Here is a 53,540-nt window from a genome sequence, read left to right on the forward strand (position 1 = left end):
TTATATATATATATATATATATATATATATATATATATATCTGTATATAAATACATATACATAAAACAAAAAACAATAAAAATGACAAACACACAAAACAAAATTAATGAAACTTAAAATTAAAGAGCTAATTTAAAATATTAATAAATAGTATATAAGTAATAATAAAATAAAACAGATTTGCAACCCTGTTACAGATGCTGGTGTTTTATTTTGTTTTATTTTATACATTTGTGTCTTAATTTTTGATGTTTAAACTTTGTTGAAAAGAGAAAAAAAAAACATTTTGAAAGAAGAATTGAAAGCCTTATTTTGTTCTCTGCCTGAAACAATTTTGAGCAATGTCATGAAAAAACTCTCATATGTATCTCAGCAATTTCTCATCTCACAGCTGGTAAATGTATGGCATCCAAACTTTGAAAGATGTCACCCAAAATCTATAAAATGAGGTGCAGAGCTGGAGATGCACATTCGTGTTTGACGAGCAGTTCGTGCCATCAACGTTGAACCGCTTCTTTTATCTTGCTTTAGCTTTCTCATCCCTCTGTGTTTTTATATTCGCTGTTTTATGATTGTTTAATGCATTTTCAAAGAGTCTGAAGGCGCTGTGTATTTTATTTGCTGTTAGTCAGCAATGTTATGGAGCAGAATATAAATCCCTCCATCAGCGGTGAGATGGCAGCGCTTCATGTGCATCTGGGGGAGGACAAAGTGTCGACTGAATATGCAGCTGCCATATTAAGAGGAGAAATCACCCTGCTGCCCTCAGACGTGTGCAGGAAGTGAGGCTTTGACTGGCAGACAGCGGGCTCTTTGAGCCATGTGTGTGTGTGCGTGCATGTGTGTGTGTGTGTGTGTGTGTGTTTGAGGGGAATAAAGGGGAAAATGTAATCCCTGAGCGAAGTGCTGAATAAGCAGTTATCCTCTAACCTCTGAAGGTGAAACTTAATCTCTACTTACTGACAGAGGGGCTAAATCATCAGCACGGCATGTGTGTGGGCGCGTGTGTGTGTCAGTGGGACTCCATGGACTGTGTGAGTGACTGCAGTGTGTTGTGGGATGTGGGCATACGGCAAGAATACGCCTCCATCTGCCTCGTGAAATACTGCGCGTGTGTTGTGATTACAGACGGGAGACTCGCAGCTCCTTCATTCTCGCTCTCGGTCTGCTCAAGTGCTCTCAGTGATGGTTTTTTGAATTGGTGTTCTGCCATTGGGGAATGAATTAACATCTTTATGAAATTTCATACAAATGGATTTGTCACTAAAATCTTTTAGATTTATCTTCCCTCATCTCTCTGAAGATAAGAGCCCGCACCCTGAAGATGCTGTATTTATACTACACAACTCAAATGTATCACTGCTGTCTCTGTCGAACTCTTTCTCTCTCTCTCAATCTCTTGTCCACTGGGAGCTTTATTTTCCATTGAATAAAGTTGTTGATTTTACCTGAAGCTCTGCTGTTTAAGTAGAGGGAGCTTTAGATTAATAACTGGTTGGCTGTGATCCAAAAATGAGTTCCTGGTCTGTTTTGAAAGGGTCACAGAAATAATTCTGAATACAAATTATAAAATGCAAATAACCATAAAATTGTGTTTATGCAACAGTTGTACAGAATCCATACTGTCAATCTGTCTATTAGTTGAGGGGATTTGTCAGTTCTTTTTGCAGGATAGATAGATAGATAGATTTTAATGTGGGTTTAAATAACGGAGTGTCTATTTACACTAGCTCCACCCACAAACGTGTGATAGGGATGGTCAACATTATAAAAGACGGCAGACAATCTTCAGCTTCAGTGGCGTAGATGGTAATGTGCATACTGTCTTTTTGACACGATCGACCCGGGTTCGAATCCGCCTTTTGCCAAAACTTTTTTTCCCTCCCTTTTCAAATCTCATATCACATCTGAAAGGCATTTATTTTCAATAAAAAATAAGGAAATAATCAAAAAGTTGAAAATAAAGTATCTGGTAGGGTTAGGTGTAGGTGTAGGGACGGCATTATTGTCCCAATAAGGTGGCATCCGTTTAATAATTTGAATTAAAATTATAATTTACACTCAATACATTATTACTGCATAATGTTTTATAATGTACTATAATACTGAGGTGCAGATAATTGCCATTATTTGCTATAAGTAGTATAAATAGCAGAAAATCCTGCTATTTTAACATAGTGTAAATAGAATCTATCGCTATCCGCACTTAGTGTAAATAGCATATTGTTAAAAATCCTGCTATTTGCACTTAGCGTAAATAGCCTCTGTCGCTAAGAAAATATGCTATTTTCACTTAGTGCAAATAGCCGCTGCCTTTAAATAAATATGTTATGAAAACATTTTATTTATTTATTTTTTTTTTTGGCAGCCACCATTTAAATGTTTCAATTTCAACAACGAATTTGGGTAGAAACATACTTATATCAGAAAGTTGATATAAAAACTACATAAACAACCCAGTTTCTATTTTAGTTTTGGTTATCATATCTAAAAATATACTGCAATTTAATTTAGTTTCTGTTGTTTATGAATTTATTTCCTAAAGAAAAAAGGACTTGAACCTAAAATATATTTCCATAGAATCAATATTGAATCAAATCATAAAATACAATATTATATGTCATAATATGTCAATATGTCCACACCCAGCCCTAGCGTGTTAGTAGTTTTGCATTTTGTTTAGGATGGTTGTAAGTATTTTAATACAGAGTTCTGGCATGAAACTCTGTTGGCGCAGTCCGATAGGTCTAACTCAATCTGACGTAATGACATCATTATCACATGGCACAGCTGATTGGTTCTCTCCTGTATCGGTAGCCAGTGAGCTCGCTGCTCAACAATCAAATATATGACTAGTGCTTGCTTGCTTCAGAAACCCTCCACCTTCCCCAGCTCCACCTGTATAGATCTGCTATGTTTTATTTAGTTTTAGTAGTTTTTTTTTTTAGAAAGCCTCATCTAGCTAATATGCTAAATAAAAATACAACACAAAACAACACAATAATACAAAAATAGCATTTTACATATTTGAGGGTTTTACCATTACCATTTATTACCACAAAGCTTTATCAAACAAGTAATGTCCTGATTTGTGTCCTTTGATTAGTTTATTAAAGGCAATGTGGCAGGCTAAAATCCCTCTGTAGAATGATTTCTAAAAATCCTCATCCAGTAATCACAAATCGCTGTCGAAGTATTTAAAAGTCATTGTTGTGTCAGGTGTGTGACTGAGGTGTGCAGAGCATCATCTCGTCTTCTGATGCTGGCAGCCTGCATCTCTCTTCCTGTGCCTTACATATTCATAGAGGCTGATGTTCAGCTGTCATGTGCAGCTATGCCCTGTTAAAGCTCTCTGTCTGTATGTGGGTCTGTCTGTGTCTGAGCCCTCCCTCCATCTCTCTCTGTTGCCTTTTCTTCTTTATTAATGAGTCGTGACAGTGATATCACTCTAAACAGATAAAGAGGCGTCTCTCTCAATGCTGGTCGGCTCTGGTAAACTCTGTGTTGCCACAGGCAGCCTATCTATCTTGCCTTAATGTGAAATGTTGAAGTCTTCCCACTTTTCAGGACTCGATGACTCCCCCAAACACATGCCAGAGATAAGACGGACTACTCGAAACAGGAAATAAAGCAAAAAAGCAAATGCGCGTTTTGAGAGAGGGACCCCTGCCACACTGCAGCTTTTAACTAGCATTTAAATGCGTTAGATGATTGACATATTCACATTTCCTCTGATCTCCTGCAAGAGAGAGTCTGGAATAGGGCTGCACGATTAATCGCATGCGATATTTTACGCGCATCTTATCAGTAAAGCCGGTTCTGTAATCAGCGGTAAATCTCCATCACCTGCGTGCTGCGTTAAATATCGCATGCGATTAATCGTGCAGCCCTAGTCTGGAATTGTGCGGCTAGCTGTGAAGTGATAATTAAAGTCAGTGTGCAACTCAGTTTGCAACCTATTTTACTTCTGCACGGTGATGCATTTCCAGGAGAAACTGATATTCAATGAGAGAAAATGGATGGGATGTGATTTTATCCATTTGAAATGGATTAGATCATGAAAAGTGGGAATTACTTGCCATTTCCTTGTAATTATTTGTGAAATTTACTAGCTATGTCTGAGAGAAAATTGTTTTAAAGTAAATCCCATACCAATTTTTTCCGTTTATTAAAAATATATTATCAGTTTTGATTTCATATTGATTTAAGGATGCATTAGGTTTACAGTAAGAGCAAGAATGAGTGTTTCTTATGTTGGTGAGGATAATTTGCTGTTTGTTTGCTTGTTTCACCGTGTCTGTTTACAAGGAGTTATGGTTAATGAACATCATATGCAGAAAAAATTGGGAAATGTATTCAATCTTCAAGCATTTGACAATTTCAGAGACATCTGTATGTACAGAACTTGAGCATGAACAGGTGTTGGTTTGGAGGATGTTCTCTACTACAAACATCTGAGCATGTTTGGTATTTTTCATTCCTACAAATACATGTGGGAGTGTTTGTAACATTTTTCACTTCTTCCGGATTTTCAGTCTTTTTGTGATGCTAAAGTTCCCCTGAAAATGCAGACTGCAATATGTCACACATCTAAATTCAATAGGAAGAAACTTCAGAAGGGTTTTGGCAGATATGCGCGGCCTCCTGCCGTTCTTCCAGACACAAACAGCCTCCTCACCCACTGAAACAAAACCCTGCATCAGTTTTCTTCATTCTTGCACTATTTTGCTTGAGATGACAATTCTTAGATGCTTTGATGGATTTTTCTGTTTGTTTTATCAAATGTAGCAGCTGGAGTCTTGTCAGAGGAAACTAGATCTACAGGAGTAGTACTGGCAAACCTGCTTGGGAAATGAATAAAACTAGAATTATGACCTTCTGAAAATGATCAAGATCTCGGGGAATAAAAACACATTCACATTAGGCACCAACCACATCACACATTCAACATGCTGTAATAATTTAGGCTTTAAAGACGCTTCCACAGGCTCCTTCAGCCCTGCAGTGAATAAACTCAAAGAAAATATAGAAGAGCCTTTTATGCTTCAAAAATCCTGTATTGGTTCTAAATTAAATCAGGTGAAAGTACTTGAAACTTTGCATGCAGAACGAGTGTGGATTTGACTAGAATTTGACCTTTATCCTTGAATTATAAAGACACAAAACAAGCAGTTAAATTCTGAAAACATCTTACCGCTTATTGACCACAAGAAAACATGATTATATCATCATTTAAACCCCAGACAAAATAAAACTCAACATTGTCTGGCTCTAAAAAGATTTGATGTGACTGATAGGAAAGTGAGAAGCACCTTGACTTGACCAGGTACAGACTGGAAATTGAGAAAGAGCTTCATGTCCTGACTGAATGCTTAAAGTTTAATGAAAACCTTGAAATGAACTAACGATATTAAACAGACATGTCACAACTGTGACAGCGTGCTGAACGATGAAAAAGGAGCAACAGCACAGTATGTCTCTGACTGCCATCCGTTGACCTCTCTCTCTCTCTCTCTCTCTCTCTCTCTCTCTCTTTCTGTCTGTGTCTTTCTCAGGAGGCCATCATCACTGGCCTGCTGCCTGAAACCACATATTCAGTGACTGTGGCGGCATACACCACTAAGGGAGATGGAGCACGCAGCAAAGCTAAAGTGGTGACCACAACAGGGGCTGGTGAGATTGTGTGTTTAAGGGTTCAATGAAAGAGTTTAAGTGCATTTAGAGGTAAAAAAAAAAAAAAGTTAAACTGTAGTTTAAACCTTCAAACTCAAGCCCACAATGACCTCACAGTGACCTCCACTGTCACTGTAGCTGTATTTGTAGCTCTATACCCATTTCATCTTCTGAACAATCTGGCCGAAGTACTGCAAGTTAAATAGAAGTGGATATTAATTCACATCATTCTTCTTATTGGGTAGGAGAGGATTTATCCATGTAGTGCCTTACAAAATGAACTAGAGTGACCATGTTGTCTTCCAAAATAAAATAAAGCTGCACAATATTGGAAAACATTGACACTGCTCAACAGTATATGTATATATAAATATATAGATATATGTAGATATAGATATATATGATTATATATTGCAATAATACTATTATTATATACAAAAAAATTTTAGCTGTACAATTACAGGACTGTTTAATTCTTTATTTTCAAATGTTAAACCATCAAACATTTATTTTGATATTTTGCCTGCAAATAAATATATGTGCTGCTGTTTTCAGAGCTAAGCACCACTATGTTCATCATGTACACGTGTGCAGCTCATGATATGCCGTTTCAAAGTCTCAGAGCAGATTGATTCACAGTAAATTAACAAAACCACTGTGAAACTCTTAAAAAAGAGTATTATGAGCTACATGCATGTAAATGAACACACTGATGTGCTATTGTTGTATCGCAACAATATCGCAAAATGTTTTAACAAAGGATTTTATTTCATTGGTGTAACCCTATACCAAAATACCATAGTTACAGAAATCAAATTATATTAAAGGGACAGTTCACCCAAAAATGAAAATTCTGTCAGCATTTATTCGCCCTCAAGTTGGTCCAAACCTGTACGCATTTCTTTCTTCTGCTAAACACAAAAGAAGATATTTTGAAGAACATGGCTAACCAAATAGTTTCTGGTCCCTATTGACTTTCATACTATGGAAAAAAATATATATTGTGGAATCAATGGGGACCAAAACCTGTTTGGGTGTTTTTGTGTGGTCTATGCCTTTAACTCAGTATTATCTCTGTCACTGGTAGTTCCTGGCAAGCCCACCATGATCATTAGCACCACCATCGGGAACACAGCTCTGATCCAGTGGCAGCTGCCGAAAGAGATGGTGGGCGAACTGATGGGCTACAGACTGCACTATAAGCGTGAAGAGGAGGAGACTTACAACACCCGTGACTTCAGACGCACCGACGACCACTTCACCGTCACTGGCCTGCACAAGGGCGCCACCTACATCTTCAAGCTCTGCGCCAAGAACCGCGCGGGAAACGGAGAGGAGTACATTAAAGAGATCAGCACCCCAGAAGACGTCCCCAGCAGTTACCCACAAAACCTCAGAGTGGTGGGCCTGACAACCACCACCACCAAACTGGCCTGGGACCCTCCGCCTCTGCCTGAGAGGAACGGGAAGATCATACGTTACGTGGTGGTGTACCGTGACATCAACAGCCATCAAAACCACACCAACGATACCGCCGAGATGCAAATGACCATCCAGGGTCTGCAGCCGGACACCACCTATGACATCAGGGTGACGGCGTTCACGGGTAAAGGAGGGGGTCCGATCAGCCCCAGCATCCAGAGCAGAACCATGTCTACATCCATGCCTGGTGAGTTTTTAAAGAGCTCTGAATGACATCTATTTTCATGATCTGTTCTTGAACGTCTGCATTCATCCATCGATGTTGATGAAACGGCACTAAAATACTCTTGCATTGCAATTCAGAAGTGATGCTGCACCTTTATTGAATTCATAACATCATAACGAAATGATGTTTTATTTGAGCTGTGAGTTTGAGTTGAATTGTGCAATCTGAATTGAATGTGATGAGAGTAAAAAGAAGAAAGACATCTTTTATTGCGACATGCTCACTGGTTAAAATGATTGCACATAGTCTGATTCAGGAACAAATCATTCTAATGAGCAGGTTTTTAATGCATCAGTCAGAAAAGACTCACTAATCAGTTGTGAAGTAGCTGCTTCAAAAGTTCTAAAAGAATCGTTAATGGAATCATTAAGGAAGCAAAATTGGAATTCAAATCAAAACTGATCTCAAAGCTGTATTTACCAGAGAAAATCTTTATTGCTCTGACGTTGCTCTTGCAAATCTCAGGAGATTTAAAGATTTAAAGGAGGGTTTATTTATGTTTTAAGAATCAACTTTTATTCAGATATTTGTGCTTTAAATTCATTTGATATAATTAGGATAGTCACAGATTGCTGTCAAATAGGAAGAATTCAACATGAAGTATATGAGACATTAAGAGCTACGTAGTGTTATTTTAACATTATTGATATACTATTATAGTTTTTTTCATAATTTGAATTAGTTTTTTTTTATATTTTCTGTTTTCATTTCAGTTTTTTTTTTTTTTTTTTACAATTTTAGTGAAAATTGTAAGTAATTTCGTTCTGTTTTGACATTTTATTAGTTTTTAGTGTTTTAATTACGTTTTTGCTTAGTTTTTAGTTTTATTTTTTTTAGTACATCAATTTAAATTAAACAAAAATCATAAACATTGCTTTGGCAGCTATCTGCAATAAAAATTGTTATTTTATTATTTTATTTTATTTCAGTGTTCATGTTTAAGCAATGTTTTGGTTTTGTTTTTTTGTTTTTTAATGATTTTAGTTTTAGTTAACAATAATAGCCCTGGTTCTTGAGGGTTTTCTCTCAGAAGAAAAATCAGAGAACTGGGAGGTTTAAGAAATAAATATCTCTATTTGATTTCTATTTAATCTCACTGCTGCTTGGAAAACCACCTGAGACATTAAAGAGATCTCATTTGTGGTTTTTCTTTGCTAATGATTTGGTCCAATGAGATTTCACTGTGGGAGGAGCTTCCCAGTGCAGTGTGATAAAAATAGAGCCTAGCAACTGAAAACATGTCCGATGCGTGACTCTGTGGACAGTCACAGCTGTTAGGACAAAATCTTGAATTATCTTGGACAAGATTCAGTGTGTTCAATGGTCATGAATAACATTAAGTTCCGTCCAAAATTCTGTTTCAATCGAAAATGTTTTACAATATAGATGTAAAGTGTGCATTGAAAAGCACTCACACTGAGCAGATGGTTGGAGAGGAAGCAGACGTGCAGTTTGTGAACTGCAGTCACTGCAATCTCCACATACGGCCCATCTTCTGATAGAAAGATGAAGGTTTTGTTCACCCTCATGTCGTTCCCAAACTTGTCTGATTTTCTTTCTTTCTTCCATGGATCATATGGAGTACCTTTTTGTTAAGTTTGGAGCTCAACAGTATCCGTTCCCATTTATTTTCATTTCATATTCCTTTTGTGTTCCATGGAAGAATGTAATGCAGGATTAGAACTAGGCCGTTTTTTTTTGTTTTTTGTTTTTTTTTCAGGTTTGCTTGGCTCCAGTGTGAATGTAAAGTGGATTAATATTATGGCTGAACAAAAATAAAAATATTTTATCTTTTAAAATATTATTTTCAAAGCATTAAAGAGAAATGTACAGGGGGTACTTGGGTTTCCAAATAAAATATAAATAATGTATTAAGCTTAGCTCATACTGTAAGTAACATTAGCAAAACAGACAATTAAATCGTTAATTGCAATTATTTCTTTGACAATTAATCATAAGCCCCAAATGTATTATTTGAAATGACAACGGTGACAAAATGATGATGTAATATTTATTTTTGGGTGAACTATCCCTTTAAATATGTCTGCTGAGATGGTGTCATCATTTCTCTGCATTCTGACTTCTCATCTTCCTTAAAGCATAAGCCACATGCAGATAACAGAGAGTTGGCATTGATTTTTCATGTGTGGTTTGAGATGAAGTTCTTAAGATGTATGTACAGCATGTTAATCAGTGCAGTCTTTTTACACAGCGTTGCGGTTCCTCTGTGTAAATACATCTGTGACATATGCAGTAATTCTTTTACTCTCACCTCCTCTGCAGAGTTCACTAAAAACTTTGGTGTGAAAGCTGTGATGAAGACCTCTGTCCTGCTCACGTGGGAGGTGCCAGAAACCTACAAGTCCCAAGTGCCTTTCAAGGTGAGATGCTGCAGTCATGAAGCAGAAACGCAGTGTAAAATGAATCTCATTGTGTGACTGAGTTAACCTGTGCGCCCCCTGCTGCCAGATCCTGTATAACCAGCAGAGCGTCGAGGTACAGGGCGACCTGAAGAGGAAGTTGATCACGCGCCTGCAGCCGGACACGGATTACTCCTTTGTGCTGATGAGCCGTGGGAACAGCGCCGGCGGACTGCAGCAGCAGGTCTCCATCCGCACCGCCCCGGACCTGTTCACCACCAAACCGGCCCTTCACAAACAAGACCCAGAGGAGGGCGGCAAACTCACCATCACTCTGCCCAAAATACACAACAGCGCCCTCATCAGGTCAGTCAGAGAAACGCTGTAATCTTGTGCAGCCAGCAGTTCTTCACTGGTCATGTTAGTGTTGTCATCATTATGGATCTAGCAACCTATATGGATAGCATAGCTTCCAACAGCACTGCAAGAACTCTAGTTCAGAGTGAAGCTCGGCACTGTGTTAATTTACACGTGAGCAGCTCATGATCCTGTGTTTTCAGCTTGGTTCACAGTAAAAGCTGCTGCACGAGCTTCATCTCTGCTGTGCTGTTAAATTGGCTTGCTGATAACGTGCATTTGAAAACGCAACACACACCAACCATCTTCCTAAATTTGTAATGGGAATCATTTATAAATCAACAACAGAGAAAAAGGTGTCAACAAAAGAGAAGCTTAAAGGTCACAACCAAAAAAAAAAAAATTTTTTTTGTTTGTTTGTTTTTTTGCTTTTTTTAATTGAAACAAAATTTTACTAAAATAAAATACAATTACTCTAATCAGTATTAGTAGTATATATTAAATTCTCATTTTTTGTTTTACAGTACATACTATTTCAATAGAAATATGTTACTTTATTAATTTGTTTAATTTTTACATTTCTTATTTTTAATTGTTATTATTATTATTATTATTATTATTATTATTATTGTATAGTCATATAGAATGGGGGATATCTGAGTGAAGAGTAGCAGAGAGTTTCAGTACAGTATGTGACATTGCTTGGCTTTGAATAAATAAATAAGATAAAGAAAATGTCACAAAAAAACACTTTGTTCCACTAAAATACATTACAACTCCATTTCCAAACGGAAATTCCCATTTCCATCTCCAAACATTTCAAGTTTCACCACATATAGTTTATTGTTCTCTAGTGCTATTAACAACATGATACATTACATTGTAGCTGCTCTGATTATGACTGATATGTATTTTACCTGTTATTAAATCTGCAAAACAAATTCTGCTGCGGCTGTATTCCCCAGGTTTCCATTTCCTCTTGTTGCTGAGTTGTTTGTATCCTCTGCATTTTTCATTCAGCTTCTTTTATTCATATAGTTGACAGATTTGCTGTTGTTGTTTTCGCTTCATTTGGCATTAAAAAAAAAAAAAAACTTTCCAAACATTGTTGAAATGTCTCTTTATTTTCCCCCAGTGGGAATAAAAGAGTAACCATGGAAACCAGGGTTTGTTTTCCCCTATAAAAACAATGTTTTCTGTATCAGTGGTTTGCATTGCATGACTTGGATCAATAAAAACTGAGAGTGTATGTACATTACTGTACTGTACATTGCTTGTGGGCTACATTAAGTGCTTTGACACTAAACAGAGGAAAAAAACACAAAACTAATGTTTTCTTTTTCAATGATTGACATTTTATGTCAAAGTAAAAGCAACCATAATCATTACTGTTCATCTATTGCAGCACTGTTAGCACTGCTATTCCTCACCCTTTATCTTAAAACAGCTCATGTGTTTTCTCTCAGGCGATGTTTGCTGGACTCTCAGAGTTCTGCCAGCGCACGTAGACAAGAATCCTGTTCCTCTCTGGGCAAATATTGGACCGTTGTGTTTTAGCGAGACTGAGGCTGAAGGCTAATACTCAAACACTTCCCATCGCAGCTCACAGGAGCGCCTCACACGGGCTTAGTTCACTGCAGCGAGCTGGATTTGGTGTAATGCGGTGCAGTCTGACCTGAACGCTGTCCGCAGGATCGGTTCTGACCAAAGACAGCTCAGAAATCCTTTAATTAGAAACTACCAGGCATTTTTCTTCATCAAAGCCAAAGCGAGGTTGTTAGCGGCAGTTACATCAGACGTTACAGGCATCACACGTATCAAACAATGCTCTTGCTCAGGCTGGCATGAGAGCGTGGGAATACTCAGCCGTTAATTGGGTTTCAAGTGTTTGTTTCAGTCACCGAATGAGCCACAGGCTGCACGACTGTCACAGATTCATTTAGGAATGCAATCAGTGGTGTAATGCCCAACCAGATGGTTTCATCACAAACAAACCTGCTGAACCTGTGATAAAGCACAGCTAGAAAGGTTTGTGAACTCCATCAGAGTTGAAGAGGTTCATGCTTTTCATTATCATGATCTCAGTGTTGTGTGTGGTGTGAAACAGGTGTAACTCATGAACAGCGTCATTTGTGTCGTGCAGCGATGTACTGAGTGTGACAGTACTGAATAAATAGTATAAAGATATTCGTAATGCCTTATAATACACATTGTGTATATCCTACCATTTAAAAGTTTGGGGTCAGTACAATTTTTTAAAATAAATGAACACTTTTATTCAGTGCGAATGCATTTATTTGATCAAAAGTGACAGACATTTATAGTGTTACAAAACATTTCTATTTAAGATAAATTATCTTCTTTTAAACTTTCTATTCATCGAAGAATGCAGTAAAAATGTATCATGGTTTCCACAAAAATATGAAGCAGCACATCTGATTTCAGCAATGATAATAATTTAGAAATCAGCATATTAGAATGATTTCTGAAGGATCATGTGACACTGAAGAGTAATGATGCTGAAACTGCAGCTTTGATCACAGGAATAAATAAAATTGTACAATATATTCACATAGAAAACAGTTATTTTAAATGGTAATAATATTTCACAATATTACTGATTTTACTGTCATTTTCACCAAATAAATGCAGCCTTGGTGAGCAGAAGAGACCTCTTTCAAAAACAGTAAAAAAAATCTTACTGACCCCAAACTTGTGTGCATGGTAAGAAAGACCTCAGAGAAAAAATGTATCATATTGTTAATGACTTGTTTGTTTGTTTTCCTCTTAGTTGGTTTTATATAGTGGTGGTGCCAGTTACTACATCCACTCTACGCCGTTGGGAAAACCCGGAGGATATGGATCTGGATGAGGTGAGTTTGTGTTTGTGATGATCACATAAAAATAACAAACACACACCCTGTTACCTTATTTATGTTATGAACATATATCAGTATGATGCAACTACTTTGTTGTTCCGCTCGTTATTTTTCATCTGTTTTTAGCGTCTCAGTTCTTCTGCATCTGTGCATCAGCTGTTGAGACGCAGGCACTTTGAGGGCTCTTAAAAAGCTTCTCTTGGCGTTTTTGCATTTTTGTTATTACTACTGAGCTTTTGGGCTCCAACACATTTCTGCTTTCTCATGAGTTTGCTTGCTCTCAATAAACTAATGTCTGCAAAATAGGGGAAACCTTTCAGGTGCTGCCTACTGAATATCAAAATGCAGCGGCACTGTAAAAGTCACAATGGTGTCACCAGCATTTTGAAACAGCCCATTTTCACGCAGCCATTCTCCCCCGAGTTACCCCTTATTTATGAGCGTTGCCGAGTCAAATGAGAGCTGTGTTATTGGATCGCGTGTTGTGCTGGTGTTTATCACTGTGCTGAAGTTATACTCGCTGCAGTCCTCATTCTCTCTGCTGCTAGACTCCATTTGTTCAGCTGCAATCCTGCGACCTTGGATTTGAGTCAGTCTCCACCAAATGTGCTTTACTAAAGTGAAAGAAACTGAGGTCTGTCAGTTATTATGGTTGTGGAGAGAAAGAAATGAGAGGAAGAGTGAGGGATGGAGATACAGAGGAAGTGGTCTATAAAGAGACAGATACAAGTACTGGAGACAGTGTGTGTGTCATTTTGAATTAATGATGCCTGTGACTGAAGCACTTGAGGCTGGTATCTATCTGACCTCTGGGTCACAGTCCAGCTGTTTCATGGACTGAAAGTGCCAATCAGCAGTTCAGCACAGACCTAGAGGACTGCTGGAAAATATATTAATATATTGTTCAAAAGTTTGAGGGTTGGTAAAATTGTTTAATGTTTATGAAAGGAGTCTCCTCTCCTCACTAAGGCTGGCTTTATTTGATCAAAAATACAGTATAAGCAGTAATAATGTAAAATAGTATTACAATTTAAAATAACTGTTTTCTATGTGAATATATTTTAAAATGTCATTTATTCATGTGATGCAAAGCTGAAGTTTCAGCATCATTACTCTTCAGTGTCACATGATCCTTCAGAAATCATAATAACTTTCTGATTTGCTGCTCAAGAAACATTTATTATTATTTATATAATGTTGAAAACAGTTGAGCTGCTTTGTATTTTTGTGGAAACCGTGATACATTTAAAAAAAATTGAAATCTTTTTATAACATAAATGTCTGTACTGTCACTTTTGACCAATTTAATGCATCCTTAAAAGGTAGTGTACGTGTATGTGTGTGTGTGCGTGTGTGTGTGTGTGTGTGTGTGTGTGTGCACCTTATAAATCTTGTGTATGTTATTGTATATGTTTTTCCCAGTGTATTGAGATCATTTTACTGATGTGGTTCATGTGAGGTGTTCTCTGTGCTTTATCAGCTTTTGGGGAGTAATGGAGACTCAGGTGTGAGGAAGAGAAGGAGGAGACAAACTCAGGACTTCCTGCGACCTTACATCGCTGCCAAGCTGGAGTTTCTTCCAGAAACCTTCGTGTTAGGAGACGGGAAAACCTACAACAGCTTCTATAACAAACCTCTACCTGGACAGCAGCAGTATCGCACATTTATACTGGCGGCACTGAAAGACCGGGACTCGGTGAGCCATACACACACACACACACACACACACACACGCATATACTGGTTTCCATTTTTTGGTGGGGACATTCCATAGACAAAATGCTTTTTATATTGTACAAACTATTTTCTGTCCCCTTACCATAACCCTATTCCTAAACCTACCTCTCACACAAAACTATCTGCTGTTTTAGATTTTCAAAAAAGTATGATTTATAAGCTGGTTTCCTCATGGGGACCAAAAAAAAATGTTCCTACAAGGTCAAAATTTACTGGTATTACTATACTAGTGGGAACGTTTGGTCCCCATAACGTAGGGAATGTATTTAGTGTGACCCAGGGTAATAATAGTAATACTAAATAATACTAAAATAATAAATAATACTAAAACTAAAGGCAACACTTCTCATTTAGTTTATGTACTAACATAACTAAACTAAAACTGAAGTAAAGATAATACAAACTAAATAGGCATTTGAAAATAATACAAATGACACACATCAGAATTACTTAATCTGTAAATAAAATTAAAATGGGAAATCTAAAAAATAAAAATAATTCAAAATATTAAAAACTATAATAATACACTGCAAAATATGATTTTCTTACTTTGTATTTTTGTTTTCCATTACAAACATTTAAATATTTGTAAATCAAGAAACATTTACTTGAGAAGATATTAAGTTTTGTTTTCTGAAAAAAGTTTCAAAATTAAGTGAGTTTTTTCTTAAAATGAGAAAATATCTTCTAATTGTTTTCCCTTTAAATTAAGATGATTTTTCTTACCCTATTGGCAATTGGCAGATATTTCTTATTTTAAGCAAAAAGGTTTTTTTCTTTTCTTTTTTTTCAGAAAACAAGACCTAATATCTTAAGTCATTTTGCTTCTCAAGTAAATGTATCTTGAGTACAAAAATCATTTTTTGCATTTCAATGATTCTAAAACACTGATCTGACCAAAAGTATAATCAGTCTGATTTTTCATTCTCAAATCTTAAATTTAAATCTTCAAAAAGAAAGAATGAAAGGAGAGGATCAGAGAAGAAAAAAAGAGGAGAGGATGAGAGGGTCTTGTGAAAGGACAGTCTGCGGTGGGCTGGTAAACAGACTAGCGAGTGTGAAATCGGATGAAAAGGGTCGATTGCAAAACAACTGCAGCACTTAAAGAAAAACAGATTAGAGGAGGAGGAGATGAAAGAAAGAAGGAGAAGGAGACATCACATGAAGGACTGTGGCAGATCAGCAGAGAGTGTGACAGCGGAGGAGAGAGAGATGCTATCATTAATGCTGGAGAGACCTGAGCATTACAGATGAAGAGATGGAGGAGAGGTGAAGGAGGAATCAAAACACACATGAATATGCATCAGTAAATAGTGGCTGCATGGAGTCAGTCAGAGATGCATTTTTCACGCTGTGGGATGCGCTTCCATCTGAGGTAGTGCCGATTAAATTGATCACTATGAAAGTTTCCCACTGACAGATTCCCACAGCGCTTTTAGACGCTTTCTCACTCTGCTGTCACGCCGGAGCTCATCCTGTTGCAGAGAGAGACAGAGGTGATGATCATAATATCCCGGCAGATCTAGAGCCCTGTGATTGTTGTGAAAATGTGCAATCATGGAATCCAGTCATCGAAGTGTCACGAAATGTCACAAAATTTGACATTTTTTATTAATGAATGAATAGTAGGGCTTATACAATTAACCAAATTCAAATTGTGATGCAGACTAGTGTCTGTGATTATTTAACCACAAAAGATTTGAGAGATGCTATTTAAGATGCAATTTAAATATGAAATCTGCATGTTCTGCGTGTCTCTGTGAGAACGAGCTCTGCAGTTTGTCTGCTACACATACTGAAGCACACGTGATGCTCTGGTGTTTCAGCGTCAGCGCTCACTAAATGAGGACATGAACACATGAATTTCATCTCCAGAGCTGCTCTGAGAGTCACTTCACAAGCATTTCACCATTTCATTTGATATAAACTTGTCAAATACAAACAAAAAACTCTTCATGATAGGTCTTCAAACTCTTTAAAAAGGTCTTCATGACAAACCACCAAAATAAAATAAATACGTAAATGTACTTCTCAAAGTAATAATAATAATAACGTTAGCGAACTCACCCGTCCCTCAAGATTACAGCACAATGAGCACAATTGTGTTCCTTGGTGTCGGTCATTCTGCCAATCATTTCCCAAAAACAGTCCTGTGGACAAAAAAAATAAATTAATTAAGCATAGTGAAATTAGACATAAAACATGTTTAGACAGGAGGAAAAAACAAACGAGATAAATTGAATTTCTCAGCTGTTGCTTCTCTTGCATTAACTAGGAGAATCTCATGGAGAATCTCACACATGTATCTGAGTTTCAGAAGAGATCTCAACAATGTCTCAATCTGTGCTCAAATTTGTCTGTAGCTTAAAAATATAGATCTCTGTATAAACTTATTTATTAATAAATTGTCTGAGCTGCTCCACATTTCATTTTATAGCTCTACATTTATCAACTATAGACCCTTTTGCATCTGATTTTATGTATTAAAAAAGTCTCCTGAGCAATGCAAGAGCAACTACTACTACTTTGGCTTTTCTTTACAGATGTGTCAAATTAGATGAGACATAAGTTTTCTAATCTGTGTTTATATTGAGATAAAACTTACGTGGTTCATGTCAGATTGTGAATTAATTTTAAAGGGATAGTTGTTTAAAAATGAAAACTCTGTCATCATTTACTCACCATCATGCACAGCAAAGAATTATTTTTAGTACTTATGACATTGTCTTATTTTCTAAAAAAGAAAAAAGTTCATGCTAAAAACAAGATCTGTCTGTAGGGTCAAAAAATAAACTTAATTAAAAGGGAAAACAATTATTTCTCAGTGCACTTGCATATTTTTATTGTTTTAAGCATAAAATCACTTCATTTTGATTTATTTATTTATTTATTTTTCTGAAAACAAGATTTAAAGGGGTCATATGATGATTTTTCCTTTCTCTTTGGAGTGTTACAAGCTCTTGGTGCATGAAGAAGATCTGTAAAGTTGCAAAGACTAAAGTCTCAAATCCAAAGAGATATTCTTTATAAAAGTTAAGAGTCAGCCACACCTACCTAAAACGGCTCGTTCTAACACGCCCCCACATGTCTACGTCACTATGTGGAAAGATTTGCATAACGCCGCCCAAATGTTCACGCAAAGAAAGAAGACGTAACTTTTATTCTCACTGTAGTATTGTTGCCGCCGCCATATCCTGAAGACGCTGTGTGCTTCATTGTGAAAGCGAAACTACTTTGTTTGGTCTTCCAAAAGAGGACGATATCCGCTTTGTCATGCCTAGAGCTGATCCGTGCTGGTCGCTGAGGGAATACAACAGTATGGTGAGGGGCGTAACATTTCCGTCTCACGCTTGAGGTATTCGGCCAATCACAACGCACTGGATAGCTGGCCAATCACAGCACACCTCGCTTTTTCAGACCGATGAGCTTTGTAAAAATCGACGCGTTTCAAAACGGCGGGGCATAGAGGAGAAACAATAATGTACAGTATGTGGAAAATAATGTGTTTTTTTTTACTTTAAACTGCATAAACACATTTCATTACACCAAATACACAAAATAATGTTCTTTTTAGCAGCATCATATGACCCCTTTAACATTTTTATAGGAGATGGCATAGACAACACCAAAGACAAAATCTATTTTTGCTTGATCTCTGTCACATCCTCTAACACATCCTATAGAGCCTGTATGATGCATTACAATAATGTTCATAGTGTCATTTTAAGGTGACCTATTATGCCCCTTTTTGTGACCTCGGCATCCTGGCCAAATTTGCCCATTGGCCTCTGATCATCATGGCCTCCTAACAATCCCCATATCTACTGATTGGCTTCATCACTCTGTCTCCTCTCCACCAATAAGCTGGTGTGTGGTGGGCGTTCTGGCGCAATATGGCTGCCGTCGCATCATCCAGGTGGATGCTGCACACTGGTGGTGGATGAGGAGATACCCCTGACAATGTAAAGCGCTTTGAGTGCCTAGAAAAGCGCTATATAAATGTAATGAATTATTATTATTATTTACAAGATGTAAAATAAGTCTCTGATGTCCCCAACGTGTGTATGCCAAGTTTTAGCTCAAAATACCCCACAGATAATTTTTTATAGCTTGTTGAAATTGTCACTTTTAGAGTATGAGCCAAAACGTGCCATTTTTGTGTTTGTCCCTTTAAATGCAAATGAGCCGGTGCTCCCGCCTCCCTTTTCAGCAGAGGGAGGAGCTTCAAGAGCTCATGCTACGGCATACAGGCAACATGGTAGCTTTAGCAACATTAGCCTTACAGAGTGCCAAGAAGCTCTTTTGGAAAACAAAATATGATGCGTTTGTGAGGCAGTCCAGCGTAAAATGATTAGCACAAACATATAGGACTTTTCAGTTTTTTCCGCGACATTTCCTTCAATACTGAAATTTAACCACCGTGTCCTTGGCAGTATATAGAGACTCCTATGTTCGTTGGTGCATCCCGAAAAACTACACTTGTAATGCCTCTTTGGCGCTGAGCAGCTACAGCAAGAAAACAGTAATGGCGGACTGCTGCTTCTCACTCAGGGCTGTGTCTATGCTAATAAAGTAGAGATTGTCACAAATGGGCGGGACTTTGCCTAGTATGATGTCATTAGGGAGAAATCTGGAACCGCTCGTTATAAAAAAAATGAGTGGGTGGATTTTTACCATTATAGGCTGTTTGTTTTCACACACTGTGGCCAGACAACTGTGTTCAAGCACCTTATAAAAGTGATTTTTGCATAATAGGTCACCTTTAAGTATTCACTTTCTAGTTTTATAGACATATATATAATTATATAGGCATGTATAATGTATGTCCACTTGTTCATATGTATGAATTTCTTTACAAAACTATTATTTATTTATTCATTCATGCAGGCATGCTTAAATAGATGAGTTTTGACCAGATGATAAAGGAAAAGCATTGTTTAAAGTTGTTTAAGAGTCTTCTGATGACCTGAGTAAACGTAAGCTGGAATCTAAACAAAGAGATTAGAAGAACTAAAGTTTAAGAGAGTTTTAATTTATTTATTACAGGATTTCCCAAACATGGATTTGTGAGTTGATGAAAACCTAACAATTTATTAAATCATAAAATGTAAAATTGACGAAAAAGAAATGTTAACATTTACTTAAATACACGTATAAACACTTATTAAAAAAAGATCATCATTAAAAAATATATATTAATGCAGTTACTGAAATATTAAATAAAAAATAAATATTTGAGGTCAAAGTATTCACAAAAAAGTTGGAGAATCCCTGCATTAAGTATCTAAAGAAAGAGTTTGAAAGAACCAACATTTAGGAGAGTTTTTATTTACAGAGTTTCCCAAACTGCGATTCATGAGAACCGAACAATTAAATAAATTTAAAAAATGTAAATAATAGTAGTAATAATAATGATTATGTAAACATTTACTTAAATACACTTACTAAAAAAAGACAAACATTCAAATATAAAAATATATATTATATGTATACTTGCATGTCATGTGACCATTAACTGACCTCAGAGAACCGTGAACATGCAAATGTGTTTTTAAATTATTGAAATATTAAATTAAAAATAAATATAACAAAAAAAGTTTGAATGTATTTTATTACTGCATAATTCCCTTAATTCTGTTTGTACTGTATTATGTCATAGTTTTGATGACTTTAATGTGGAAATATGGAAAGTAGTCCTAATAAAGAATGTGTGTTTTGATCTTTTGAGTAATTCTTGTCCTTTCTCCATGCTCTCTTTCTTTCTGTATCATAAGATGTTCACGGTGAGCCCTTACTCTGATCCCATGATGGTGAAGCTCCACAGCGGGATGTCCCATCACGTTGAGGACCCAGAGATGCTGTGGGTGATGGGACCAGTGCTGGCCGTCGTCCTCATCATCATCATCGTCATCACCATCCTGCTCTTCAAGAGGTACTATTACTTTACTGAAAAATACGATCAGTCATCCAGCACTGAGATCGTATGTATTGCATTCTGCTTTAGTGACCATATTTTCTTTTTCGCCGTGCGTAGCAAACTAGAGTTTACTGTACTTCCTCCTGTCAGGTATAAATAGCCAGTCTCTCTCAGAGACATTGCTGACTCAGTGTAAGAGCAGAAAATCAAAAAGTCAAGAAATCTTATTTTAGTATGACAGTCAGCAATTAACTTTTTTCTTAGAATACTCTTTTTCTGAACACTTGGACAGAACTTTATTGATAAAATAATGGTAGTATATTTTTGAACTAGACTGCAGAAATGATATTTGATTGCACACCTAACAAAAATCTGATCTCCCCAAATTACGTCAAAGTCACAGACAAAATGTGTCCCTCTTCTCAATTATGACCAAATCCATTTGGCCGTATTGAAGAGTGCAGGACAATCAAATGCCTAGTGTTCAAGTTAGATGTCTATTGAGTGAAAAGAAAACTCATTTTGCAAATGTCAGCTCGAATCGGAGCTCATTAGTAGCAATGGCATTTCCACATTTCTGACAAATTCACCCTACACACACCGCCTGTGCCGTTTTCTTCCTGACACTTTCTCTTTTCTTCCCTCTACTTTTCCATTTCTTTCCGTGGGATGCAGCAAACAGGAGAGGTGGGTATTGAGCGGCTCTCTTTGATCCGATAATAAACGCTTGTTTGTGTTTGGTTTTTAATGAGAGGCAATTGAAGAGTTTAATTGAACTCAGATTAGTGCTACAGCTCTCTAACACATACTAACACACAGGAAATATGTGTTAATATGTGTAAACACTTTACAGTAAGGTGCTATTAGTTAACGTCTCGGTTACGTATGTAGGGAACGGAGACTCCGGGTCTCACTTGAGAGCCCCAATCACCTCTGAGCATTACAAGAAACGACCAATGACAATTGGTGAGTGGAATTTGCATGCCAAGCCACTCCCCATACATACGGGTATATAAGATGGCGGCGTGCATCCACTCATTCAGATTTGTACAGAGGAGCCGAGAAAGCATCCCATCATTCAGCGCAGTTCACGGTTGTAGCATGAGGGATGTATGTCTCCGTTCCCTTTTTCAGGAAACAAGAGTTACATACGTAACCGAGATGTTCCCTTTCAGTCAGTCACATTCAATGTTATGTCGACACTGGCGTTAGAGGTCCCTATGAAAAGTGCCACAACCAGAATTGTGTTACGAAAATTGAATGAGCAGGTGCTGATAAGCAAGCGTGTCAGGACAGATGTACCTCTATCTGTAACCTACCCAACACCCCAAAAGCCAGATCACATTACAAGTACACAGGCTTACCAATGAAGCCGAAAAAAAGGGTTGTTCTGACATTCTCACAATACTAGATTTCAGCAACCGTTGGGGTGCGGAGACACATTCAAATAGGAATGTGAATAGTGAGACTGGTCACAGCACAGCCAAACAAACTGTCTAGGGAAAACACGAGTTTATCAAGGGAAACTGTATCGTGGAAGAACATACAGGATTACCCAGGGAATTTCATGTATGGCATTAAATCCAGTAAAAGGGGGTGACTAATGGTGTGCAACCCAAATACTGGATGCGGTTACAGACTTCTCCGCTAAGTCTGAATGCCACAGGGTGTTGGAGGAACCAACCAGGATTCACCAGATGAGGAACGTACTGGAAGAAGATAAACACACATGTCCTATCCAGAGGAATGGTGCTGCAAGCGAGACACCGAGCCAGACCTCCCGCAAATTACCTGTTTATACCCAACACATGGGAGGAAACTGGCTCCACACGGAGATTATAGAATCTCACGAAGGTATTAGGTGTCGCCCAGCCTCATCTGGCTGGGCGGTTCCTCATCTGGACAGCTCTGCAGATGTCTGCTAGAGAGGAGCCGTGCACCAACACCCAGGAGGACACAACACTCCGAGTGGAATGAGCTCTCACCCCCAGGGAGCACGGTTCGCCTTGTGCCTGGTACACCAAAGCGATGGCATCCACTAGCCATTGGGCCAACCTCTGCTTGGAGACAGCCTTCTCCTTCTGCTGTCCTCCAAAGCAAAAAAGAACTGCTCAGAGCATCTCAAGCTCTGGGTGCGTTCCACGTAATGTGCAAAGTGCGAACGGGACACAGCAACACATGGGCTGGATCTGCCTCCTCCAAGGGCAGCACTTTCAAGTTCACCACCTGGTCCCGAAAGGGAGTGGTGGGAACTTTGGGCACATAACCGGGCCGGGACCTTAAAATAGCATGAAAATCAGCCGGCCCAAACTCAAGGGACGATTTGTTGATAGAAAATGCCTGCAGGTCCCCAACCCTCTTGATAGATGTGAGCACGACCAGGAGCACTGTCTTAAATGACAGGAGTCAAGCGGCTCAAAGGAGGCGCCCCGTAGTCCTGCCAGGACCACAGAGAGATCCCAAGAGGGAGCAAGGCATGCCTTACAGGAACCTGATGATCAGGTCATGCTTCCCCAAGGATCTTCCCTCCACTGCATTGTGATGTGCTGCAATGGCAGTGACATACACTTTCAAAGTGGAGGGGGACAGGAAGAAAAACACAACGCTGACCGGCATCCCTCAGTGAGAGCAACACCAGTCAATGAACAGACCCCAATTCGGAGCATAGGCCTGCCTGGTAGAGGGGGCCCTAGCCTGAGTGATAGTATCTATCACAGCCTGTGAGAGGCCTGAGAGGTCTACCGCGTCCCGTCCAGAAGCCAAACGTGCAGGTTCCACAGATTGGGACATGGGTGCCAAATAGTGCCCTGCCCCTGAGAAAGAAGGTCCCTCCTCAGGAGGATTCTCCAAGGAGGGGATGTTGCAAGGAGCGTGAGATCAGAAAACCAGGTCCGGGTGGGCCAATACGGCGCAACCAACAGGACCTGCTCCACCTTACTTTAAAGTGTTACAGAAGTATCTTACATATTTACACATTCATCTGATCTCTTTGTGTTTTTACTCTCATGTTTGATGTCATTTCCTGTCTGCACAGGAAGCGGTCCTCTCCCTCGGCTAAAGATGAGCATTCGGCTGGAGTTAAAGATCACTTACTGGCCCACTCCTCTGACCCGGTGGAAATGAGGAGGCTCAACTATCAAACACAAGGTACGTCATGATGGATGCTGTCCATGGACTTCTGTTGTTTTAACACCGAGCTATTGAGTTACAAACAGCTCATCACATTTATAAACACACAAAGCTGTGTTTGAAAGCAGTGTGGCTTTCCTTGCCTGTTAAGGGGGTTTTCTTGAAATCTCGAGCTGCTCATTCGAAGCACATGAGATACAAGACTCCGGTAACTTACGTTGGTGTTTACTGTAGCATTTTTACAGGGTTTTTCTGTAAAAAAAATAAAAAATAGGGATAATCACTGGCACGCGAGCAATAAGGGAAAACTGCATAACGAGGTACATTTTGAGGTAATCATTCCTCATAGTCACACAGCCTGTTAGGAGCTGTAAATAATATTAAAGTATGAGAATTAACCTGCGCTAGTCAACAGATGCACATGGCTCCGACAAACCATTAATGCGACTGCTGCGCATAAGAGGTGCTTCAGATCAATGCTGCGCTGTGCTTTCGCATAGGTTAAGTCAGTTTAGCCTCAGTCACGCTACGCGATTGAGTGCTTGACAGCTTACCATTTATTCTGCATTTGTTGCTCTAAGCAATAAATTAATTACCGCTATAAATGCTGGTTATTTATAAGTCTGTATACATAGTTCTCAACATTCCACACACAAATTACTATGGCGGTGTTGTGTGGACAACAACATTCACACACATACAGTCGTGTTCCATTAGGGTCACACTGGAAATCTGTTATTCAAAGTCTAATTTAAACATTAAAATAAACGCACTTTTAAGATTTTGAAAAGTTCTGAAAAAATACTTCAGAAGTTCTAAGGTAACATGCTCCTAACATAAGGAAAAACAGCACCCACAAAGATTGGGGAAAATAGTCAATTTTTAATGCTATTGAACTATTTTATGCATACTTTTCTGTACTGACTGTACTATCATGGGCTTTTCTTTACACCTGTCCATCATCTATGAATATGCATTTTGAGATCCTTAAAAGATGCATGCGATGCTTCCTCAGAATGAGGTCTGAAGCATCATGATACTGCACACCTTTTGTAACGGTGCTCCTGTGATACCTTAAAATGCTCACTAGGTTTTGCAACAGAGTTTCTTTAGGAAACGAATGAGTTTGGGGTTGTTTGGATGTAGACCTCAGAAAGAGAGACAGAACTGCTCACTGGATTTATGGACGTCAGGTTCAGCTGGAGCTTCGGTGTGAAGACAAAACATTATTCACAGAGCCACACTGTCAGGTGAAGGACACACTGAGGAGCAGAACCTGCCAGCTAATCTCAGACAACACACACACACACACACACACACAGTGGCATCAGATCGTATTGCTTCATTCAGTTCAGACTGAGCTTTGAAGTTGATGGATAGAATTAAACAGGATGATTCACTCTTTCTCACTCCTTTCAATCCATATTTTGTACTTCTCCCTCTGTCTCTTTCACTCTCTCTCTCAGGGGAAATTTCTGAATGCTCAGACATTTTGCTGACTTCAATAAGAATCTGCTTTTGCTTCAGTTGCAAAGTGACTCATGTTCTTATGTCAGATTGTTGGGCTACAAGCACACGCTCGACTGATGCGCAATCTTTCTCGTGGCGAAACTGGGAGAAATATTCATGTCAAATTCCCTGCCATGGAAATAGATTTTCCTTGCTTGCAAATCTTCAAATGAAGAACCAGACTACCAGTACTGTTGTTGTTTACTTGTGAAAGTTCAGAATTTGTGTTTCAAAAAGCTTTAGGACACTTTGAAAATGTAAAAATGGCTTACCTCACAGATAAAGAGTGTTTGTTGTGTAGATGCATGTTTGACGTTTCAGGCAAACTGTGTTTGAAAGGGCATCCGTGACGTGCAAACTATATTCCAGCACCTCATTCATACTTTGGACCATGTCATAATAACAGTGAATAATGTGACACACAAAGTGCAATTTAAACATCCTCTTGTGTTTGGACATGCTGAAATCCAAACAGTTCTTGATTTCTGAAACGAAAGCTTTAATGTGAACTAAAGAAAGACAAAGGGCCCTATCATGGACGCAAGTGTTTTTTGCTAGTTTCAGCCCGATGCAGTTGTCATTTTCACATCCTGCGCCACGTTGTTTAAATAGCAAATGCATTTGCGCCCATTTGTGCGTCCCATGGGCGTGCTGGTCTGAAAACGAGGTGTGTTCAGGCGCATTGTTGGCACGTTGCTATCTTGAGGCAACTGGAATAGACTGCGCCTTTGACCAACTGAAACCTGGTCTAAAGTCAATGGCGCAATATTTTTTTTGTTAATTAAAGAGCGAGTTAATAATATGCGCCTATAGGCGGGGGAACAACACGCGTACACTCTGCTTATTACAAACACAGGGACGTGCAGCAGCGCACAAACATGCCAAATATTAAAAATGAAAGGATTACAATGTAAAAGATTATTATTGTGCCCCGTAGATGGTCTGCTCGCACGCTTTAACCTCGCTTTAATGCTTTAACTTCCTCTCTGGAGAAGCATTCAGTCTTTGCTCTTGCAAATTCTGCCATGGTGCGAGCGCAACTGGCCTTTAAAGGGAATGGGAGATGAGATTCTGATTGGTTTATTGCACGTTACGCCCAAAACACACCCATGACTCATTAAGAGTACAATGGCCCAAAGTGCCTTTCATACATTAGATTTCAGTGCTTCATTCTTTAGAAGGTTGATGTAGAAATTGACCTTATTTACATTACTGTTCAAGGGTCAATGCATTCTTTTAAAGAAATGTATACTTTTATTCAGCAACAATGCATTAAACTCATCAAAAGTGACAGTAAAGGAATTTATAATGTTGCAAAAGGTTTCTGTTTCCACTAAATGCTGTTCTTTTTAATTTTTTATTCATCAAAGGATCCTGAAAATAAAATGCATCATGGTTTCCACAAAAATATTAAGCAACTATTTTCAACATTGATAATAATCAGAAATGTTTCTTGAGCAGCAAGATATATTCAAATACCAAACAGATATTTTGAATTGTAAAAATATTTTACAGTATTACTATTTTTTACTGGACTTTTGATCAAATAAATGCAGCCTAGGTGAGTAATTTCTTTCAAAATCATTAAAAATCCCAAATTCATGAACTGTAGTGTATTTTTAAAAATATATGTATATATGTATGGATTTATATGGGAACTTCTGAAACTACTTGGTTGCTGAAACTAATGCAACCAAGTTTAATGTGATGGGGAAAAAATAATATTAACCAGTAATTTCTCAGCCAGCTTCTTATGAATGAATGAATGAATGATGCGTTTATATAGCGCTTTACTGTGTATTGTTGTACACCCAAAGCGCTTTACAATCATGTGGGGGGGTCTCTCCTCAACCACCACCAGTGTGCAGCATCCACTTGGATGATGCGACGGCAGCCACAGGACAGCAGCGCCAGTGCGCTCACCACACACCAGCTACAGGTGGAGAGGAGAGAAAGTCATAGAGCCAATCAAGTGGATGGGGATTATTAGGAGGCCATGATTGGCAAGGGCCAGGGGGGCAATTTGGCCAGGACACCGGGGTTACACCCCTACTCTTTACGAGAAGTGCCATGGGATTTTTAATGACCACAGAGAGTCAGGACCTCGGTTTAATGTCTCATCCGAAAGACGGTCTAATCTCTTCTTAATCTAATCAAAACGCCCCACCCTACATTATTTCTGTCATGACAACTCTCTGAGAGTTTAGCATGGTAATATACATGTCAATGTTAATGTGTTTGGTCTTGGCGGGAAAGATCTGCTACGCTGCTGCTGCTGCAGAGCAAGTACAGAGGCTTGCTACTGCCAGTACATCCACAGACATGCTGCTGTGAGCATGTAGGAAATACTGCTGCTGCACATATAACATATATGAAATAACCCCCATATATAACATACATGAAATTATACAGGTGGAGCTGGGGAAGGTGGAGGCGTGCTGCAACTGCTACAGCAAGCACTAGCCAAGTATTTGAATGTTGAGCAGCAAGCTCATTGGCCCATTGGTGAATAATGATGTGATTATATCAGATTGAGTTAGAACCTGCACAGTCTATTTTGTTTCAATCAAAATTATGTCATATTACGGAAGTTAAATATGTTGGGGAAACAGTTTCATGTTGCCTTCTTCCTCTCATGGGTGTTTCTCTTGCTCTTTCTGTACATACTCTTTCCTCTTCCTCTCTCTTCTGTAAGTGACATATATCACAGTCCCTCCTCATCTTTTTTCTGCAGGTTCCAGTGCCTTCAGCTGCCCCAGCACTTCAAGTTAGTTTCACTCTTGCTTTCCTGTGTGAACTTTCACTACCTTCATCTCTATGCTCCTCCTCCCTGTCCATCAAGACCAAAGCCACGCCCCCTCCACCACTTTGGCTGCTCTGAGTTAAAGCTTCACCATCTCTCACGTCCTTTCCACAGGATGTCCTTCTCAAACACCTCAGTTGAGCAGATGTGGGATGGGAGGGAAAACAATCTGTGTTTTTTAATGTGTGCTCAGGTTGTAGTCCTTCTGTGTAAAATGCCGGTGTCATTTACTTGCCATTTTGATTGTACAGGACAGCTTACGCCACCTTGCTATTGACCCAGAAGTGGTTCATATTTCAGCCAATGAGCATGTCCGTTCACTGCTTACATCACTGCCACTGGTCTTAGCACATAGCATGGTGCAAAAAGCATAGTGCTTTCTCCTTTGCCTTCTATTTTTCTCATGCTTTGGGTTGTTTTCATGTGTGCCCATCTTCCAAAAGCCTAAAAACTGTGTGGATCAAAGTGTGTCTGTTCCTCACAGTTCAGCCAACCAAAACCAAACAGGCCAATACAAATCTCTGCTATCAGTTCATCCTCTCTTTCTCCCTGCAGGAATGCGGGAACACCCTCCAATTTCTGTCTGTGCTTTGGCTGACCACATTGAGCGGCTGAAAGCCAACGACGGCCTACACTTCTCACAGGAATATGAGGTAACTCTTCCCAAGTCACGTCAAGAGTGTCCGTCTAAACAACTTTGAGGAGAATTGTTCTCCCTCTCTACCTTCTGTTGAAACCACCGAGGGATAATTGCTTGACGTCCTGCAAACATCAGCAATTTACATAAAAATGTCTACTAAGTTAAATCAGGACAATAAGGGGAGGAGAAAGCTGGAAAACACTTGTGCTTCTTCCGACCTACATCTGCATGTGTGGAATATGTAAATTGTAGAACAGAACAATGAAGATAAGAGTGAAGAAGTTTCCTCTAACAGTGAGGAAACAGTGGATTTATTATGGCTGTACATTTAAAGCAGATCAGTTATAAATAGAGCTCCAAACTGCCGTTATGGTGAAGCCTAAGCACATTCTTAGTTTAATTGTGCTAATCATATCACTAACTATTCATTTCAAAAGTGTCAGTAATAAATTAATACTTTTATTCTGCAAGAATGCATTCAATTGTTCAAAAGCGACAGTAAAGACATTTTTTAATGTTACAAAGATTACTATTTTAAATAAATACTGTTCTTTTGAACTTTTTATTCATCAAAGAATCCTGAAAAAATGTATCACGATTTCCACAAAAATATTCGGCAGCACAACTGTTTTCAACATTGATAATAATGACAAATGTTTCTCGAGCAGCAAATCAGCATATTAGAATGATTTACTGGAGTAAATATGCTGAAAATTCAGCTTTACATTACATTTTAAAATATATTAAAAGAGAAAACTGTTATTATGAATAGTCATAATATTTCACAATATTACTGTTTTTACTGTATTTCTGATCAAATAGATGCGGCCTTGGTGAGCAGAAGAGACCAATTTGGTCTGAGAAGTGAAAGTGAATTGAGTTCTTCCATTGCTAGTTTGGGTTCACTTTAGAAAATCTCACCTCTGAACTGCATGTAAAGCTACCAACCACACTTTTTATGTTTTACATGCTAGTTAGGGGCAGATCTATTCAAAATAGCTGAAACCACAATAATAGACCAACTTGATCTGTATAGAAGACACTGAAGAAATTGACAATAAACTGAAAATATCCAGTGATTAGTTTTTTGTCATTGCATTAAAATATGACTTTTGATGGACAGATGTACCCCAACTCCCAGAAGTTGCATAAAGCCAGCCAAACATATAGAAAGTGCTAATTTTGAGCCAGACCTTGACATGTTTTCATGCAGAATGGATCAGACAGCGAATGGCCTGTACTCGTGACAGACAAACAGCTAAAAGTGTTCACCTTACAATCTCAAAAAGATTACTGTTTATAAATGTGAGCCCTTCAACATCTCATGTTCAGCAAGTGTGCTGAAATGACACTAAGAACTTGTGCAGCTTCATAATACTACAACTTACACATGCATTTACAGACAGTCCTCATACACACACACACACACTCACTCACTCACTCACATCAGCATCTCAGGCAGTACCCAGATCACCAGAGCTTGAAATTAAAGCTGGGAAATGACTCCATTTGAAGTGTAGTGAGTGTGAGAGTCACCTGCTTTATTAGATGGCTAATCCTGCAGTGTGTGTGTGTGTGTGTGTGTGTGCGTGCGTGCGTGCGTGCGTGCGTGCGTGTGTGCGCGCGAGCGCGCGTGTGTGTGTGTGTGTGTGTGTGTGTGTGTCTATCTGTGTGTGTGTTTAGGGAAGGGGCGGGACTCTGCTGCCTGCTTGAGTTGTTATTGTACATTGAGCAGCACTTCTGAGTACTTAAACAATCAAGACCTTAATATAGACATCAAATACTGAGAGAGCAACAGTGATCTAATCAAACGCCAAATGGCTCACATTAAACTGCAATACAAAAGAAGCTAACAAGATAAGCAGATAAAGACAGGCTTATGGGGAGGGAATTGTGTACAAAGATGGAGAGAAAGTAATATACCTGTTGGTAAATAATAAGATGAGCCTGTCATCTGTGGGAATGTCCTCATGCATGCATTTTATTTGATATACACCATTCAGAAGATTTTTTAAAAAAGAAATGAATAACTTTATTCAGCAAGGACACATTAAATTACAATAAGGACATTTATCATGTTAAAAAAGATTCTAAGATACTGAAAAAAAAATGTATCATGGTGTCCACAAAAATATGAAGCAGCACAACTGTTTTTAACATTGATAATAATCAGAAATGTTTCTTGGGCAGCAAATCAGCATATTAGAATGATTTCTGAAGATCATGTGACACTGAAGACTAGAGTAATGATGCTGAAAATTCAGCTTTGATCACAGGAATAAATTACAGTTTACAATATATTCACATAGAAAACATTTATTTTACATTGTAATAATAATATTTCACAATTTTAGTGTTTTTACTGTCTTTTTAAACGAATAAATGCAGCTTGGATGAGCAGAAGAGACTTCTTTCAAAAACGTAAAACAAAATTGAATGGTAGTGTACACAGAGAACAGAGAGAGCTACCAGATGAAGAAAAATGTCCAACAGACCTTCAGTCGAGCTCATTGAAGCTTAGAAATATTAACTTTGTAAGTGTATTTCATTTCAGAGACATTTTTGTAATAATACTCTGCTATTTTTATCCTTGTTTTATAATGGAGAGCAACCACAGATCAGGGCAGAGCTAACAGCACACAAGGATAACACATCCTCAGATCATACATACGCCTGCATTAAAACCTGTGATGTTTCAGTGTGAGAAACAGGAGACCATTGAATAAGACATGCGTTCCTTCTCAACACTGCTGTATGACATGACCCACACAGTAGATAGAGACGAGAGAGAAGACTTCACTATATTGTGTGACAGAGAGACACTATTAAATGCTATTAAAATGAAGATTGTATTGCTCAGATGTTGCTGTTTCATGTTGCTATAGGTCTGAGTTATGTTATATTCACACCAAAAACCCATTGGTCTGAAGTACCGCTCCTCATGTATATTAACTATCACATATGGATGAGAAAGAAACATTGTGGATGCAGAGAAACATTAATATAATATGAAAAATCCATCAGTGCCATCTGGAGAGATGTCATGCAAGTCCAGGAAATAGAAGTTGTGTGTTTTATCTAGTGCAAACAAACTGACAGAACTCGTCGCACACTCTTCTGATTAGCTGTGATTGTGTTGCATTGTGCAGCATTTTAGCCTTCAAACTTCCATATTGCTTGTTGTTAAGGATGCACCGATACCACTTTTTCCAGTACTCGCCCGATACCGATACTTTTATTTTTGGTACTTGCCAATACCGAGTACCGATACCGATATTTTTATTGCATTTGTACATTTTTTAAATATTGGGTATAGAAACCAAAAGAGTATGTATAATGTTAGTTGGTTAACTTCATTTATCAAATTCAGCAAGGATGCATTAAATTGATCAAAAGTGACAATAAAAGCACTTATAATTTTATAAAAAAGATTTCTGTTTCAAATCAATTCTTTTTAACTTTCGGTAACACTTTAGAATAGGGAACACTTATTCACTATTAACTCCCTAATTTCCCTCAAATTCCTAATTTGCTGCTTATTAATAGTTAGTAAGGTAGTTGTTTAGTTTAGGTATATTTATGATGCTGTTGTCAGAAAAGTAGCTCTGAAACTGTTCTATAGTATTCTATAGTAGCATGTAAAGGGAATAAATTACATTTTACAATATATATATATATATATATATATATATATATAAAGAAACAATTATTTTGAATGGTAATAATATTTTACAATATTACTGTTTCAAATAAATGAAGTCTTGGCAAGCATAAGATTCATATCGACCCCAAAAAATCTTATCAACCCCAAACTCTTGAATGGTATTTTATGTTTCATATAGTTGATATGATTTGTTCATTATAACTGAAGAACTGCTGGCGGTTCTGCTAGAAACGCAGCGTCTCAGAGCTGCAGTAATGTGATGCAAGGAGACTAAAGAGCAGACGTCTAAACCGCACCCTCTGGCCTGTTTTCTCATCACTATGGTAACAGCAGGGCTGGATTAGGCAGGTCTCTAAAGCGCCGGAGCGATTCCAGCTGCCGTGATCGTGCAGGAAACGCTGGGCAGGTCAAGGTAGAGATTTGCAGAGTTGTGGTGCGTCTGCGAGGTTTTGCAGCATCAGTTCCTGCTGTGCCAGAGTTGTCTTATTATGAATGATTCATTGGAGCACATTATTCCACGGCTTTGTAAACTTTCATCAAAATGAAATTAAACTTGCTCCACCTCTGAAATGACTTTCGTTTTTAGCTGATGATGTCTTATTTTTAAACCCCTTCCCTCTAGTCACTTGTCATATGTGACCCTGGACCACAAAACCAGTCATAAAGGTCAATTTTTTTAAATTGAGATTTATACATCATCTGAAAGCTGAATAAATAAGCTATGGGATGTTAGGATAGGACAATATTTGGCCGAGATACAACTATTTGAAAATCTGGAATCTGAGGGTGCAAAAAAATCAAAATACTGAGAAAATCGCCTTTAAAGTTGTCCAAATGAAGTTCTTAGCAATGCATATTACTAATCAAAAATTAAGTTTAGTTAAGAGACCCTAAAATAAAGTGTTACCGTCATCAAAGAATCCTGAAAAAAAAATTCAAAAAAATATGAGGTAGTTTTCAACATTGATAATAATCAGAATTGTATCTTGAGCAGCAAATCAGCATATTCGAATTATTTCTGAAGATCATGTGACACTGAAGACTGGAGTAATGAGTCATATGTGACCCTGGACCACAAAACCAGTCATAAAGGTCAATTTTTTTAAATTGAGATTTATACATCATCTGAAAGCTGAATAAATAAGCTATGGGATGTTAGGATAGGACAATATTTGGCCGAGATACAACTATTTGAAAATCTGGAATCTGAGGGTGCAAAAAAATCAAAATACTGAGAAAATCGCCTTTAAAGTTGTCCAAATGAAGTTCTTAGCAATGCATATTACTAATCAAAAATTAAGTTTTGATATATTTACGGTAAGAAATGTACAAAATATATTCATGGAACATGATCTTTACTTAATATCCTAATGATTTTTGGCATAAAAGAAAAATTGATCATTTTGACCCATACAGTGATTTTTGGGATATTGCTACAAATATGCCCAAGCGACTTAAGACTGGTTTTGTGGTCCAGGGTCACATATGAAGTTATAGTCCATTCCCTCGTTAAATTATGCTATTTCCCTTTATCTTTTCTCATTAAATATCCTGTTTCACTCTGAAATAAATTATGTTAAAGTAAAATAGGTTTTCATGAGTGTCGTTTGGCTCAACCAATGGCATAAGATTGGGGGCGGGACTAAATAATGGGCAGATGAGAAAGTATTTAGGAAACATGTTGGAAAACAGTCATTATTTTTGCAGAAGATTTGAAGGGTTTGCTGTAAAAGGGGAATTATTACCATTTTCTCATGTGATATTTAGTATTTACACTAATCATTTCAAAGTTTAAATGCGTCTATTGTCTTCCTTTTTTCTGTCACTGGTATTGGTTTAGCTTTCTAACAAACGTTCTCATGTTTTGTCTTTCTGTTCTGCAGTCTATTGACCCTGGCCAGCAGTTCACCTGGGAAAACTCCAACCTAGAGGTCAACAAGCCCAAGAACCGCTATGCAAACGTCATCGCTTACGATCACTCCAGAGTCGTGCTGATCCCCACTGATGGTGAGTCCAAAAACACATCTATATATATTAGCGTTCAAAAGTTTGAGGTCAGCAAGTTTTTTTCAAACGCTTTTTTGACTCTCTTCTGCTCATCCAGGCTGCATTTATTTGATAAAAAATACAGTAAAAACAGTAATATTGTGAAATATTATTGCAATTCAAAATAACGTTTTTCTATGTGAATAGGTGATAAAATATTATTTATTTCTGTGATGCAAAGCTGAATTTTCAGCATCATTACTCCAGTCTTCAGTGTCTCATGATGCTTCAGAAATCATTCTAATATGCTGATTTGCTGCTCAAGAAACATTTATCATCAATGTTAAAAACAGTTGTGCTCCTTCATATTTTTGTGATACAAATGTGATACATTTTTAAGAATGTTTTAACAAAGTTCAAATGAGCAGCATTTATATGAAACAGAAATATTTTGTAACATTATAAATGTCTTTGCTGTCACTTTTCATCAACATAATGCATAAAAGTATTAATAATAATAATAAAAAAAACATCTTACTGACCCCAAACTTTTGAACAGTAGTGTTTGTTGCTTGACATCTCAAAATAAAGAGTCATTCAGCTACGATGAGTTCTGCACAGAATCTGCATCTACTGAATTCTGTGAAAGGCCATCAAGTCCAAATCATACCTGTTTATTAAATATTTTGGGTAATTTAAAAGTACTCTCAATGCTATTTTAATATATTTTTAAATATAACTAGAAAATAAATAATAAAAGTCTGCAGATTTCACGTGTGCTTACCAAGGCCATCAGTACAATGAGCACTCAGTTCTCAGCCTTTCATTGTGTGTTAACACTGCACTGCTGAACCGCAGGTATACCGGGGAGCGACTACATCAATGGAAACTACATTGACGGCTACCGCAAGCAGAACGCTTACATGGCCACTCAGGGTCCTCTGCCCGAGACGTTCAGTGACTTCTGGAGGATGGTGTGGGAGCAAAGGGCCAGTACTATCATCATGATGACCAGACTGGAGGAGAAGAGCAGGGTGAGATTTTACTCCTCATCTCGTGTTGTCTGGCTCCTGCCCCAGAGTGAGAGAAATGTTTTTAGTGATGACAAGAGATGCAGATGGCATGGAAATGATCTCTCACTCTTTATATGGAATTAAATAAACATTCTAGAGGAATCGTTTCAAAATAGGAACTTATAAAGACTATTAATCACAATAAAGACTCTCCCTACACATTGCACTTCAACCATTACTTCAAACAGCAGCTATTATAATGTTTTTTTAGGGGGTTGTTTAGCCAAAAATTAAAATTGTCATCATTTATTCACCCTAATGTCATTCCAAACCTGTACAAATAATTAAAAACAGAAGAATAAGAGTCATACAGGTTTGGAATGACATGAGGCTGAAAAAATTACCGTTTTAATTTTGGGGTTTCTTTTGCCTTTAGGATGTCAGATAATATCCCAAACACCTCGTGGACACATGCAAACACGTGTCCTGTCTGTGAATTACAGAGGAAAGGAAGTGACCACTCCTCATAGGAGTGTCGAACAGGAAGTGATGTGTGTGCATGTGTGTTTGTGAGAGAGGGAGGTGTCACATGTTCCCTCACCTGCCGTGTGACCAGATGGTCATTCTGTTTATCCTCCACATGGTCAGTCTCAATATACATGACTGTGATTCAATGCTAGCTTTCTAATGGAATTATGTACCTCACGATTCACAATTATATTATAATTTGCTGTATATAGATCTATACTATACTATATACTAGGACTGTGCAATTAATCGCATGCGATTGTCACGTGCATCTCGTCAGTAATGCCGATACCTATCTATCTATCTATCTATATGTATATATATATATAGAGAGAGAGAGAGAGAGAGAGAGTTTACTTACTAACATTTACTTTAACTGTGTGCAATTAATCGCATGCGATTGTCATGTGCATCTCGTCAGTAATGCCGATACCTATCTATCTATCTATCTATCTATCTATCTATCTATATGTATATATATATATAGAGAGAGAGAGAGAGAGAGAGAGTTTACTTACTAACATTTACTTTAACTGTTTTAATACATTAAAACATTGCCTAAAAAAGAATATACTGATCGAATTGGACAAACCTTGATATTATCGGCTTTAAAGTCAAACTAATCAAACTCTGTGGAGAAAATTCATTTATAGATTCAAAAACCTCCTGTTGCTCTCTATTGTCACAAATATATTGTGCATCGTAAAAATAAAAAAGAAACATATTCATTCCACAATAGGAAATGCCTTTTACAAATTACATTTTTGCCAAAAAAAAATGTGACTTTATTAATGTTAAAGATGCAAAGTTTTTTAAGGGTTTGAGCTAGTCAGCCGTATTTATTAATTAGCTTGAATAAGTGCACAGATTGTACCTGTTCTTTGTTGATGAAGGACAGCAGGGTTTATGGAAGCCCAGATGGGTCACGCTAATGCATCTCAACCCCAGACCTACCGGCGTTACTCACACAGCCCTCTGTGCTCGGTGTGTGTTCGCAGTATGTGACCCGTGTGTGTTATCAGAGCCGGAGGTTCAGCCACAGTTCTGGCCGGTCTGTGGTGCGTAATGCCCCCATCTGCTTCAGCTTCAGCTGGCCTCCTCTCACTCTTCTCCTGTGCTCTTGTGGTCCCTGATGTGTGATGTTTGTGTGTGCCTGTGATTGCAGGTGAAGTGTGATCAGTACTGGCCGAGCCGTGGAACAGAGACATACGGCATGATTCAGGTGTCCATGCTGGATACGGTGGAGTTAGCCACCTACAGCGTCAGGACCTTCGCTCTCTATAAGGTCTGTGTGTGTTTATAGATGATGTAACTGACATTTATTTAGTTTTTTTCATCACTTTTTGATTTTACCTGCAGTGACAAATTATTTGTTTAGAAAATGTATGTAATGACAATCGTATACAGAACAAAAACTAGAAAAGAAGTTTAAGATGTTCATTTTGATTATGTTTAGATACAGCATTCACACAAATGACTAAAACTTTAACTTCTCTGCTCATTAATGCTGAAAATGACGTTGAGGCGTCGTACAGCAGAACTGAAAAAATCAAGATGGAAAAAGTTCCTCAAAAACATCTAAATTTAATTAATAGTAGGAGACAAAACTGCCTCTTAGTAACTTACAGTCTGCTAGGATACTAGTTAGCATCATTTTTTTTTATATTTTTTTAATTTTAAAAGAATATTATAACAAAATTGTATAGGCTTTTATAGTAGATTAAATAATTACTTTACATTACATTTAACTTATTATATTTAACATTCAACATAGAATGAAACAGAATGAAATAGGGTTTATTCGTTTTTAGTACAATGCTGTAAATGTTTACATGGGTCATATTATACACTGTTGTAGCATTTTTCCCATATAAGTTCACTTACAATGTCAGTCAAGGTTTCCTGGACTAAAAATCAGTTTTAATTTATTTTTTTATGACCAGTTTTGCACCAGTTTTGGTTTTCTGTATCTTTAAGACCTGTGTTTTGATTGGTTAACCTCCATGTACGATCATAGTTCATCACAACAGGCCAGATAAATACTAAATAGGTCCTGATGTGTAAACGGTCATAAGTTAACGAGCCCATAGTTGTGATGTCACAACCTTAATGATTTCTGATTGGCTTGTTTTTGCAGTTTAGTTCGTGGTTAGATTGTGGAGGGAGATTAATAGTATAATTCTATATTATAATCAGTTATAATATATTGTAAATAATTGTAGTTATTATAAACATATTCTCTTTTTAAAAACAGCAAGAAAAATCCCTTTTCCATCATATATCTCCTTGAATGTGTTGTAACAGAATGGGTCCAGTGAGAAACGGGAAGTTCGGCAGTTCCAGTTCATGGCCTGGCCGGATCATGGCGTTCCCGAATACCCCACACCAATTTTAGCCTTTCTACGCAGGGTCAAGGCCTGCAACCCACCTGACGCCGGACCCATGGTGGTGCACTGCAGGTAGAGCATGATATCCACTCACTTATCTATTAACATGAACATGTGTCTGTGAATTCACTCTAAATCTACCACTTCCCTTGTGTTTCCCATGGCAGCGCTGGCGTGGGTCGGACAGGCTGTTTTATCGTAATCGAGGCCATGCTGGAGCGGATGAAGCACGAGAAGTCGGTGGATATCTATGGTCACGTGACCTGCATGCGCTCTCAGAGGAACTACATGGTGCAGACAGAAGATCAGTATATCTTCATCCACGAGGCCCTGCTGGAGGCTGCCACCTGCGGGAACACAGAGGTCCCGGCGCGGAGCCTGTACACACACATCCAGAAACTCACGCAGGTGTCGCCCGGAGACACCGTCACTGCCATGGAACTGGAGTTTAAGGTCAGAAAACACACACAGACACACACATCAACCTTAACCTGGCACGACACAACAGAGTTCCTGTGTCAGTTTTTCTCTCCTCAAAACACAGCGTGAAGGCACAGAATCACAGCCAATCAGAACCTCTTTGATGTTTAGTACACAGCTGACGATGCAATGCCTTGTTGCTTGTTTAAACCTCTGATTAACATGCAGAAGATGCCGTTTATTGCTTAGCGGTTTATCTTGCTTGTTTGTTGGAGTTGGAAACAGGGTTATTATCGTTAGCTATAACTGTTTTGTTAATTGAAATACAGCTGGAATAAACAAAAATATAAATATTACATGATAACTTTAAATTGTAAATGTTTCATAAATGTTAATTATTATAACTGAAATACGTTTAAGCTAAAGCACTAAAATGACTAGATATTAGAATCAGCATTGGACATTAATTAATGAAATATAATGAATGCTTCAAGTTAAGTAATCATGTAATAATGATGATAATTAACTGGAAATTAAATAAAAACTAAAACTGAACCGAAACTAAAACTGAAAAATAAATAAATGCACATAACAGAATTACTAAAAATTAAACTAAAATTGAAAATATAAAAATAAAAGGTAACACTTACAATAATGTCTTACACTTACATTTGTTAACATGAACGAACTATGAACAATATATATTTTTACAGCATTTATTAACCTTTGTTAGTGTTAGTTTAAAAAGTGTTCATGTTAACATGTACAACTTTTGATTTTAATAATATATTAGTAAATGTTGAATTTAACATTAACTAAGGTTAATAAATGCTATATAAGTATTGTTCTTGTTAACTAATATAGTTGACTAATGTAAACAAATGAAATATTATTGTAAAGTATTACCCTAAAAAGCTAATTCGAATATTAATAAACACTAACACTATAATAGTCAATAAATAATGCTAAAACAACACTGATTTGGAATGAAGGACAAGTGTTTATTCAAAAACATTCCTGATTTTGTTAACAGAACTGGAATAATTATGTAGAATCTGAACCTGAATTGGTATATTCCTTATGATTCTCATCTATAATGGTTAACCTTGAGTTCATTTCTTAAGTAATATTACACTGGAAGAGCAACAAGAAAAACTGTAGACAGAGAAAAGACATGCACATTGAAATGTTTTTGGCAGAAACATTCTTACCAAAGCAAAGGTGCATATTTTAACTGCTTAAACAGTAAGCTGAGAGCTGATGGAGAAGCTGACAGGCAGTATCTGTGACTGCGGTGAGAGTTATAGCTGCTGCATGCATGAAAACACTCCTTTAACATACAACAGCTGTCCTCAGAGACGCTTCCCAGCCCGAAGGATGAGGCTCAGAGTTGCTTTACGCACAGGATCATTATAGATCCGCCGAGGATGTAATCAGGTTTTAATGCTTGATGTTGTTTCACCAGCGAATCATGTGATTCTGAAGGGCCAGTGCAGTCAGAGCTGTGTGTGGAAACACGTTTGTGTTTCCCTGCACAACATGAATGATTTTAATGGGCTGTTTTTCCCATGACGCATTTTGGTGACATGCTGAGATTCAAAGAGCAAGTATCGTTTGAAGTTTGAGAACAAAGCCACTCAAAACACCTCGTTCTCCACCAAAGAAGGATCTCAATTGTTGACAATGGAAAAAAACGCTTTTGAGTTTCAGTGTGGTAATCAACATTCTGACATGAATACTGAACTTGAGCTTAACTTTTGAACTCAGAGTGTTCCTTATATTTCACTAATTAATGACCAATGCTGAATGTAACATATAGAATGGATTATTATACAGTATAATGATGCCAAATAAGATGTACACAAAAAGCTGACATTTAAAAGAAACATATTTTTTGGAATATTTATTCAAAACTCACAAAAATAAATAGAAAATGACATTATGCTAATGTCTGAAAGACTAAAATGTCATCTCATTAATTGTCCTCAGCCAGAAGCTTCTTTTGCTTACCAAGGCTGTATTTATTTGATCAAACATACAGGAAAATCTGTAATATTCTGAAACATTATTACAATTTAAAATAAATGTTTTCTATTGTAATATATTTTAAGATGTAATTTATTTCTGTGATCAAAGCTGAATTTTCTGCATCATTACTCTAGTCTTCAGTGTCACATGATCCTTCAGAAATCATTCTAATATGCTGATTTGCTGCTCAATTCTTATTATTATCTTAACTGTTGTGCAGTTGTTCATATTTTTGTGGAAACCATAATACTTTTGATGAATAGAAAGTGCAAAAGAACAGCACTTATTTGAAACACAAATGATTTATATGATTATAAATGTCTTTACTGTCACTTTTGACCAATTTAATGCATCCTTTCTTTTTTCAAACCTTTGATTGGTAGTGTGTATGAGTCTATTTCACAATTTCTGAGCAATATGCATGTGTTCTGTGTCTTTTCTCACTGCAGAAACTGGCCAACTCCAAAGCACACACCTCTAGATTCATCAGCGCTAGTCTGCCTTGCAACAAATTCAAGAACCGACTGGTCAACATCATGCCCTTCGAGTCCAGCCGTGTGTGTCTGCAGCCAATCAGAGGGGTGGAGGGGTCCGACTACATTAACGCCAGCTTCATCGATGGATACAGGTATGTGAATCAGGGTTTGCGATTGCAATTCAGTAAATTCCACTTCCTGTCATTTCAATTCAACATCCTGTGGTGCGGATAACTTAATTCAAACTCAAACTCATGAATTGAAAGAGAGCCAGATCTTAAATTCAGAATTTTGCCTGAAGTCATAAACAGAGATCTGAGAGCCAATTGAGACCAACTGTGAATCAGACTCTGGAGAAATCAGATGAAAGATGGGTGTTCTTCTGAAGAGGTGCTGCTACCACGAACGCCAGCGAGTCTCTCCGTCACTGTCCCCCGTCTCTCTGACTCCTGCTGGATGTGACAGCTCAGAGTCATGGCCCGTCTCGGAAGTCTGCGCCTGCGTGTCTACTGCCTTAGTGCTGTTAGTTGTAAGGACAAATTGTTCTTATTGGCAGGACTGTCCATAACTGGAGCGCTATCAGCACTGGGGAATTGGCGCGGCCCTGCGCCCACGAGCTGACAGGTGATGCACACAGTTCAGAGCACAAATAAAAGGATTACCCGTCACGAGGAGTCTGGTCTCCATGAAGCTCTCAATCTATCACACACACACACACACACACACATATACAGATAGACATTCAGACTGCAATGGGTTTGTGTCAAGCATACCACTGAGACACAGAGTTAAGGGGTAATTGATATTTTTCCATTGATATTTTTCCAATTTGATACAGATTTCCAATTTTTCGACCTGAAATATGAATTGTAAAGGCTATGAATTAATTATATAAATATATAGTCCGACAAGCTGTGTGTTTCAGAGTAAAGCGCGGCACTGTGTTCATTTACACGCGAGCAGCTCATGATTCAATGTCTTCAGTGTCTCGGTTAACAGTAAATACTGCTCCACTCGAAATCTCTGCCAGCGCTGTGAGTTTGGAACACTTATAATGTGAATTTAAAAATGGATCACACACGAACTATTTATAATGAGAAGTGCATTTGTTATGAATAAATATTGGTATTGTAATTTTACTGTTGTTCTGTAAAATACAGTTATTATTATTATGAATTATAAATACTTGTTTTTTATTTTACAGTACACTATTATCATTGTGATACTAATATTTCTTTATTGATGTATTTTTATAATTTAAATAATAATAAAATAAAAAATACTATTTTAGTAGCCATAATAATGACAATAATAATAATTAGTAGTAGTAGTAAATATGTGTTTTTTATTTTACAATTCAGTATTATCGCTGCAATAGTAATATTTCTTCATTGATTTAATTTTTAAAATTTAAATAATATTCTAAAAATATTTATTTATTATTATTATTTATTTATTATTCTTTTTTTTATTACTGTAGTCAAAAAGGTTTTCCTTCATTTTTGGTGCTTAGCTGACCACATGCCTGGTTCTGTCATCATAAAACCCGTATGACTTTTTCCTTATTCCCTGAAAATAATTGCACGCCTTAGAATGTTCGTCAGCCAATCAGATTCAAGCATTCAACGGCCCTGTAGTGTAACACTCATTATATAAGCATGACTAATCAGAATCGAGTACTTTAGAGCGTGAAATAATAGTATACATGCTAAACACATGCTTATCTTTTTACAGTCTGTTTGATGGATTGTGCATTGAAAATACTTTATTGAAGAGTTTCGTATGAATGAAAAACTGTGGAAAATGGATATTAAAACTGCATTACCTAAGACAGCCTCTATCCCATCTGCTGTGACTATGGTCTTTGAGATCCATTGATTCAGTGCAACTTTCTGCCACAAGGAACGTTTACTGCAAATATCAGTGCTTCAAATGAATAGTCCTTTACTAACATCCTGAATCAAGCACTTCCTTTGCTGCTGCTGAGGGGTCATGTGAGGTGGAGGGGTGGAGCTGTGTCAAGAATCTGAGCTCATTGTTGGCCCTTAATCAAATTAACGGCCAATTAAAGAGCTCCCACTGCATCTGCCGGCGTACTGAATTGTAAACAGTGTAATTGGCAGTAATCGTGTTTGTAATGAAGGACAGAGGGAGAAGGGCTTTCACATGCTTTTAGCTTGATGAGCTTTCAGTGTGTGTGTGTGTGTGTGTGTGTGTGTGTGTGTGTGTGGGATCTCACAGCAGGACTTCAGCATAAGGGACAGTGCTCGCGTCCCCACGCTGCCAAACAGTGATCTAGAGTTCTGCTGCCTTCACTACACAATCATGTCTCTCGGTTTCATCTTCCACAACCAGTGTTTTTCTCACCTGTCTCACAGTCTCGCCCTCGTTCTCTGTCCAGTGTTTCCCCTCTCTCTCTCTCTCTCTCTCTCTCTCTCTCTCTTTCTCTCTTTCTCTCACTGCATATTTATCTCGTCTGTCTTAATGCATTTATGATCGCAGTGATGGAGCTGCAGTGCCTCCTGCTGTTCAATTAGATGAAGCACTCCTGGAGAGAGCTGTTCATTAGTAATCTGTGTTGATTCTTGTGTTTTTAAACTGTATTTTCATGTGTTGTTCCTGCAGGCAGCAGAAGGCGTATGTCGCCACACAAGGTCCTCTCTCTGAAACCACGGAGGACTTCTGGAGGATGCTTTGGGAGCACAACTCCACCATCGTGGTGATGCTGACAAAGCTCAGAGAGATGGGACGGGTGAGTCCACGCCATTGTCATTGTGACAGATTCTCACATTCCTGCACACATCAAAGTGAACAAAGTCAATGTGAATGGCCCTTTGCAACCCATTTTACTTCTGTAATGTGAGTGAAAGAAGATATTCAAAAAGGCTAAATGTAGGGTGGCTCTTGATTGCATCCATTGGGAATTGATTGGATTGTGAAACGTTGCTCATTTTTGATGTCCTGTCGACTTTAAGGCAGGGTTATGTTTGTTAACTAAAACTAAAACCATAAAAAAAAAACATTTTCATTACTTGAAATAAAATGAAATGGAAAAACTTATTTTAATTCAGCTAGCTGCCAAGGTAACATTTCTAATTTTAATTTAGTTTCTAAATTCTAACTGAAATAGTTCAAAACTAAAACTTAATAAAAACTAAATAGACAAAATTCCATATAAATGTTCAAAATATTAACAACATTTATAATAGTGTTAAAATAAAATGCTTTAAGGCAGCGCAGCTCAGAACAACTCAGTTTATTAAGGGAGTGTCACACACATTCAGCTGTTTTCAGCTTTCATTCCATGTCACACATTGCAACACTTTTGCATTTTAGCAGCGTGACGTTTATAGAAATATGAAGAGGAGAACTGCACAAAGAAACAGTTGTAATAATAGACTGAATTATAATGCAGCTCATGAAGTAACTGTTTTGTGTGTTAGTCTATTCAAGGTCGAGGAAAATATGTGTTAATGTACAGCTTTAATGAGCAAAAGATTTACATGAATCTGCTTTCTTATTTTATGAATCGTTCAACAGTCCCATCAGGATTTCACAAGACTTTTTTCTCATTTTTGCAAGTCACTGAATTTGCTGCAGCTTTTCTTCAAAAATTGTGGTGATATTTGCAGGATATTTTCCCTTGTTTTGCATTAAAAACCTACCATTATAATCATTAAGTAATTAGTATTAGTGACCATAAGAGTACTGTTACTGATGATTTAGTGCATAATTACTGAAATCAGTTGTGGTTCAGCAGTTGAACACATATTGATCAGTTTGTTTGGGCTCAGATTTATGCATTTTGATTAATTAACATTGCTTCTCTCAGGACAAATTGTAAAAATATGCAATAATGTAAGCTGCTGCAAATGTTTGCAATTGCGAGATCGCAAAATTCTGGAGGGACTGATTTGAGTGTAGCAGATAATAATAACAAAATAAACATGCAATGTGGATGTTGGTTTGCTGAGAAAAATGTCTGAATACTCTTGTGCAATTAATAAAAAAAAAACTCTCAAATGACTAATGAAATGTTAATGATGCTGCAAATCAGCTGGTTGTATGCTGGCCTCAGGCTGTCATTCTGTGCATTACACCAAAGAGACAAAAGGCAAAAAAAATAAATAAATAAATAAAGTTGGGGTTTGGACAAATTAACTGAGCTGCTCTTATAATCGTGTGTTTGGCTCCACAGGAGAAGTGTCATCAGTACTGGCCTGCAGAGAGATCCGCACGCTATCAGTACTTCGTCGTGGACCCCATGGCTGAATACAACATGCCGCAGTACATCCTACGGGAGTTTAAAGTCACAGATGCCAGGGTGAGTCGATCAGACCGTAAGACTTCAGCTGTGCTGTGTCTTTAAATCACACTCTCATTCTCTCTCAGGATGGCCAGTCTAGGACGATCCGCCAGTTTCAGTTCACCGATTGGCCAGAACAAGGCGTGCCAAAGACAGGAGAGGGCTTTATTGATTTCATTGGCCAAGTCCACAAAACCAAGGAGCAGTTTGGACAGGACGGACCAATTACTGTTCACTGCAGGTGAGAAGCAGAATGAACAAACGTGTGTGTTTGTAGTAGCACTGGCTGATATATTGAATATTCAGAATGTTGTAAATCTATATGAAATTAAAATGTCTCGATCTTAGATTGTATTGACTGTATCGTAGAGCTGACTTTGTATCTGTACATTACAGTTTAAAAGTTTGGGGTCAGTAAGATTTTTTTTTTTTTCAAAAGAAATTAATACTTTTATTCAGCAAGGATGCATTAAATTGATCAAAAATGACAGTAAAGACAGATTATTACAAACAGACATATTGTTACAAACGATTTCTATTATAAATGCATGATGTTCTTTTGAACTTTCTATTGATCAAAGAATGCAATTAAATGTAAAAATAATAATAATAATAATAATAAAACTGATCAAGGTTTCCACAGAAATCAGCCCAACTGTTTTCAACATAAGAAATATAACAAGAATTGTATCTTGAGCAGCAAATCAGCATATTAGAATGATTTCTGAAAGATCATGTGACACTGAAGACTGGAGTAATGATGCTGAAAATACAGCTTTGATCACAGAAATAAATTACATTTGACTATATATTCAAATAGAAAACAGCTATTTTAATTTGTAAAAATATTTTACAATATTACATTTTTACTATATTTTTGATTGATGAATAAATGCTGCTTTGGTGAACAGAAGACTTAATTTAAACCCCCCCAAATATTAGCTGTTGTGTATGTGTGCTGAACTGCTGTCTGTCTCTCTCTGTCTCAGTGCTGGTGTGGGCAGAACAGGGGTCTTCATCACTTTAAGTATTGTTCTGGAGCGGATGAGGTATGAAGGGGTGGTGGACATGTTCCAGACCATAAAAACGCTCCGCACGCAGAGACCTGCCATGGTACAGACCGAGGTAAACCTGACACCCTCACTTCCTCTTGAGTAAATAGAATAGTTCACCTGTTGTCATTTACTGCAAATCAGACAGACTTTTCATTTTTAGGCAACACACATGTTTTAGTCTGTGTTTTAACGGTGTGCGTCCCATGTGTGCAGGACCAGTACCAGCTGTGCTATAGAGCAGCTCTGGAGTACCTAGGCAGCTTCGATCACTATGCAACGTAACCACTCCCAGAATGCCTCAGAACGGAGAGCCGCCGCTTGTTTCTGAGCCTTAATCATCCTACCTATTCAGTCACCATTGCTGGAGGGAGAGAGAGAGACTGACAAACAGACAGAGAGAAACGGCAAATCAGAAGAGAGGAGAAATCACTGGAACTTCAGCGCAATCCTGTTCCTCTTCTGAAAACAGCAACAAACGCTTCCCTCTGGTCTCTAATGCCCAGCTCCTGTCTCTGTATAACCTTACTGCTTTATGATTATGATCATTTCATTTCATACCGATCATCATCTGCCATTGTTTTTATTATTATTATCATCATTATTATTATTGTATCATCATGACGATTGCTATATCTGTCAGAAAATACAATATTTGTATCATTTATGCTGATCGTTGCATATCTAAGGGGTTCTTTTATTCTTCTTTTTTTTCTTATATTATTATTATTATTCCTTTATAATTTTTTCGTATATGTTCAGTTATTTTTAGCATATGTGGACATGTATTTTCACATGACCCAGGTTACTAATACTTTAAGAGGTGTACTCAGAGCTGCTGATGATTTCTTACTTTTTTCATCATTATTGTATTTTAATGATCTACTTTTATTTGGTGGGGAAAGGGGATCTTTTATAAAATATACAATTAAAAACAACCTTTTCACCTCCTGATACTTTATAAAACAGTATAATCAAGTATAAAAGAGTTGAAATGCTTACAGCCGAGTTAGTGAGCTTAATGAACCTGCCGTCATTAAGGACAACTGAATAAACCAATGAAAGGAGAGAACACAGTCAGAGCCGTTCTGCTCTGAATAGCAGTAAACAGACACTTTCTGGAAACCCTCCATTCTCGAGTGAAAGAAAGACAAGAAAAATGGTGTTCCTGCTGCCACAGCAAAGTTATTATCCCATGCCGGGTCAGCTGAGGTCAAAGGTCAGCTCGTGCTGAACGGCCAGGCCTTGACCCGACAAACCTGCACACACATGTACAGCCGTCACGTACCTCCAGTAGAACCACGGCCATCCGTCAATCGCTCAGACCAGCAGCTGAAGTGGGGAAAGTCTGCGGCAGAAAACAGACGGCTGAGGCTGGGACTCTCCACGTGTGGTATTATTAATGGCCATCCGATCATTTCTCACTGTGGCTCGTAAAGACAAATCTCCCGTAACGTCGCGACAGCATCATCAGACTGAAAATATGTGCATACTCAAGTGTTTCTTTCCTATACTCGAGTGTTTCTATCCTCCTATGGCCTGAGCACAAAGTAAGATGAAAAATGCGGATATGGGAAGAATTAATTTCACTTTGTGTTGGCATAGAGACAAAACGGCATTCAATCTGTTGTACAGGCGGTCTGTTTTCTATTTGTTAATAAAAAGGAGAGAAATATGTGTTAATAAAATGCTTCATTGGGTTTTGTACATGTTTATTGTGGGGCTTTCACGGCTGAGGCTGGGACTCTCCACGTGTGGTATTATTAACGGCCATCCGATCATTTCTCACTGTGGCTCTTAAAGACAAATCTCCCGTAATGTCGCGACAGAATCATCAGACTGAAAATATGTGCATACTCGAGTGTTTCTATCCTCCTATGGCCTGAGCACAAAGTAAGATGAAAAATGCGGATATGGGAAGAATTAATTTCACTTTGTGTTGGCATAGAGACAAAACGGCATTCAATCTGTTGTACAGGCGGTCTGTTTTCTATTTGTTAATAAAAAGGAGAGAAATATGTGTTAATAAAATGCTTCATTGGGTTTTGTACATGTTTATTGTGGGGCTTTCGCTGCTGTATCCCGGTTCCTTCAGCACATTTCCCGGGAACAGATGGCTGGTCCCTCTCCAGTGTGTTTGTGTCCTTGCCAGAAATCCAGAGCTCCGCAGCCAAGGCTAGTCAGCCCACCGGCCATTGCGGTTTAATGTGAAGACATGTGGACTGGATTCTCCCTGCTCTACATGATTCATTAGTTCGGGAACACCTGGAGACATTAGTCCTCCTCCAAAATCTCAGCGACCGGACAGGAAAGTTTACTAATTCTATTGGAAGCTAATTATCTCACTAATTAGGCACAAATTGTCCCTTTGGTCTAAGGTCAGAGATGTTGTTTCCCATTGTAGATGAACAATTAACAAATAATTAAGCCTAATTACCAGTTTGTAGATGATGATCAATGTCTTTGTTTATTTCTGGAGATACACAGATCATTTAGTTGCACATTTTTTAACAGGTGGTCTGAAAACCAACAGTTTGTCCAAAGGTTAAAATGAAAAACAGACCATAGACATTTTACATTTATTTTAGATATTGAAGATGCAAAATGTAGTAAATTGCACAGAGGTGTTACTGCATTTTTTTATTACACACGTAACATGATCTATTGAATTTATAAATTTGCATCAGTATGGCTCTACTGTATGTGAAGAGTGAGTTTTAGAAATAATGTCTATTATCCATATAATCTACATATTCATCTTGCCAGTAAATGGCTCTATGATGATCTATGGAATGGGATATACAAATACAAATAAGTCTATAGTTATATATTTGTACAATATATCACATCTAAATGGAGGTATGTGGATTTAATGAGTCAGATGAGATCTATAAAGTCAGATATATAATCTTTATCATTTATACACCTATTTAGCTTACATGGATTACAATTATATATCTATATACAAATAATCTATTTAACATTCATATACTGTATACTCATACATATGGCTCTATATGATATTTGAAGCATAAGTATGTTCAGAGTGACTATATATCAAAGTCACTTTAAGGCTAAGTCTTTGTTAAATATATATATATATATATATATATATATATATAAGTTAAAATTTGATGTATAAAATATTTATACACACTATAGGCCAGTAGGTGCATCATGTTATCTATGCAATTTAAGTATTTTTAATATGAGATGCATGGAAAGGGGCCCATTAGGATGCATAGTAATATATACAAATGATCTACATTATCTATAATCAATATCTATAAGGTTTTCTATGTGCTATAAAGAGACATCATAAGACTTAAATGGAGTGTGTTGTACATTAATCCATTTTATTTGTTCTATATGTCTTTTTTTGTTCTATGTAAATATGGCCCCATGATCCATATTATTTATTGATTGATTTATACAAATATCCATAGGCTTTATAATCTGTATGATTCTGCATCTATATCATTGTTAATTTTACAAATGATCTATTAAATGTCTATATACTAAGGCTTTATATGTTTGATATGACATGTGGAGCGTGTGTAGATTGTATGAGCTCGATTGGAGATATGATTATATATATCTAAAAATCCACATTCTATGGCCCTATAACGATCATATGGAGAGAATTTTCCGTATTATCTACATGGCCCCATAAGGTTCGTGTGTACTGAGTTGATTAGGGGAACGCCTTCTTCCCTCTTTGTAAACAGTGTGTGCGCATGCGCAGTCGCGCCGCACTCTAATGGAGGACATGTCTGATCGGTAATCGTCTTTTTCTGCGCCGTTTTTCTGAGTTGCGCCCTCAACACCCCTCAGCTGAGCCCGCGACCCCCGTGAGTTAACTCCTCTCGTGCTCTGCTGACACATATGATCGGGTTTTTATGCGTGTCGAGTGATTTCATGTGTGTTTTAGTGTGTGGAGATCGGTGTTTACAGTAGTTAGCCACCATGCTCGTCAAAGTTTGGAGCGGATCGATAATTCATGTAATAACACAGTTATATACTACAAAAAGCCGTTAATTAGACTGTGGGAATGGATATGAGCGTGTGTGTGTGTGTTGAGCTGAAGCGGTGTGTGTGTTTTGTGTGTGACAGGAGTAAGTTTGTGTTCATTTGAGCGGCTTTAGCCGTCAGTGTGTGTGTGTGTGTGTGTGTGTGTGTGTGTGTGTGTGTGTGTGTGTGTGTGTTTTTTTGTGTGTTGTTGTTGTTGTTTTTGCAGTGAGTTTGAGAGATTTCGGGGTCAAAACTTTCAGTGGTCCTGAGCAAAACCTCATAATGAGATCATGACACATTCATAGATATGATGCTTTCTCATTAAACACTCTAACGTTGAATGATCCGATATGATGTGTTTGTCAGGCTAACGTCAGCTAGCATGCTAGTGTGAGTTTACAGGCGCTTCAACATTCATAATTATAACAGATATTAAACTACAGTGTTTTAATGTTTTTATTATATACTGTGTGCTTGAATATAATAGTGCAGCTCTGTATAATGTTGATTTTATTAAAACAGTTCATTAAGTTTATTTCTGTCAGTAAAATCTATGAGCATGTTGTTAACTGTTACAAGTTAATTCAATCTGTTGTTTTCTACTTAAATCAGTATTAATGTGCTCTAGTTTTTTCCCCTGAATTGTTTGTATTTAGTTGCTCCAACAAGTTGTAGGCCTAATATTTATACTTTTTCTGTCCTCCTATTATCGTTTCTAATTCTTTTTAAATATAATCTTTAAAATATTTATAATTAAAAATGTATAATTATTTTATGAATTATGTTGTTTATATTTATGTTTAATTAAATACTTTTTTTGAAACTGAGCTTTTTATTATGTTCTTAAATATTTATTTTTAAATTATTTAAACTAGATTGCTTTATCTTTTCCTTATGCAAATATTTTGAATCACTTTAAATTAGCACAATTATATATGTGTATAAAATGTGTTCGAAGTAAATTGTCTTGCCTAGTAGTGGTAGTTATTATAGTGATGGTGGTTTGCATGTGAAGTTTATTAGTCTGGTGTAAAGACACTTGTTGCAATAAAAATGTAATTGGTGGTGTTGGTTTGTGTTGCTGTGGTGTGGTTGTTTTTCAAAAAAGCATGAGTATGTTGCGTATTTAGTTTTGTTGATGTGTTTGTTGCTGAAATCTCCATCTTCTTGTTTCTCTTACAGTCCAAGTGACAGAATGGCTTCGGACTCGGTCTCTCAAAGCTCCCAGAGTCCTGCCACCAGGATCATGACCTTTCATCCCACAAGAGAGGAGTTCAAAGACTTCAACAGATACATTGTGTATATGGAGTCGCAGGGGGCTCACAGAGCCGGGATGGCTAAGGTTAGTGTACAAGATTTTCATTCAGCTCAAAATGCTGAGAGAGACTGTTTTTTGGGTGTTGTGGATGATCATTGAAGGTTTGCTGACTGATGTGCTTGTTTGTCAGGTGGTGCCACCAAAGGACTGGAAGCCCCGGCGCACATATGATGACATTGATGATCTGGTGATTCCCGCACCGATTCAACAGGTGGTCACTGGCCAATCAGGTCTCTTCACTCAGTACAACATCCAGAAGAAGCCGATGACCGTCCGCGAGTTCCGCAAAACTGCCAACACAGACAAGTGAGCAGCAAACGCTGAGATGTTTAGATACTGAAGAAAAGAACTGTTTAAAATCTGAATTAGCCATAATTAGCATCTTAATAAATGTTCCTGGTGTTATTATGCAGGATTAATCAATGCAAATTATTTAAAAATAATAACATTCTCCACCGATGACGTGACTGTTTCTTTTTTGCTGATGTAACTACATTGCTATTCAGAAGTTTGGGGTCTGCATTTGTTTGATCAAAGAATACAGAAAAAAACAGTAATATTGCGAAATATTATTATAATTTAAAATAAATGCTTTCTATTGTAATATATTATAAAGTATCATTTATTCCTGTGATCAAAGCTAGATTTTCAGCATCATTACTGCAGTCTTCAGTGTCACATGATCTTCAGAAATCATTCTAATATTCTGATTTGCTGCTCAAGAAACATTTCTGATTATTATCAATGTTGAAAACAGTTGTGCTGCTTCATATTTTTGTGAAAACGGTGATACATTTTTTTCAGGATTCTTTAATTAATAGAAAGTTCAAAAGAACAGCATTATACAAGAAACCTTTTGTGACATTATAATTTGATCATTTTAATGCATCCTTGAAAGTAAAAATTTCTTTCAAAAGTACTAGTTCAAAAAAGTACTGATCCCAAACCTTTGAATGGTAATGTAAGTCTGATTGAACAGAGAAACATAATATTATCCAATAATATCCTAGCCTACTTTTCAAATCTTGATGCATAAAAGTAAATCCCTTAACATTATTGCTCATTGTAAATTCTTTTTCACTCTGAGATACATTAAGTTGATGGTAGGGCTGCACGATAAATCGAAATGGAATCGAGATCGCGATTAGACGGAAGCTGCGATTGTCATGTGTATCTTTCAGTGAAGCACGGTTCTGTGATCAGCAGTAAATCTCCATCCAAAGGCCAGAGGGCGCTCTCGCGCTGAAACTCCAAATACGCCTCGCAGAAGAAACCCAGAAAATGCCTATCGCTGGAGCTGAATAAACAGAAGATTCAACTGCTTTCATTGATTCAACGTGACTAATAAACACACGACTACGGCAATATACGGTTTATCTGAGTTCTTATTATTATAATTTTCATTAAAATAAAGTATATTTATAATGCAGTGCCTTTATCACTGCTTAAATACTATGAAATATGTTGCGTGCCTTATTCTGTGTAAGAAGCCACATCATCTCACAGAAGGATTTATTTCAAACACTCGACTGACGTTATGAAGTGAGTTGGGAGTAAAAATATGTTATTAAATGTGGTATTTTCACATGCTTTCAGATGGAGCAGCATTTACTTCACAGAGCCGTAGTTCACTGAGAAG

General features: G+C 37.5%; 2 protein-coding genes across 2 annotated transcripts; both read left to right on the forward strand.

The window, feature by feature from the left end:
- Window positions 1-675: 675 nt before the first annotated feature.
- LOC107672642 (receptor-type tyrosine-protein phosphatase F-like) lies at window positions 676-47,523 on the forward strand. Its single transcript, XM_016465928.1, has 23 exons — window positions 676-782; window positions 3,220-3,313; window positions 5,556-5,673; window positions 6,761-7,342; window positions 9,665-9,762; window positions 9,851-10,107; window positions 12,890-12,971; window positions 14,458-14,673; window positions 20,489-20,646; window positions 21,307-21,318; window positions 23,666-23,778; window positions 28,628-28,725; window positions 34,260-34,383; window positions 35,221-35,396; window positions 37,069-37,188; window positions 38,208-38,362; window positions 38,458-38,743; window positions 41,188-41,366; window positions 43,840-43,966; window positions 45,413-45,538; window positions 45,607-45,761; window positions 46,510-46,645; window positions 46,789-47,523. The coding sequence occupies exons 1-23, from the start codon at window positions 676-678 to the stop codon at window positions 46,855-46,857; spliced, it is 3,588 nt and encodes a 1,195-aa protein (XP_016321414.1). The 3' UTR covers window positions 46,858-47,523.
- Window positions 47,524-50,287: 2,764 nt separating this feature from the next.
- On the forward strand, window positions 50,288-52,230 carry LOC107672667 (lysine-specific demethylase 4A-like). Its single transcript, XM_016465955.1, has 3 exons — window positions 50,288-50,423; window positions 51,766-51,925; window positions 52,032-52,230. The coding sequence occupies exons 2-3, from the start codon at window positions 51,779-51,781 to the stop codon at window positions 52,209-52,211; spliced, it is 327 nt and encodes a 108-aa protein (XP_016321441.1). The 5' UTR covers window positions 50,288-50,423; window positions 51,766-51,778; the 3' UTR covers window positions 52,212-52,230.
- The last annotated feature ends 1,310 nt before the right edge of the window (window positions 52,231-53,540 follow it).

This window comes from Sinocyclocheilus anshuiensis, unplaced genomic scaffold, assembly GCF_001515605.1.
Source record: "Sinocyclocheilus anshuiensis isolate Anshui unplaced genomic scaffold, SAMN03320099.WGS_v1.1 scaffold1346, whole genome shotgun sequence".
Lineage (NCBI taxonomy): Eukaryota > Metazoa > Chordata > Actinopteri > Cypriniformes > Cyprinidae > Sinocyclocheilus > Sinocyclocheilus anshuiensis.

What these genes read in the sequence shown, in the direction of transcription:
- LOC107672667 (XM_016465955.1), top strand. Translation starts at nt 51,779, where the DNA reads ATGGCTTCGGACTCGGTCTCTCAAAGCTCCCAGAGTCCTGCCACCAGG. An exon ending in ACAGAGCCGGGATGGCTAAG is followed by an intron (nt 51,926 to 52,031) that starts GTTAGTGTACAA and finishes CTTGTTTGTCAG; the next exon opens with GTGGTGCCACCAAAGGACTG.
- LOC107672642 (XM_016465928.1), top strand. Translation starts at nt 676, where the DNA reads ATGGCAGCGCTTCATGTGCATCTGGGGGAGGACAAAGTGTCGACTGAA. An exon ending in AGTCCCAAGTGCCTTTCAAG is followed by an intron (nt 9,763 to 9,850) that starts GTGAGATGCTGC and finishes CCCTGCTGCCAG; the next exon opens with ATCCTGTATAACCAGCAGAG. An exon ending in CGTGCTGATCCCCACTGATG is followed by an intron (nt 34,384 to 35,220) that starts GTGAGTCCAAAA and finishes GCTGAACCGCAG; the next exon opens with GTATACCGGGGAGCGACTAC.